Source organism: Phoenix dactylifera, chromosome 16 (genome assembly GCF_009389715.1).
Source record: "Phoenix dactylifera cultivar Barhee BC4 chromosome 16, palm_55x_up_171113_PBpolish2nd_filt_p, whole genome shotgun sequence".
Lineage (NCBI taxonomy): Eukaryota > Viridiplantae > Streptophyta > Magnoliopsida > Arecales > Arecaceae > Phoenix > Phoenix dactylifera.
In genome coordinates, this window is record NC_052407.1 from 4,745,531 (window position 1) to 4,817,619 (window position 72,089).

General features: G+C 37.9%; 3 protein-coding genes across 4 annotated transcripts; 1 reads left to right on the top strand and 2 right to left on the bottom strand.

The window, feature by feature from the left end:
* Positions 1 to 11,956: 11,956 nt before the first annotated feature.
* On the top strand, positions 11,957 to 39,683 carry LOC103713662 (lysosomal Pro-X carboxypeptidase-like). 2 transcript variants are annotated; one of them, XM_039114312.1, is made up of 11 exons: positions 11,957 to 12,444; positions 12,603 to 12,789; positions 12,888 to 13,021; positions 13,121 to 13,233; positions 13,378 to 13,501; positions 23,840 to 23,989; positions 24,082 to 24,237; positions 28,728 to 28,807; positions 28,907 to 28,956; positions 29,036 to 29,204; positions 39,552 to 39,683. In XM_039114312.1, exons 1-10 carry the CDS (start codon positions 12,055 to 12,057, stop codon positions 29,173 to 29,175), a joined length of 1,524 nt encoding a protein of 507 aa, XP_038970240.1. In that variant the 5' UTR covers positions 11,957 to 12,054; the 3' UTR covers positions 29,176 to 29,204; positions 39,552 to 39,683. The 2 variants fall into 2 exon arrangements, with proteins under 2 accessions (XP_038970240.1, XP_008798888.2); XM_008800666.4 differs by lacking the exon at positions 39,552 to 39,683 and having other exon boundaries at positions 29,036 to 29,367.
* A 6,325-nt stretch (positions 39,684 to 46,008) lies between these two features.
* LOC103713663 (pathogenesis-related protein PR-1 type-like) lies at positions 46,009 to 47,107 on the bottom strand. The gene has a single exon (XM_008800668.4). It carries the CDS (start codon positions 46,795 to 46,797, stop codon positions 46,297 to 46,299), a length of 501 nt encoding a protein of 166 aa, XP_008798890.2. The 5' UTR covers positions 46,798 to 47,107; the 3' UTR covers positions 46,009 to 46,296.
* Positions 47,108 to 55,750: 8,643 nt separating this feature from the next.
* LOC103713664 (pathogenesis-related protein PRMS-like) lies at positions 55,751 to 56,191 on the bottom strand. The gene has a single exon (XM_008800670.4). It carries the CDS (start codon positions 56,189 to 56,191, stop codon positions 55,751 to 55,753), a length of 441 nt encoding a protein of 146 aa, XP_008798892.2.
* Positions 56,192 to 72,089: the final 15,898 nt, after the last annotated feature.

Here is a 72,089-nt window from a genome sequence, read left to right on the forward strand (position 1 = left end):
GGGCCTATCAATTTAAAACCTTTGTCCCGATTGAAACCCCTCCAAGTTATTTAACCTTTTTTCATTCTTTATACCTTGCCGATATAATCTTGCACTTCACCTCTTGTTATCCATCACTTAATTATTATTATTTTTAACTTATCCATTTATGCCGTTTCTTTGATGCTTTATTTATCTGAATACCTTTGTCATCTTATTGTTGGTCCTTGAAATAATTAAGTGTCTACATAATTTTGATTTTTAAACCTTACCATGAATATTAGGAATTACGTGTGTTTGGTTTTAGAGTCGAAAAACAACTAGTACTGTGAACAAAATGAGAAAATACTCTTCCTTCTACTTTTTGGCACATCTTTACTGATTTACTCAATGTCAAAGATGCAAAGCCAATGGCGACGTCAAATAGAGAGACCAAGCAACCGAAGTTCCTTCATGCTTGTCTCCATGTCTACTATTTTATTTCAGTACTTTCTAATCAATATCCAATCTGCTCTCCTTTTAAAGTTTTAAAGAATGACGAGAAAATGTCAATTCCTACCACTGAGTACAAATCTTCCCTCGGGTAGGTAACATTCACGTCAACTTTTCCAACTTCTCTCCTCCCCCAAACATCTAGATGCGAATAGGGTTCACATTCCATTCCTACTCCACGTGCGATCCGCATCACTTCCCATTCACCAAATCCTCCATATCTTTTGATGGGTCCATTTGTCTGCCTCATGTTCCCTTTTGCTTAACACCACCCAAGTTAGAAGTCTAAAACCATGCATGATCCATAACTTCTTATCCTAAGAAACTAGATGCTCTCCATAGGTTGGCAAAGTGGGTCTAGTATATTAATCATGGATTTAGAAGAATAAGTATGGGAATAGGTTTTCTTTATTCTATCTTAGCCGCCATTCGATGGTGCGCCTATGCCATTGAGAGGATCATCCATACCATCCATCCAAGCAGCCCGTCAGATCGGTTTGGCGACTTAGGTGCAGAACAACTTTATTAGAGTGGGGCGGTTATGCGATTAAATGCCGACCTTCACTACTATTGAAATATTCTCCTTGGCCACCATGATCTAGCACATTTAACCTACAATTCAAAAGCAACCACGGATTCATAATAATGATTCCAAGAAGGAATAATTGTTGATTACTTCTTCATACATTTGTAGCCGACAATATGGCTGCGTGATGACGATCAGACAAGAATTAGAAATGATCGAGGATCGCATCTTTCTTCGCATTCTTGCTTTACGTGATGTCATGGATTTGAATCAATTATCTGAGGAAACCACCAACCAAAGGATGGTGGGTGGGTGTGGCCCTATCAGTGGAGCTGGAAAGGCAAAAGAGGGAGGTGGACGTGAGGTGGCTTAGCAGGAGGATCCAAAACCTTGTAAAGCAACAACAGTTCCATGAGCTGGAAGTCTCCAAAACTTTTCCCACTTTTTTCCAGGTTAAGGAACCTTCTCTTTTCCTTTCCAATAGCCCTCACCATGTGGGATCGAAATTGATGTGACGTGGTGCAACTTATAGAGTAAGGTAATCTTGTATTAACCACACTCTAAAGTATTACAGGAACAGGTATATATAGACCCGATCAGGTACAGGAGGTTGTTATAACAATACAACCGTGATAACAAGAATAACCAAGTTGTTAGAACAGACTGAGGGAAGAACTCAAGACAGGCCATTGGATGAAGAGATAAGCAACGCCGATCTTGGATCTTAAATCCTGAAATCGTCTCTGAGCAAGAGCCTTTGTAAGAAGATCAGCTAGTTGATGCTGTGTAGAAATATGGGAAACTGTCAACAGTCCTCGGGAGACATAATCACAAACGAAGTGCAAATCAATGGCTATATGCTTCATTCTGGAGTGCAGAATCGGATGAAGACTTAGATGAGTTGCACCAATGTTATCACAGAAGAGATCTGGCGGCTTAGAAAGTCTGACACCAAGCTCCCAAAGCAAGGATACTAACCAAGCAAGCTCAGAGGTAGCCGAAGCTTGAACACGATACTCTGCTTCTGTGGAAGATCTGGCAACTGCCCTCTGTTTACGGATACTCCATGAGACTGGCGAGAGACCAAGGAAAATAACATAGGCCGAAGTGGAGGTCCGGTCATCAACATTGCCTGCCCAATCTGCATCAGAGTAACCTTGAAGATGAATGAACGAGGAGGTGGAAGATCGTAAAAATATTCCATAGAATATAGTTTGTTTAAGGTAACGAAGCAAGCGCTTTAATGCAATCCAATGAGTTTCAGTGGGACGATGCATAAACTGAGCCAGTTTAGTCACTGAAAAACTAATGTCAGGACGGGTGAGAGCAAGATATTGAAGAGTGCCAACAACACTCCTGTAAGCAGTACTGTCCGTTGAAGGAGAACCACATCAAGCTGCAGCGAAGGCTTTGTTGCCAAGGGAGTGTGTACTGACTTTGAACCGTCCATGTGAGCACGCTCAAGAAGATCCCGAATATATTTATGCTAGGTGAGAAACAACCCCTGTGGTGTAGGAATAACCTCAACACTAAGGAAGAAATGTAAGGGACCAAGATCTTTCAGGGAAAACTGCTTGCCAAGATGATCAATCACCTGAGAGACAAACACCGGCTGATTCCCTGTAAGAATGAGATCATCTACATAGACCAAAAAATAACAGAGTACACCAGCATTGTTGTAGATGAAAAGTGAGGAATCAGACTCGGAATTGAGAAAACCCAAACCCAAGATAAAACGTTTTTAATTCCTGATACCAAGCACGCGGTGCCTGCTTCAAACCATAAATGGACTTCTTTAGACGGCAGACATGATGAGGAAACTGCTGATCAACAAACCCAGCAGGCTGAGCCATGTACACTTCATCTACCAGAGTGCCATGCAAGAAGGCGTTGTTAACATCAAGTTGCCGTAGGGACCAACCAAGTTGAACAGCCAAGGAAAGAACAGTCCGAACAGTCACTGGTTTGATAACTAGACTGAAGGTCTCATAGTCAAGACCAGAGCGTTGAAGAAAGCCTTTGGCAACGAGGCGTGCTTTGAATTTCTCAACAGTACCATTAGGCAACCTCTTGATCTGAAACACCCACCGAGATCCCAGCAGGTTCTGCAAGGGAGAAGAGGGTACTAGCTCCCAAGTACCATGACGAAGAAGAGCATTGAACTCAAGAGACATGGCCTCCCTCCATTTCGGATCTTTCAAGGCTTGAGAAACACACGTAGGTTCCATGATGAAAGGAATAGGATGTTTAGTGACAGAGAAAACCTTCTTTGGTTTGAAAATATTATTCATAGATCTAGTGACAATAGTACGCCGAGGAGGCGAGGAATGCTGAGGTGCAGAAGAGGAATCAGGACAAGGAACAAATGGTTGAGAAGGGCTGGAGATTGAAGGCACACAGGATGTAGAAACAGAGTCGGAAGAAGACTATCTAACTGGAGGAACATCTGGGATAGACCCATCCGAAATAGCTTGCGAAGATGAGAAGGAAACAGAACCCGAGCCACTAGAAGAAAAATTTAAAGGAACAGCTGCAAACGGCATAGACTCTTCGGCAAAGACAACATGCCGAGATAGATAGAGTCTTTTGTGAGTAAAATCCCAGCATTTATAAGCACTTTGATTAGTGGAATAACCAAGAAGAATACACGGACAAGATTTGGGCTGTAATTTGTGAGAGTTATATGGCTTGAGCCATGGAAAACACAGACAGCCAAAAGTTTTGAGATAAAGATAGTTAGGAGGACGACCAAACAAGACATGAAAGGGGCTCTTGAACTGTAAAAGAGAAGTAGGCATACGATTGATAAGAAAAACAGCTGTTTGAAAAGCATATGACCAAAATTGGAGTGGCAAGGATGCTTGATGAAGAAGAGTCAACCCAGTTTCAACAATATTTCGATGCCTACGTTCAGTGGTACCATTTTGTTGTAGTGTATGAGGAGCAGTAGTAAACCAACCAATGCCATGAGAAGCAAGGTAAGATTTGAGTTTGACAAACTCTCCTCCATTGTCAGTATATAGATTTTTTATCGGAAGATCAAATTGTTTTTCTAAGAGAAGTCTAAGCTGAATGAAAAGCTTTTCAACTTCGGATTTGTGAATCATAGGAAAAAGCCAGGAATACTTGGTATAATGATCAATGAAGACAACATAATATCTATAGCCATCTATTGACGGTTGAGAAGATGGACGCCAAACATCAGAGTAAAGAAATTCAAGAGGCTTTGAACTGACAAGTGAAGAAGAATAAAAAGGAAGCTGGTGAACTTTATTACAGTGACATGAACTACAAACATCGAAGGATGTAGAAGTATTCAAAACAGGAAGTGAATGTTGACGAATAATCTTGGAGACAATCTGGGAGCTTGGATGACCAAGACGCCGGTGCCAGCCATTCAAAGAGGTTTTCTCACCAACGCAAGCTAGTACACGAGATGGAGAAGATTAAGATAGAGACTTCAGTGGATAGACACCATTCTCACAGACACCCTGAAGCAGAGGAGCGCCCGTTCTCATGTCCTTTATCAGATAATGCCAAGGAAAAAATTCAAGAGACACATGATTAGTTTTAGTAAACTCATGAACTGAAATGAGGTTTTTCTTAATATCAGGAACACATAAGGTGTTATGAAGATTGAAGATGTGAGAGGAAGAAGGAAGAACCACAGAACCTATGTGAGTAATTGACAAACCTGATCCATCACCAATTACTACCTCATCTGTACCATCATACTCTAAATGAATGGTAAGATTAGCAAGATCAAAGGTGACATTGTGAGAAGCCGCTGAGTCCACAAGCCATTTCTTCGAACCATGAGCAACAGCAGAAGTAGCAGTGCAATTGATATTTGCATCTCCTCCTTTAGCTTTTATCATTTGACGACATGTGCGAGCTGAATGACCAATCTTATCACACCATTGACAAATGACAGGAGGTCTGTTCTTTGAGAAGAAGGATCTTTGATTTGCTGCAGAGTTTCGATTTGGCTGGCGAGTGAATGATTTGATTTCCTATCAGTAGCATTTGCAGTAACAAGCAGAGTGTTAACAGTGCTGTCAAGACGACGCACATAAGCTTCATGGGATATCAAAAGATCATGAAGCTCTTTAAAGGAGAATGGCTTCTCCCTGGCATGGATCGGTGCCACAATATCACGAAATTCAGAGCCTAAGCCATTGAGAATATAAAGTGTTAAATCATCAGAAGACAATGGAGTATCAATGGCAGCAAGTTCATCAGCAAACCCTTTAATGGTTTGTAGGAATTCAGTCACAAAAGAGGATCCTCGTTGAGCCAATGAAAGAGACTCTTTAAGTTGCATCACACGGGATCGTGGCTTGCTTGCATATAGGCGAGTAAGAGTCATCCATACCTCATGAGATGTTTCACACGTTGCAACCAGTGGAATTACTGTCTCAGAGATAGAGAAAAATATTGCATGAAGAATGAGCTTATCTTATCGGAGCCAATGTGAATAGTTGGCTGCAGTAGTATCTCCTTGAGAGACAGAAGCTGTAGATGGACGCTTGATAGTTCCATCAATGTAGCCCATTAGATCATAGCCAATGAGCAGTGAAACAAATTGAGCACGCCAAGATGAGAAGTTCAATGGCGTGAGTTTAAGTGGGAGCTGGAAGGATGCATTCACAGCTACCAAAGCCATGGTGGTATTGGCAGAGATGGGTGTGTGCACAACTGGAATGGTAGATGAGCTTGAATCTGCCATGAGTGGAAATAGAGTAATCCTCTATCGTTCGTGGGATCTGATACCATAGAGAGTAAGGTAATCTTGTATTAACCACACTCTAAAGTATTACAGGAACATGTATATATAGACCCGATCAGGTACAGGAGGTTGTTATAACAATACAACCGTGATAACAAGAATAACCAAGTTGTTAGAACAGACTGAGGGAAGAACTCAAGACAGGCCATCGGATGAAGAGATATCCGTTATACAACTTGCCCATGGCCATGGGCAAGCAGGTCAGATACTACGTATGTTTCGAAGTACTTGCTTGCCACAGCATTGCATATGGGCCAAAATTAGCTCCTAACTCGAGGCGAGGAACGAAGACGCGCATGCAACGAGAGAGAATCCTCCAATGATAAGAAACTAAACTATTGGAGCCACTAGATGACAATTTTCCAATTAATCAACATTACCATGCATGATTGATCATCTACTTATATACATGGACTCACGGTATAGCCCCTAGTTCAACACAGTCAGCTGTCAACGTGGCAGTGCACAAGCTCGACACGTGTGACATAAAAAATAATATCTACTCTCTCTCTCTCTCTCTCTCTCTCTCTCTCTCTATATATATATATATATATATATATATATATATATATATAATCTGTTAATGAAAGACATTAGCTTCATGATTAAGAGAATGCTAAGTTTTAAATGATTAAACCAGTTATCAAAATGGATGATACATAAGCTAATGCTTATCTGCATAGTTGATTCCAACGACTAATATAATCTTTGACCAGATGATTCCCAATCATGACCTAAGAATGTTGGTTATTCTTTATTTTGGATGTGACAGCAAGCTAATCATGACATAATATGGGAATAGAGGACTGAGTATCGAACCATGAAAACAATGGTCATACATAGTGGTCCATTGTTCCTGTGTAACATCGATCGATTCATTGAAGCTTGTGCTAGGATAACATCAGTGGAAGCTTTTGTTAGAAGCAAAGGGTACATATGACTTCATGGATGATGATAGCCTCAACTGAAGGATTAAATGGTCGTAGAAAGATCATTACTGATTAACTAGAACTTGTAGGAAGGGTTTGACGGTGGTTACAAATGATTAAATCTATTCATCCCTGGTTATCTATTCAGCATCCAGGTTCAGTCCTAGAATTTTCTATGAATGAATCAAAATCACCTCTCATCCTTTCAATGGAAGGATGTTGCAACCGTTGAATGTATGACCCAGTTTGCAAAACGTTAGGTTTCTAGATCGCCTTTTATGATTATGGGAGTGGGAAACAAGTTTAACTTATGTTAGAAAACTAAAGGCCTCGTATTGCTTAAATTGTAAGTCATAATATAATATATAGTGTTGAATTAATATCGATCATATCTCGTACTGCTTGTTCAAATAAACTAGTAGCTGAAATGTATACCTTGTGGTAGTAGGTCTCATGCCGAAATATTTTTTGTTCCCACTTGCTAAAATTTAGATCTTTCACTCAATCAATTTAGACTAGGTTTGTAGGGACGTGTGACCATAATTCTAATCAAGGAAGCCCTATCCAAACATCTGGGTCGGCTATCCGATTCTTATCAATATGTAGCATCTCACAACATAACATTATCAAAAAACAAGGGTGCGTGTCAGCCTCCATGCATGCTACAAACTTGTCAAGTTAGAATAAACAAGGTGGGGGACATTCTTGTCTAAGAAATTTCATGTTCTGAGTATGGAAGGCCATGACTCGTAGCAAGTGTAAGAATTGTTACAACCTCTCTCTCTACCTACCATGGTCCAAGTTGTATATCCTCTCAAGCCTAGAAAAATACAATTTTTCAAACTATTTTCACGCTAAGAAAAGTCCCATTGACTGAGGTTTTAGCCCATAATTATGGATGATCCGCCAAGGATTTGATTGACCTGGCTCTCAGTAGACAGGAAAAGGACTTCCTGGTGATCTTTCTTTGCATTTTTTTCGTCAAAAACAATGACCATTAGCAGCTGATGTAGTTATGTATTCTAGATCAAATTTGTTGAAACAATGCTGGTCTTAATAAAACAAATGTTAACTTTTCTTTTTTGATTTTTCTTTCAAGGGAAGTAAGAAAACTTTGATGTCATTTTTTTTTTGGTAGGAAAAAGAAGGGTTGAAGTATCTAATCTTTGGTTAGATAATCAAATTTTTGGTGTTTAGAACAAGGTACTTGCGAGGTGGCTTCCTCTCTCTCCTGCGAGTGATGACAACTACAAGCCAGGGGTCCACATCCCAAGGTTTGACTTTTCTTTCTAGTCATTGTTTAAGCGCGGCCACGTCTCAGATACTGAGCACCGTCGTTTGGAGCCCGACTTTGGCCCAGGTCACATGGATCTTGGTAATTGGACTTTAAAACTTTGGAGAAGGAAGGCCCATTTATTATTATTATTTTGCTGGGATGGACGATTCACATAATTACAGTATGAATACAACCAAATTAAAAAGCAACATATCTTGAAAATGCCTCAGAGTAAACATCAAGTCGGTCCAAAGCACAACACCCAAATGAGCTATAAAGGAGGCCACCCAATCTATAACCCCGTTCACCTCCCGGTAGATGCATCTCGCAACAAAGAGATGCCTCCTCTCATTAGGCTCCAAATGTCTGGTAGCAGGGTATGTTCCCACCCTCCATTTATTCCCTTCTTATTCAAGAAATCGGTGGAACATCAATAAAATGCATTAGATGTAGAGGTATTTAAAACCCACACGATCATTTATTGGAATCTCAAAGCACCAGATTAATGGGGTAGAGATTCGAGCGGCCATCTCGAAGCACTGTGGTCGGTTGGTAATAGAAGTAGAGAGGATGAGAGGAAGTTTGGGCCAGGGGGGTGTCGGTTGACCCGAGGGAGAAAAGGTGAGGGGATCGCTTCTTGGGGACTAATGGAGGCTTCGTAAATGTTTCTTACGATTGCGTCGAGATTCCCACATTGTGTGTATGAAGGGCTCTCTATACTAAGCATCTAGGAGAGCCATATTTAATGGTTAAGAAGCAAATTTATAGATCACACGTATAATTTTTCTTTTACGGTGGGCTGAGGATGGAGCTGGGTTGGGTGAGCCTGAGTTCGGTTAATCAAACGAGATCAATTTGTATGTATAATTAATGATTGAGTAAAAGTTTCTTCTTTTTTTTGTTGGATTAAATGTTAAATTTGTCGGGATGTTATTTGGATGCATTTAGGGCATTCTATTATGGATGAGGATTTTGTATAAAAAGTCCACCGAATTATTAATTTTTTTAAGATAATAGGATAACTTTTGTCCAGGAGAGTGATGCTCAAATGGTTGAGTCGGGGGTAGGCCGTAGTATTCTAAACAAACATATATTAAATAGTAAAAATATATATCAGGCATTCAGTAAATTTGTATCAGATATTTAATAAATAAGCTTAAATATATATGATCTTGCAAGAAAAAATTTAATCTTATCTTTTTTTTTGCAAATTCAATATTTTTGTTGGACTTTTTGTAAATAATTCACCGACTTACTAAATAGGACTATAGAAATAGATGAAGAAGAAGAATACATATTTTATGTGAAATAGAAATATATAGTTATTTATTTATCGGGGTGCGCTGAGTTTAAGCTTAATTCCTTGGTCCAATCTAAATTGGCAAGGTATGGAATTTTTAGCTCAAGCTCAATACAAGGGGACTGGGTTGGCTGGGCTTATAGTCCATGAAACTGCAATCCATCCCAATCCAAATAAGGGGACTGGGTTGGCTGGGCTTATAGTCCAACATGTATTGTACACCTAATTAGACTCTCATGATATATATTGAAATTGGATTCTCAATAAACCTAAAATCTTTTCCCAAGTACAATATAATATTGATAATTTTTCAATTATGGACCACGCTAATTGAGCTCGACCAGAAATAATTTTGGGCTTTATTATTTCAATTAAAGACTACCCGGGGGTCTTAGTGTTTAAGTGCAAAAAAGGGTTTCAAGTTTTATCAGCAAATCGAGAAGCTCAGCGCAGCTAAATATTTGTCTTATATTTATCTTCCTGGCATCAGCTTAGAAGAGGAGTTAGGGGAATGCTATATTGGGAGATGAGGAGGAAAGCAAATCCTTTACAACATCTCAACCAGAAAAACTAGACAAATAAATAGTGAATAATGAATAATAAACAATAAATAATAAATAATCCTTTAGATCCTGAGCTTTAAGAACCCTAGTCTTAGGAAATTACAGCCATTATTATTGCTATATATCCACGTTATAGGAATTCATATGACTTTAGTTGTACATGATTCCTAATTTTAGCCTTGCTTCTTTTTAGGTCCTCCTGTTCCAAAAAAAAAAAAGAGGAATCACCGGGGATTATCATAATTGGAGCTCCGAAACATCTATCTTATCTCTCTCCCCAGAGATTATTCATTGATAAAAGACAAGAGGAGGGATGGTGTTCTGCATCTCACCTTTTATCCCCTTCATTGGAACCAAGCCACCATGGCCTATATTTTTTTTTTTTAAGTACAACGGCGACTTATACACAACAGATGTAGGTGCAGCCCGTAAGATCAAAAAGGATAGACACCATGGCCATTGCTGGAGCTTCTCCTAACATCTTTCTCTCTCTCGCTCTGCATGCATGCGTGCGTGCGTGCGTGCGGGCGTGTGTGTTATTTTTTTCAGAAAACATCTGTTTGGCTTTGATAGAATGGTTATATATGGAGAATAAACTAATGAAGCTTTAAGGCCTCCATGGAGACTGACGATAGTCATGTTAAGATTAGCATTTCAAATGTAAACTTAAGCCTGAAGAAGGAATAAAACAAAAACGTGCTCAATACTAGTGAAAAGTACCTCACCTGCTTATCGATGTTCATTCAGAAATACTTAATAATATGCAACTATTCTACCAACTTTTTATGATCCAAACAAACTTTAACTCAGTACTTGACTCACCTATCCTCTAGTTCATGTCTCATCTTCTAGCAGAAGTCAAAATCGTCACACAAATCAAGCCATATCTAATATTACGCAAAATTCAGTGGTCCTCTGTCAATTGACATTTTACTAATCCATAAATTTTACAGGATATCATTCTTTAATGAACATTTGGGCCCAATCATGATGCATTCTACACGAAGGAGAACTTTGATTTCTAAATTTGGAATCTGTTATTAAACTTGAAAATTTGGATGGGCGAAATGCTGCAGTTTCCATGGAATAGTCTTCAAGTATTCAAATCCTCTTTGGAAAAAGGTAATGAAGAAAAAAAAGAGTGGAAGCCTGCATCACAAAAATGCTCAAAAGGTACAACAGAGAGAATAGATATTGCCATATACTTTCTGGTGATGCAGAAATTTTATGGATGGCTTTGCAAAAACGCAAGGTCACCAGCACAATTTAATTCACTTTGTTCTCTATAGAATTGTGTCTTTTCACTAGTTTTGTTTACATTTACATGTGTTCTTGTAAATTCTGGGAGGACATAATGTTTTTGATTGGTAATTTACACAATTTATGCAGCTAAAACCTTTGTCTTGGAGTTGAGCAATGTATTTTGAGATATCTTCAGAAAATAACCACACAGAGAAAAATTTCTCTGCGTAGCTTTTGGACAATGCTGAAGATGTTGATGGTCAAATTGCAGATTTCAGAGGTGAATGCTTATAAAATAAGGATGAACAGAATAGGTATATAAAATATTTGAAAAAACTTGCATCTAAGTAAAAAAAAAAAAAAAAAAAACAAAGAGGATACTCAAGGTATTTGGAATTAGCTTTGAGAGGAAGATCCATAAGCAAATTCGAGTTTAGTGCAGGCCACTTTTTGACATTTGCAATGAACCCGAAATCCCGGTTCCGCATGAACCAACCACTCACGACATTCTCAAGGCTCTGTTAGCCCAAAAGGAAAGCGTCGAACCGCGCCATCAATAAGTCAGCTCCTTCTAGAAGTGCGAGAGGGTTTGTTTTCTATATCTATTGTGAAATGTACAGTGCAGCGGACTGGATTATTTTGTTTGTGGCACAATATTTTGAACCAATTTTTTAAATATTGTTCCGACCGTGCTGGATATTTTGTTTGATATATTCATTTGAGGCATATGTATATTTTATCAAAAAAAATCAAATATGCTGACTTAATCCAGAAAAATAAATATCCTACTCTCATGACCAGATTTTGGGTTAAAACTCCAACCTTGAGTACTTGGAAATTCTGAGTTAGTAAGTTCAACCTAAACCCAACCCGAGCTAAAAATGATGGGGTGATGGCATCCGGAATCACCCCCAAAAGAACTGATCTCCGTTAGAGAGAAAGAGCGATCGAGGCCGAGATGAGACCGCCCACCGTCTCCATCGCTCTCCTCCTCCTAATTCCCCTTCTCTCAATTCTCCCCGTATCGGTGCCGGTTTCGGCGGCGAGGAGGAGCCCCCGGTTCTTGGGGGACTTTGCCTTCTCGCTCCCCGATCCCTCCCGGCACCGGAAGGCGGCGTACCAGTACGAGACGCGCTACTTCCGGCAGCGGCTGGACCATTTCAGCTTCGCGGAGCTGCCGTCCTTCCAGCAGCGCTACCTGGTTGGCCCCTCCGACCACTGGGCCCGCCCCGCCGGTCCCATCTTCTTCTACTGCGGCAACGAGGGCGACATCGAGTGGTTCGCCTCCAACACCGGCTTCGTCTGGGAGATCGCCCCTCTCTTCTCCGCCCTCGTCGTCTTCGCCGAAGTATATATATATATACATATATATTATAACATCTAACTTCTCATCTTTCACAGGAATCATTTTCCAAAAATGTCCGCTTTATTTCTAAAATTGAAATGATATGGAGGGTTATCTGCAAGCCGCCTCATCTTGTTAATGTGATTTGCTGCTGTTGGCAGCATCGTTACTATGGAGAGTCCATGCCGTATGGCAGCAGAGACAGAGCATACGAAAATGCGGAGTCCTTGTCATACCTCACCACCGAGCAAGCTCTTGCCGACTTCGCGGTGCTGCTCACCGACCTGAAGCGGAACTTGTCGGCGGAGGACAGTCCTGTCGTGCTATTCGGCGGATCGTATGGTGGAAGTAAGGCCATTCTGCCATACTGATGATTATATTTTATCTCTTTTGATACGTTGAAAGATTTTTTTTTTTGCTGCTCTTTTAAACAACTGATGGAGCAGTGCTGGCTGCTTGGATGAGGCTGAAGTACCCGCACATTGCCATTGGCGCACTTGCTTCCTCGGCACCGATTCTTCAATTCGAAGATATCGTCCCGCCGGAGACGTTCTACGACATGGTTTCCAGTGATTTTAGAGTCAGTGCACTTGTTACCTTTCTATGTGGGTATATGCATATATAGTTCGATGTAATCGATGAACTTGGTTTTATGATCTCAGTATGTCACTGGTTTCAGCGTGAAAGTTTGAGCTGCTTTAAAGCCATCAAGGAGTCTTGGGATGCATTGGAAGATCAAGGGCAGGGGCACGATAATCTAGTTAATCTGAGTAGGAAATTCCGCTTGTGCCGGTGAGACGAGTCCTCTCTTGCCAATATGTACATCATAGGCAGGAGAAATTTGTTATGCTAGTGTCATCTTATGGTTTCCATTTCTTTATTTTAGCGTATATCCTTGTTTTTTATGTGATACAAGTGTGGACTGATGAGTGGCAGGGAGCTGAATAATACAGCAGAACTTTCGAACTGGTTAAGCTCAGCCTACAGCTATCTGGCCATGGTGGACTATCCATATCCGTCTGATTTTCTGATGCCTTTGCCTGCAAACCCTATAAAAGAGGTCCGTTGGTACTTCATGATCTGTTATATTTCTTATTGTGAGGATAGCATTTTGTTTTATAATGTGACATTCAGTTTTGCTGAAATAAAGGGGTGTGTTGGGAACAGAGGAAAAGAAAAAGAAAAAGAAAAAAAGAGAGAAAAAACCATTTCAATTCCTAGCATTATGTGCGCTGGCTGCCACTTGATTGGTACTATTTATAACTAAACAGGAGTTGGTATCTACCAAAATAGTAGGATTCCATTGGTTTAGCAGTGCACTATCCTTTTAGATATAAAAGGCCTAGATTATTGTTATGATGTTGCATTAACGTGCTAAATTTTCCATCCAGTTAGTAGTTATGTTCAATAGTTATAGGCATCTGTCCAAATACTCTATGCTTTACTTCCATCTTTCTGTTTGTCATTTATGAAGCCAAGATATGGTGCTCTGAGAAATGCTATTGTTTTTGCACCTGAACTTCTTAGACTGATCTAGGACAACCATAAAGGCTGAAGGTCTTTGATGGTAATGAGCTTTAGTGGAATATTGAATGTTATGTCTTGTTTAAAAAACTAACATACAGTTTTTTCCAATGTTTTAGGAAATAAATGGATAATAAGAGGTATTATATATTTGCTTTGTTCAAAAACATCGCATCAATATCTTGGCCAAGTATTTACTGGTTTTGTATAAGTCTAATGACCAAATCACATCACATCTATTGGCTAGTGGAGTTAAATGAATTGACATAACTTTTTCTTCTTTTTTGTGAGAAACAATACTGAAGAGAATGAAAACTTTAACTTCTAATAAACTAGGCTTGCTATATGCAGGTTTTTAAAGAACAACTTTTATATGATCTGAGCTATTGAGTTAAATAATTTAAATCATAACCCGCTAACTTATTTATGGCTGAACTTGTAAGAACAAGACATTCGAGTTGAAGTAGATCATCTTTATGAGTTTAAGACCAAACATAAATGTGTTTTTTTGAGTTAATCTGAAATTATTAGTATGTAATGGAAAAGCAAACCGACAAACTTGATTAACAACCATTGAAATTTAGGTTCTTGTTAAGTCCTAAATTTTATACTATTAATAACAGACTTGCAAACCTTGCTTAAAACTATCCTATGCATGACTTAGCTACCGATAAATACTGACTTCTTATACAAGTCAGTTATTTAGAGAGAACCCAGTATAAGCTCTTTCAGATCGAGACTTAATATTCATACACTTAACTTTGAATGCACTTTGGATTGAGTCACCTGTCCTTTTTATTGAGCTTTTGAACTGTAACCTAAATACCTTTTCATGTTTCTTTTGCCCTGATAATGCAGTCATCCCGGATGTTTTTTTTGTTGGATTCGTTGTATTGTCATCATTGCTCTTTAATTGGGGTTTATTAATAATTTCATTGTTATCTTTAAAATTTCCAAGACAACATGAATTGAATTTTATTTTATTTTTTCTCTTTCACCGATTTATTATTATATAAAACCAAAAATCCTTAATCGAGGCATTTATAATTAAGGTTGCTATCAGATCCCAATCGATAATTGTGACCACATATTTAACTAAAGAATATTGAAATCCAACTAAAACTTCCTCCAAAAATTTTGATAAACCTTAGCTATAAAATATTACCAAAATCTCCTGATAAAAGGAATAGTTATATATCAAGAACTCTATTTAAGTTCCATACCCTATTAAGAGTCAAAGTTAATGCTCTTAATATTTGATGCACTTTGAACTGAATCAGGTTGCTGAGCATCTGTCATAGAACTGGGCATCTACATTGTGAGCTGCATTTTCTTTTTCCGGTACTTTTGTCATGAGATGTGCCTTGTTGGATTTTCGTGGTTATATTTTTCATCGTTCTTCTCTCTAACTTTGGCTTCAACTTGTTACATTTCTGAGGAAAGTTAAAAATTGAGTAAACAGTTGTTTGGCATTTTCTCTGAACAAAATATCAATGGTGCTAAACAGAAATTAATGATACATGAAAAATGTTATCTGTTCTTTGATGCATTATTTGGCAGTAATGTATTCAAGATTCCTGCTTGATACAGGGCTATAAATGAACTACCTTTCCCTAACAAAAAAAGAAGAAGATATTGTTGTTCTCCCCCAAGGGCAGGGCCAGATAATGATGAATGCCCGCTTATGACATAGTGCAGAAAAATCTGCATAATGTACTTTTAGAGGATGTTGATGGATCCAAGGAGTTTCATTTGGAGTAGGAGTTCATCTGGTTTCAGTACCTTGAAGGCTTGTAAGTAAATCCTCTTCACCCATTAGCTTTAGAGGTACTTTGAGGAGACCGATAACTAATGAAATGAGTTCATTGTAGATGCCAGGAGAAGTTGGCATTCTCTTGGAGAATTTGGGGCAATTTTTGCATGCTAACATGATACTTAAATATTTCTCATGTTTTGAGAATTTACTTTTCTACAGTGGGGGACATGTTGCAATTTTCTTGAATTCTCTTAAGGAATCCTACAACATGAAAAGTGGAAGAACATGTAAAACTTTTGACCCTTACTAATGAGTTCATAATTATTATTTTACTTGGAGCATAGGATTTTCTTCTCGAAAAATGGATAACTTTTCTATGTGAAGAAATCACTTGTTGGATCATTGAAGCATTTGCTCCTTGGATGTAGGGGTGCAATTGAGCTGGGCTTGGTTGAGCTTGGTTTTGATCAAGTTTGGTTTAAAATTAATTTTGAGCTTGAATTCCAAGATCAAGCATGATTTGTCCATTATTTCTATCTCAATTCGAGCTTAATTTAGAATCAAGCTAAGCGGGAGCCTACTTAATCAGCTTGATAATCCAAATCAAACTGAAATCAACTCGAGATTAAATCAAGCTTGGTTCAAGATTAAATGAAACCATGATTCTTGTTTTCAAGTTTTGGTCAAAGTTTGTAGGAGGTCTAAGTTAACATTTTATCGATCCATATAATAAAAAAAACACCAATTAGACTTTAATCAATGATTTATTATATATGAAATATGTAATATATATAATTTAGATATATTTGACCCTTATCCAATGGAGCTTGATTGAGCTAGGTTTATGACGCAGACGGGGATGAGATGGTTGCTAAAATTTGGAGATGATGGCGGCTGATTTTCTCTCTCTTTTTTTTCAATGGCGGCTAGGGTATGCTAGGGTTTTCCTTGCAGATGGTGGAAGAAGATGATGGGATGAAGGCTAATTGGGGTTCACTTGGGTTCAATTGGGTGTAGATTGACTCAACTGTATGCAAAAATTGTTGATGGATTGTGGACGCAATAGGAAGTGGGCTTGGACTCGTTGTAGGATTGGGTTAGGCTGTGAAGGACTTATGGTTGGCTAGGGATTAGAAGTCCTGATAAAATTGGGACTCTAGGGTTGGCATAAGAAAGCAATATGGTGTGAGAGAAAATACTAAGATGGTATGAGAAAAAGGAGTTCTTCTCTTACTAGGACTCTTAATTAAGGTAACGTGAGATTGAAAGTTGGCAGGATAAGAAAAGGATAACTAAAGAGGATGGGTGGAAGAGTTTCACCTCCACTCAAACTCTTCAAAGGTTGGCGTGAAGAAGGAGGAGTTTCAACTTCACCAACTTCTTCCAAAGCTTGGCGTCTCACCAAGAAAAGAGGATGGAGCGTCGCACTCCAAGAAAAAAGAGAATCACCCGCAATTTTTTCTTCTAAACTCAAATCAATCTATCTCTAAATTTTATTCTTCAACCTTCTCTTTATATAGAGTAAGAGGTTACAAAAATAAGGACTCTTAAAACTAGAATTTTAGGACTCCAACTAAACATGGACTCTTTTAAATCAAATCAATCATTTAAAGAAATCAACTGACGAAATCAATTAAACCAACTAAGACTTCCAGATAACTAGGACTCTTTAAAGACATATGGACTAAGAGTCCAAATCAGCCAAGACTCTTCAAACAGCACGTGGAATCATCACACAAGACTCCAAATAATTTGGGACTCCTTAGCTTGCGCACGCCCATGAAAGGAAGCTTCATGCAGCCTTGCACACGCCCCATAAAGGAATTCACGCACGCCTTAGATCCCTTCCTAAATTCAGACTTTGTTGGAACAAGTCAACAACCAAACCACTAAGCAAAACAATTGAGGACTCTTTCTAACTTTAGACTGAAAATTCTGAACTCAATGTAACATTAGACACGACAAATGTTGGACCCAAACTCCTAAACTTAAAACTCCTAATCAATTAGGACTCTCTAATGCCATTAGGACTCAATTAAATTAGGCGTTGGAACACTAGAACCCAATGTAATTAGGTGCAGAAAATCTTGGACCCAATGTGTTTTGGTGCTGGAACTCTTGGACCCAATGTATTTTGGAGCACACCCAAAGGACTCAAATCTACGCACGCCCAAGAAAATTTGGGCTCGATGCTCCTGCATCAATTCTCCCATACTGAGAAGAATTCGGCTCCGATGAGTTGCGTGTCTGGTACAGTTCATACAAATCAGGCGGTCGGGGAGGACCCACAAGCTGTCAGTACTTGGCTTTAGGGTCAATGTTGGGTACTAATGGCTTCATAGTATGCTCCTCATAATGGCCTCCATGTGCTTGCAAATCTTCAATATTGACAATTGGGCTCATCTGCTGATGTAGCTCTGCATGCTCCTTCGGATTTAATCTATATACTGGCAAATTTGGTAGTGTAGAGCCAGGATTAAGATCTCACATACTGGATATTCTGCATCGGAGGTAACTCTCTGGGCAGCTCCTCAGGTGCTACATCTGAAAAATCACTTAGAATAGACAGGAATTCTAGTGGTGTGCTATTGGTAGGCCATGTTGTCTCCTTCATCACCAACGCATAAACGACCTCTTTGTCACTTTGAATCACTTCAGCAAGCCACATGGGCTGTTGCCTTGGCGCCCTTGGAGAGCTCCAAGTAACGTGCATTTGATCTGTCAGTAGGGTGGAACTAGGCTGATGCGTGGCGCACTTGATAAATCCCAAGTGGCTGATTGCTGGTCGCTTGAAGAGTCCTCGTTGGACTGAAACTCTGCTGATGCGTGGGCACTTTGGAGACTCCCATGTGGCGCCCCTCTTGGTTGCTGCATGGGAGAGTCTAAGTTGGAGTGGAACTTGGCGAGGTCGGGGGTGGGCACGTGTGGCTAGACTGCTTGTCACGGGATGTGGGTCACGGTTGGTTGGGATGTGTGACTCGGATGGACCGGGACGCGTGTCCCGTGCGCGCTGATCCACTGCGCACGCTGACGTGGCTGCATGCGCTCGGCTGGTGCTTGCGAGGTTGATGCGTACGGACTAATGCGAGTTGCACGCAAGGCTGGTGCGTGGTGAAGTCTGGTCCGTGTTCGAGGTTGGCGCGCGGGCATGGCGTGCTGCGATGAAGGTTGGGTAGACTAGATCCCGGGATGAGATCTATTGCATGTTGAATGTCACGCATCGGTAGAAGTTCCTCGGGTAGATCTTCAAGTGTTACATTAGAATAATCCTCCAAAATAGGTTTGAAATCAGATAGGATCACCACTGAAATTTTAGAACCAACCTCGCCTTGCTTGCAACCTGAAAGGAGTCTGCGAACAACACAATCGGGTAGATCGGATCCTTCGAGCTCTACCGCGGAGGCTTTTTTCTTGTTGCCTTTCTTCGCTTCTACGATCTTAGCAGATTTAGGATGAACTTCAGATGCCTCCGCAATCTCGTCTTCTTCGCAAGCCAACGTAAATTGCTAGTCTTTTGTGGGGCAAACAACAACAAGGTGTCCCATGCCGCTACACTTGGAGCACACAGCTTGGCCTCCTCTTTGCGGCATAGGACCCTTTTCCTTTTCGCTGGCCCTCGCTGCTCCTCGCTCCAGATATGTACTCGTATTTGCAGAAATTTCAGATCTCATGTAAGGAAGATTACCTCGAGAAAAAGGAACGCCTTGTTGCAGTGTTTTGGAAGTCCTCGCCCAACTTGAGGGCGACGCTGAAGTTGGGTCTCCACTACGTCCATCTTTTGTGCCATAACAGCAAGTTTATTTACGATTTTGGCCAACATCTTCTTTTCTTGTCGATCATCGTAAGGACGGCTACTTCTCGTACTCATGATGGTAGAGTACCCAAGTTGACATTAATCGGCATTGTAGGGATGACTGTTTCTCGTACTCATAAGGGTAGAGTATCCAAGTTTATGATCGACGTTGTAGGGACGACCGTTTCTCATACTCATGGTGATAGAGTATCCAAGTTGATGTCGATGGCATTGTAGGGATGGCCGCTTCTCGTACTCATGGTGATCAAGGAACTTCGCTCTAATACAAATTGACGTTGTCGGGGATGGGATGGTTGTTGAAATTTGGGGATGATGGCGGTTGATTTTCTTTCTTTTTTTTTAAAATGACGGTTAGGGTATGCTAGGATTTTTCTTGCGGATGGTGGAAGAAGATGATGGGATGGAGGCTAATTGGGGTTCACTTGGGTTCAACCGGGTTGTGGATTGACTCAATTGTGTGCAGAAATTGCTGATAGATTGTAGGCACAATAGTAAGTGGGCTTGGACTCGTTGTAGGATTGGGTTAGGACGTGAAGGACTTATAGTTGGCTAGGGATTAGGAGTTCTAATTTCATTAGGACTCTAGGGCTGGCATGAGAAAGCAATATGGCGTGAGAGAAAATACTAAGATGGCGTGAGAAAAGGGAGGAGTCCTTCTCTTACTAGAACTCTTAATTAAGGTAACGTGAGAATGAAAGATTGGCGTGATAAGAAAAGAATAACTAAAGAGGATGGGTGGATGAGTCTCATTTCCGCTCAAACTCTTCAAGAGTTGGCATGAAGAAGGAGGAGTCTCACCTTCACCAACTTCACCAAGAAAAGAGGATGGAGCGTCGCACTCCAAGGAAAAAGAGAATCACTCTCAATTTTTTTTTCTAAACTTAAATCAATCTATCTCTGAATTGTATTTTTCAACCTTTTCTTTATATAGACTAAGAGGTTGGAAAAATTAGGACTCTTACAACCAGAATTTTAGGACTCCAACTAAACATTGACTCTATTAAATCAAATCAATTATTTGACGAAATCAAGAGATGAAATCAACTAAACCAATTAAGACTTCCAAATAACTAGGACTCTTTAAAGACACATGGACTAAGAATCCAAATTAGCTAGGACTCTTCCCAAACGACACATGGAATCATCACAAAAAACTCCAAATAATTTGGAACTCCTTAGCTTGCGCACGCCCCATGAAAGGAAGCTTCACGCAACCTTGCACACGCCTTATAAAGGAATTCACGCATGCCTTAGATCCCTTCCTAAATTTTGACTTTGTTGGAACAAGTCAACAACCAAACCACTAAGCAAAACAATCAAGGATTCTTTCTAACTTTAGACTGAAAACTCTGAACTCAATGTAACATTGGATACGACCAATGTTGGACCCAAACTCCTAAACTCAAGACTCCTAATCAATTAGGGCTCTTCAATGCCACTAGGACTCAATTGAATCAGGCGTTGGAACACTAGAACCCAATGTAACTAGGTGCTGAAAATCTTGGACCCCATGTGTTCTAGTGCTGGAACTTTTGGACCCAATATGTTTTGGAGCACACCCAAGGGAGGACTCAATCCACGCACGCCCAAGATGATTTGGGCTCAGTGCTCTTGCAGTAGTTTATTTTTTGGATTGGCTTGAAATTAATTTCGAGCCTGTTTTGCTGGTTCAAGCTTGGTTTATTTAGCTTCAAACTGGCTTGATTGAACTTTTCTTGAGCCTGAGCCAAGCTTGAGCTGCTCAATCATACACCCTTCTTTGCTTCTCGAGAAGGAATTGCTGGGAGGAGGAATATGTTTATAAAGTAAACATTCTGCTAAAGAGGGTTTTAGGGGGAGTAAATTGCATCTAGGATATCTTCTGTTCTGATTTCTCTTACCTGTATCAGAAATTGATAGTGCTTTATAAGTGTTCAATAGACTGCCCTCTAAAGCTTCTATAGGAAATGTGTGAGAGCCCTAGAAAAAAAATGTGTCTTTTCTCATTAATTTCAAATTAAGAACTTTTTGGAAAGGCTGTCTTATTATAGGCAAACAGGTGCAACCCCCTTGCATTAAGGTGCCAAAATTGACTGGTGCAACCTTCTAGATGTAGTAAATAGGCTGTCTTATTATGGTTTCTGTTGGATACCATTTTTCAATCACCTTTATATATTGTAGATGTGATTGGCTGAAAGTACATCCATTGGATTAAAGGTCAATTTGCTCCAAGAATCTTACTTGAAGACTTGTAACATGATAGTGTCTTATCATATATACAACCAAATCTCATTTGACATATTAAAAAAAATGACTTTGTTTGCGATATCATGCTTTTATCATACTTTATGTCTGACCGTAAGCCACCTCTTGTACAACTGATCTGTTGAGGATGAGAAACTGAAGAGCCATTTCTGATTTGTTGAATGTTTTTTTTTACATTATCACTTGGACTTTCATGCTTCCATGAATTTGCATGCTTCTGTGAATTTGCACACACCAGAGTTGTGTGGGAGCCTGATGGTATGTGGTCCTCATTGATGAGGGCCAAGTATGGCGGTCTAGTGTCGGGGGCGCGTACTGGGCGTCGCCGTTCACCGATGTGGAGGGAGATTTGTGCTAGAGCTGGGTTGGTGATTCCTGCTATTAGATGGGCTATTGGTGATGGTCGGTCCATTGATGTGTTGGAGGATCGCTGGGTGACGGAGCAGTCGATGAGTAGACTTCCGGTTACAGTGGATACATCGAGGTTAGTCGGTCTCAGGGTCAGTGACTTGATGGAGCCTGGGGGGGATCGATGGAGGGTGGAACTGATTAGGGAGGCATTTGGGGAGCAGCTGGCGGAGATGATCTTGGCCCTACCTGTTGTTGCCCGGGAGGGGGCGGATAGATTAGTCTGGAGGCCGACAGGGCGAACGCAGGTGTGAGCCAGGGACATTTACATGTTGTTGAGCCGGGAGCCAGCACGGCAGATAGAGGAAGATTGGATTTGGAAGATGCGGATTCACCCGCGTGTGGCGCTCTTCATCTGAAAGGTGGCGTGGGGTTGCCTACCGACTAGGAGCTTGCTAGCACGGCGAGGGGTGAGGATCACTCAGTGTTATGAGGAGTGTACGGAGACCGAGGAGACGATTGATCATGTTCTTCTGCAGTGTCCCAGAGCTATGGGTATTTGGAGTCGATCGCCCACATTGTTGCTCCTTTCAGTCGAGTCGATACAGGATTTGATTCACTGGTTGAGAGTGTCCATGCGGCGGCCTAGCACTATTGAGGCCGGAATTCAGTGGGCATATTTGGCTCATTCTATTTGGCTGGACAGGAATGCGGGTATTTTTGAGGGTAGGCGGTTACCCCAGCGGGTGGTGGTGGACAGAGCCATGCATCTTGCCAGAGAGGTTTCTACTACTACCATTAGGTTCTCTTCTGAGATGGCCAGGGACACCTGGGGTACTCTTTCTGCTATCACAGCGCCCAGGTTTGCCCTAGTTACTTGGGTACCTCCACCCCTTGATCATCTCAAAGTGAATTTCGATGGTAGTATGTCGGCGGATGGGGTGTCAGGAGGAGTTGACTTTGTTATCAGAGACCATCTTGGTAGTTTGTTAGCAGCCGGTGGTCGCCGGGCGCTGGGACTTACTGCGGTCGGTGCGGAGCTGCGAGCAGCCTGGGAGGGGATATCCTATGCGAGGCGGGTACTCCGGGCTGAGCACATATGCCTCGAGGGAGACTCCTCTGTGGTGATAGAGTGGATACGGGGAGTGGACAGATATGGGGATGGTCATCCTCTCATCCGTGAGATTCGAAGATTGGCTCAGGAGCCGAGCGTTTTCCAGGTTTCACATGTTTTTCGGGAGGCAAACAGGGCAGCAGACTGGGTTGCCTCTTTTGCTGCCCGGCATTCCGGGGAGGTCATTTGGTCATCTGTAGGAGATATTCCTCCCACCTTGTACTCTTTTTACTTTATTTTGATATGGCTGGATGTACTCAATTTAGAGCTATATGAATTGCCGTTTTTACCTAAAAAAAAAAAAAAACTCAACAGTCGTGGGCTATGGTGGTGCTCATTTACCGAATTTTTAGCTCTTTTTATTTGTTTCTGAGCATGGGATTATATCATTACTGAATGTGCATTACACTTGTTATATTCTCCATTTTTCCAAGAACTTTGAGGCTATTTGACTGCTTATAGAAGACAGTTATCTCCTGATGATATGGTCAGAAATTAGCTGTTTGACTTTCTACGGCTTTGATGAATGTTACCATCTGAATTATTTGGATCGTCGAGTCATACTCATCTCCTGTTCATTTTCATCATAATTTTCTAGGTATGCAGAAAAATTGACAGTTATCCTGATGGGACTGATCTTCTGGATCGTATTTTTGCTGGAGTAAGCATCTATTACAATTACACCGGAACTGTCGATTGCTTTGATTTAGAGGATGATCCTCATGGCATGAGTGGCTGGGGTTGGCAGGTTTATAAGCAATTTCTATAATTTTTATATTAGTGTCCTGGTATGAAAACATATCCTTATATCTACTATGATGTTTTTTTCTTATTATGCAGGCCTGCACTGAGATGGTTATGCCAATGTCTAGCAGCCAAGAGAATAGCATGTTTCCTACATACAATTTTAGTTATGCTGCTTATCAAGATGAGTGTGTTCATAACTATGGTGTCAGGCCAAGACCTCGATGGGTTACCACTGAGTTTGGTGGCCATGTAAGTGATGATGTATAATTTGTTCTTAAAATCCTTACTGCTTAATGTAGTCAAGCATGTTTCACTTCCTTTTCTTAATTTAATTAGTTTCATTCATGGGAGTTTGTTTACTTTTAATCTGGATTCAAAAAAAATACTGAGATCTCCTTTCATGGAGTAGCATGAGTCGCCAGAAATTCAGAGGCTTGATCATACCGATAATTGTTTTACAATGCCATCTAGAACATAAGGAGTGCTCCTTGAATATGCTTGAAGTGTTTTCCCCCTCCTTTGAGGGTTGAATTATATTAATAATCCATGCTTTTTTCTTTGTTTTTTTTGTACACCATCTTGCATGACTTGGTAGCTGTAAGAAAGTGAACATTGAAGACAAAAAGATGCATTGAGAGTCTTGATGAACCATTTGGTTAAAGATATTCATATCAAACAAAGACAGAAATATCATTATGAGAAGTTGTGGATACAGAGTGCTATTGCATCTATAGACTATATGGAGAAAGCATGGTTATCTATTTTTTTTCTAAACCAATTAGAATCTATGTTGTGAAACTGTAGAAAACTAGTGGAGTACATTTAAATTTTTTACTGTATTTTTAAGGAAGCAACCAAATGTATTAGACATTCTGGTGAGCCAATTTTATAGCTTTTTTGAGTAAATGTATCAATGGGGAGCAATTCTGAATGTTGTTTATAGATAACAGTATCACTCTGAGTTGAAAACAGGGTTACATGTCAGATTGGAATTTTGCTGAAAAAGTTCAGAGGATAAGGGGTCAAAGGGTCAGTAGAGTTAACCATTGTCCATGGAATGCATGTCCCCCGTCTAGTGCCTCCTATCAGAAATTTTGTCTAGGAGTCACAGTAGTATGCTTAAATATTGGATATATGAGAGTATCTAAATAAATATAGAAATGGGGTACTAATTGAAGTGTGAGAATTGTATCGATGGAGCAAAAGATGGTGGGGAACTGGCTAAGATGGTATGGTCATGTGTAATGAAGAAATCAGGACCCAACAGGAAAAGTTTCTCAACTTTATGTTGGAAGTGGAAGAAAGAAATATGAAGGCCTAAACAATCTGAATACAATTATAAAAATGGATTAAAAAAAAAACTGATGCTAACAATAGGTGTACATATGGGTGTCACGTACCTAAATAAAAGTGGCAATACAGCAGAAAACCAAAATCTATATTTCCAGGTTATGGTTGAAGCTTAAACCTTGACCCAATTCTCCTAAGAGATTGTGTTTTCATGTGATGAAATGGGACCCGACTGTAATAAACATAGCTTGACAAGATTTGAGCCATACTGGATAAAAAGACAGGTTGGAATTGGGTGTAACCTGAGACCAGAAACTAATGCTTGTCTGGACTTTTTCATTACCTGTCCAGATATGATTCAACCTTTGTGCAGTCTTAGTTGTTAGCGGATATATCACTGGTTGCGGAGAGATTAGTTAGCTTTAATGAATTGGCTGCAGTTTTTCTGGTCAAAGTCAATTTGTTACGGGTCATGTTTGAATTTGTCATGCATGCGATATTTTAGAGATATTTGATGGACCATACGGGATTAAAACATCAAAGTTATGTACAATAGTAAGTCTACTATTAATAAGTTTTTCATGATCTTTTCCTTTATGTCTGTTCATCTATTAGTTATGATGTACAATAAATTATTACGCTTTACAAGGCAGGAAAGATAACCCATTGAAGCTAGATTATTGTAGTGTTGCATGACAAGCTGCCTTTTTCTTAGGATGATTGCTCTCTGTATATGTGGTTTGCTGTACGGGTAAGGGAAACCTGCATTTATACCCTGTAACCAAATATAGTAATATTGTACTCCTATCTGCTCAATGTTGGTCATGTATCATCGAGGATTCTGATAGTAAGATAGTAAGAGCTTTTACTGTCTGATGTCTCGATCAGCAAAATGTTAGTCAAGTTATTGGGTTTTTTTATAGGATCCTCTGAACATACCAAATGTTGACCTGGTCAACTAAGTTTAAAACCTTCATTCAGTTCGTTGGAGGCAACGAGTACCAGCTTAGTGGTTAATTTCCGGAATTAAAATTTTCAGGGTTTCTCAGTGGTACAGAAATTTGCTCATAGTCCTGTGCCCTGGTTTGGTTCTTGAATACAAGACCTGGAATTTTACCGTAGACAAGGTTGCCTGATGATAGATGTTGTTTGTGTCTTGATAATCATCATTCAATACAAGGTAGATAAGCATAATAGATTCAGTTGAAATGGTGAAGGCTTGAGATGATCATAATCCACACCATGGGGGCACTAGAAGAATATTTGTATCTTATGCTAGGCAGGACTCTTCTCGATTTCCTTGCTCCTGCCGGCCTATTGATTTTCCCATGGCCAATTGTGCATTTCAAACGACATTTTTTCAGTTTTTGCAGATAGGAAGAGGCATCATTACTCCAAACCAGCTTATATGAAGAACCTATACTTGATGTGCCTGTCATATATAGGCCCTAAATTGAGGTGGATTGCAATTCAATGCTTGACCTATTACCTACGACAATTAAGAGGACCTACTCCTGTGTTGAGCCTGAAATTGTCAGTACAATATTGGCTTAAAATAGAAGCTTAGCAATGCGTAGAGGCCATATTTGTTTAATTATGTCAAGAGGAGCCATTGCCATCTGCCTGAATGAAAGTCATTTTCCAAAGGGACCACAAAAATAGTTTCTTTTCATGTTCTTTTTGAATAAAAGCTGGATGAGCTGTAACCCATTCTTCTCTCTCCCTCTCTCTCACACACACACACAAAACAAAAAAAAAAGAAGGGAGTCTTGGAGTATACTGCACAGCAATTTTGTTCCTGTGCTTTATCTGGTTGTCGTGATTCTTGGACCATTTATTAGAATCTTTTTTTTTTTTTTTGACTTCAGTCAGATTATTGTACATTTGATATGTCATGATAATTGTGGCAAATAGTAATGTTGCTGACAAAGTATCAATCTTGCTTTAGGTTGATTTCTTAATACTTTCATGTACTGGTATGTGTAAAGTCAAGATTATGGTATGCTAGAAGGCCAGGGTTGCATTGTATTGGATAAACCTTAGGGTGGTGTTTCATAGGAGCATTAAGCTTAAGAACAGGGTCTTATGCCAGCTAAACATTATTTACAAAATGGTCATAGACTTGGAATAGGCTATGCTCGATCATAGCATCCTATGCTCATATTTTGGGAATAGGCTATTCCTATTTACCTTGGAATAGTCTTATGCCCACACTTAGGCCTGTTTTAGATTGTGCCCTTTAACTTTATATCTTCAATTGTATTATATAAATAATATAATATAATATTTTGATATCATAATTATATTATAATTTATTATATAATATTACTAATGGATTAGAAATATCTTAATATATTATAAGTATCTAATAATAAAAAAATAATTTTTATAATATCTATACTTATAATTTGTCTTATACATACAAATATTAATATAATATGAAATGTTTCTTGTTGTAATGTGATAATAAAATATTATAACGTAATAAAATTATTAGAATAATATCGATAAGAATATCATATCAAATATAATATCTATACAGTATAATATCACTACACAAATATAAATATTATGTTATCATATTATCTTTATATAATATTTATAATATAGTATAATATAAGAATTTATAATATCATATCAAAACATTATTATTTATTATATTTAAATATTAGTTTTATAATATTGTATTGTAATATTATATTTATATTATTATTATAATGTTACAATGTACAATATATAAGGATATTACCTCATATTAATACTATATTTAAAATATTAACGTTATGATATAAAACATACTATATCAGGCTAAGAATGGTTTTGCCATTTAAGAAAATAAATGGGCGGTTTATTCTGATTTTTCACCTTATTCCAGGAAACCAAGTAAGCAGTATTTTAAGCTATCCATTTGGATCAGGATTCTGGCAACTAAACAGGATTTGGCAGAAACACCTGGCATAGCTTTCCTTGTTCCCATATTTCTTAAGCTCCCACCAAACAGCACCTAGATGCGTAGCATGCTTTCTGAAATGAACCAATTCTACAGTAATTGCTCTATAGATTATTTGGTACCTTAAATTGTTTTTCAGACGGTAATGTTTTCTTCGTAAATTACAGTAAACAATGTACCCAGCATAGTCTCCGTTTTATGTAGGAATGCCGTTTTCCTACGAGAAACATTTGTCTAGAGTTCTGTTTCCTGTATTAGTTCAGTAGTCTTTGGTAATGATACTGCTGGGCTGATCCATGGGATTGCAGGAGGAAACAACTTTGGTGATAGTGCGACAACCCTCACCTCGTTCTAGGTTAATTATCGTTTTGTCAAAGACAACAAAGAATCCGTGCTCCTATTTGTGTTTTGTTGTGTTATATATATAGTATATCGACAATAAATTTTAACTAACTCGCTTTATGACGTTGAAATATCATGATCGTATTTGTTTTTAAAGGATATCAAGACAGCCTTGAAGGAGTTTGGCAGTAACATTATTTTCTCAAATGGACTCTTGGATCCTTGGAGTGGTGGGAGGTAATGTACTACATCATTTACACTTCTTTGGAAGCTAATTTAGTTGCTCATTTTTTTTGTCTTAAACGAGTTCAATGGTATCTTTGTTACATGTTACAGTGTGCTGCAGAACATATCTGAGAGTATAATTGCACTTGTTACTGAACTAGGTACTGCATTCAAATTTTGCTGCTGTTTAGTTCTCTAGGCAGAATCGTGTTGTAATATAGACTTAATTCTGTTCCTCAGGAGCACATCACATAGATTTGCGTCCTTCAACAAATGAGGATCCTGATTGGTTAATAGAACAGAGGAAATCAGAAATCAGTCTTATAAGAGGTTGGATATATGATTATTACCAGGAGAAGGTGGCCTCTTTCAGCATGTAGTTCCGGTGGTTTGTGTCACCACCATGGAGGTAGTAGTTTGATTTCAACAATAACCGCTTTTCTCAAACTTTGAAGAAACAGGATGCTAATATTATAAATACAGTCTGCATGAGTACTTTTTGATGTTTGTGCAATTTGTCTTTCTGTCAGAAATCTTAATTTTTTATTATTTTCTTATAACTTGACTGATAATATAACTACCATGCTATGCTGACTGATGTTATGCCAAATTAAATGGTAAAATGATCATCATGTAGCATTGGTTGACGGAAGAAACAAAAAAAATTAAAGCCATCTTGGAGCAACAGTTTCAAAATAGGACCTGGATTTGCTTTATATTTACAGGGGTCGTTAGTGTAGATATGAGCATGTACAAACCTGTATACTCTTGTAAGCATGTCCTTACATATATGCCCACTGTCATGGTTGTCTAACAGTGTAAAATTCTTGCACAATTACGAGACATAATTCTATCTATATGAGTTGCACTTGTGGATTGTCTATATCAATTACACAAAATGCCTATATTCCAAAATGAAGCATTCTGAAGCCAAGTCTAAATCTTCTCAAATTAACTCTTCCATGCATATCTGCATGACCATTTTGGATCCATCATTCATGTGGGCATTGATGCGGGCATTGGAACGATCATTCATGTGGGCATTGATGCGAGTACAGAATTTCAAGTGACTTAGGTAGAGAATGAACCATTAATCAAGTTACAATAGAATCATCATCTGTATGTAGGCACGAGCCTTTAATATGGCACATTACTAATAAGCAATGAAGTATGTACAAGCTAAAGTTCTTTAAGCACAATTACAGCAGCAAGATTACATTGTTCACTTTAATGTGTCTTCGTGATTTTTAATGTTCTTCGTATTCATGCTCTCTAGTATAGCTACTAGAAATGAGGCTCCGTTGGGGGAAGCTATTGGCAGCAGAGCTTTGTAAGTAGAGCTTTTGAAAGTAGAGTTTTCTGAAGTAGTGCTTTTATAAAAAGCTGTTTACTGTTTGGTAACTATATTTCTAAAGTGTTGTGTCACTTTAACATATGTTTGGTAAACAAACTAAGAAAGTACTTTTGGTATGACAAAATGATCATAAAGAACATTGCATAGTATTATACGATATAGAATAACAAAATATAATATATATTAATACATAAATATATGATATAGTATAATATTACTGTAATGTAATATAATATTATTATAATATAGTAATATAATATTGTATACTATAGCATAATAATTTAATATAATATTAAATTATTTAATATAACATATTAATGTATTATGATATAATGTAATATAATATTACATTTATAGTATAATGCAATAATAAAGATATAAAATATTATAATTATTAGCGAAAAGTAATTTCCTATAATATAACAAATTTTCTAGCTAGGTGATAAAATTGGTTAAACAATTATTGGAGGGACATTTTGGATAATTGTTATATTTTATTATGGATATTTTGGTCAAAAAAATAGTTTTTTGACTGGGCCTAAAAGCGTTTTCCGAAAAGCTCCAAAATGGAGTTTCTCCGAAAAAGTTATTTTTAGCTTTCTAAAAAAGCTAAAACAGTTTCTCAAAATTTTTATCAAATATTCTTATTTTATCTAAAAGTACGTTTGGAGGGCTAGAAAGTGCTTTTTGGCTCTCCAAAAGCTCTTCCAAATGGAGCCTGAGAGAGCTAAGTTAAACTTTACATGTAATGGTGTCATTCTATTGTAATCAAGAATGAGCCAAGGGTCTTCTAAGATTTTTGTAAGATCAAAGATCAGAGTGCATTTAAACTTTGCCTCTTTTTTTCAAATTATAATATTAAACTACTTTGTGAACTTGGTTCATGTTGTTAATGCTGGAATTGCCACTGGTTAACCAAAACTGGGTACCATTTGAAAGCTTTTCCTCCTTTTTATATTCAAGAAATTAATGCTTGAACTCTGTGCATCTCAATCTTCTTCTTTTTAACTTTTTAAGTAACTAGAATGGTGTTCATGTTGTTAATGTTGGAATTGCCAAAGCTGGCTAACCAAAACTGAGTACCATTTGAAAACTTATCTTCCTTTTTACATTCAAGTAATTAATGCTTGCACTTTGTGCATCTTCATCTTCTTCTTTTTTTACTTTTTAAGTAACTAGAAGGGTGCACATGCCATGGACATGGAGATTGTATTTAACCATCCTTATATTATTGGATTAGAAATTAAATTATAATTTGAAAATATTAATTTTTTGATTTATTGATAAAATGCTTTGCCAAATTTGATTTGCATTCAACATTATCCAACGATAGGCTTCTTATGCTAACATGCAATCATCTAGGAGTATTGGTTCCTTTTATTTTGAAAAGGAGAGTGTTATAGGTAAACTTTTGAGCCATTAAATATCCTTTTCTTTTTTGAAGAGAAAGAGTTATTATGTATTTATATACCTTGCATCCACTAAAAAAATTCCAATAAAAAAAGCTTAGTACACCTCAGTATTGTGATATATGGAAACAGGCCTACTAGAAAGGTAGCCATCAACCTTGTAACTTACCATTACTTTGGGCTTGTTTGGTTCGTAGGAAAGGAAGGGGAAAAAGTGTGGTCAATGAGAAAGTAATGAAATGCCTCTTGTTTGGTTGGAGTTTTCAAAGGAGGAAAATAAAAAAGTTATGGAAAAGTAAAATATAGATTTGGCATCTTCATGGCACTTTAATTGGCATTACACATGGTAAGAAACTAACATGTTGGATTCTATGTTATTGACCAAGGAGAGAGGAAAAAAGAAAAAACAATCTTCTTTTCTTCCCCATCGCTTCTTTCAATCCTTCAATTCTTTCAGCGATAGCACTTTCCTTACATTCTCACTATCCAATCAATATATGGATTCAAAGAAATCGAACAAACCTTCCTACTAGTTGCTTTTAGGAGTACTATAGATTAATATATGAATTTTGTGCGCTAGCAACTTGGTTAGGCTATGGTCCTGGCAAAAATTTCCAAGTTTCCCGGCGTTTGCCGAGGATCAATTTGGAAGTTTAACAAATTTATTCCCCTGACGAATGATCTTCTATCCCTGTAATTGCCAAAATGCTACATACATCAAAAAATGAAGAATTATGTTATCTCCTAAAATGTTGTACTTTAACTAGGCAATTCTAGTAAATAATTTGCTAGGTAATTTTATATAAAATGCAAGAGTTAAGGAATTAAAATGATTTCTTTTTTCTTAGAAAAAGGAACTATTCTTTTTTTTCCCAATCGAAAGTTTAATTTTTATCCATCTCGTGCCCTTTGCATGTCTTTATGACGTTTTAACTTTTTACAGACCTGTCTCAAAAAACTAAGAGTAGATGGCACCGATTGCCATCGTTGGCACTTTGTTTCTCACGCCTATAGATGCCTTGTTGCCGAGGGAAGTTGAAAAGTCCGAAGCAATAATTAAGTCATCCTGTTTTGGTCTTGACAGCCATGGTCCAAGCATTAATTTTTTTTTTCTAGACCCAATACTTGCAACGAATACTTCTAAGAATAGGTAACGCCGGGTCCAAGTCAAGCCAGGCTATTTCAAATTAGATTGCATAAGTGGTTGGAAATAAATCAGTGTGCGGCCCCTTCGGTCGTTAGCAGTTTAAATGCAATATTATGTGGACGAAGACAAGTTTTCCAATTCTGCATTCAAAGCTCCTCTAAACATTTGTACGTACAATAGCCAAAATTAATTGCAGCTTTTGACTATGACCGCTATAGCAAGGCTACGTGATGTTACAACAGTAACAGGTACTCGATCATCTCTTTGTTAATCTAAAATTAAATTCAGTGAACAGAGAAATCGCAGAACAATATTGTAATTTCTGTGTTACCACCTATTATGTCTCATTGATATAGCTAATGATGAAATAAATTTGGGCCGTTGCCATTCGATAGGTATCATGAGTCAACATAATCAAACAGTTCTCTCATGGACTTGGTCATATATTTTAGAATCTTGGGAATTAGAGGTCCGCAGGTGCAGGTTATATAGAAAGTTCTTGCAGAATACTGGAACATCTAGCGGGCATAAAGGGCAGCCAAGATGCTTTGGTTGCCGGGTTTTAAAGCTGATAGCCATCGTCGCCGACGAAGCTTAAGGGAGAAAGATGTGCTACGAGGTTAAGTGCGGCACGTGTGGGAAGAGCACGTGGGGAGGGTGCGGCCGGCACGTTGCATCGGTCTACCGGCGGATAGGAGAGGGGCAGCACTGCCTCTGCCGTGATTGGCCCGGCGTCTCATCGACGGCGACCGCCGCCGGGCCGGCCGCCAATACCCAGTCTGGCTGTGTCATCCTCTAATTTAGGAGACTATTAGATCTACTGCTCATTATAGTTCATGGGGAAGCCTTCAGGTCCATGAATTGCTGGGTTCTTGATGGACGGCGTAGTTATATATCTCGAATTTTGATTAAGTTGTTATTATATATCGGACAGGTCGTTGCTTGTTTGAAGAAGTCGCAGCTTATTGTATGTTGATGATATCTATGAATTTTGATTAAGTTTCTCTCTGTCTTGTATTTCTCGTGAGCTCTCTTAGTCTTCTTTCTTTTTGTTATCTTGTATTGTTGGAGGTTAAAATTGATGGTCTCAATTTAGAGAGACACAGAGATATATCAATAGATTGATGTTTGGGCAATCCTTGGGACAATTTTTTTTGGTTTAAACTAATTAGGAAGAGGACAAATTTGATTGCCCTGACACATGGAACATAGTAATGACCACAATCTCTTCCCTGCTATAAACCTTTCCCCCACCCTTCTCTTACCTCCGACGAACTTCTCCTTCATCATCCTTGTTCAATCCTCTGCCACCATCTCTCCCCGACCCGAAACATCTATTGCAAAGTCAGCTTTGGCTTAGGATCGAACAAAATCGAGAGCGAGAGAGAGAGAGACAATGAACCATACGCTGGGGAGAGTTTGTGAAGGATCTAAAGAATTTGCTAGAGTTCTTTATATATAATAAATTTTTTATTTTTAGTTACCATTCCATGGATGATGAGTAATCCAGATTTTTCTCAGAGACAATCCTTTCCGATTGGTAGAAAGTACATGAAGATTTTCGAATGGTGAAAAAAAGTTGAAAGAAACTCAAAACAGAGAGCAAAGATATTTGAGCAAGAAGCTCTTTTTCTTCTTTACACCATTGATGTATTCGATCTGTATTTATATACATAGCTTTAACTAAAAGAACTAACTGTTAACTGAATAACAGAAGGGATAACTACTTTAACCAATTCTGGGATAAGCTAACTAACCAAGCTCACTAAAGTAACCAAGCTAAATGAACCAATTATGAGATTAAACGTAACATCTGAATATCTGAACGTCAATACTCCCCCTCAAGATGGAGTGTGCAAATTGTGAACACCCTTCTTGCGAAGCAAAGTATGGAATCTAGCAACTCCAAGACTCTTAGTTAGCAAGTCAGCAAGCTGCATAGTGCCCGAAACATGCAAAGTCCGAATCATTCCTAACTGAAGCTTGTCTTGTACAATGTGGCAGTCTATTTTAATATGCTTGGTCCTTTCTTGAAACACCAGAGTAGCAGCAATGTGTAGTGCTGCCTTATTATCACAAAATAACAAAGCTATTATTGTGTGTGAAACATTGAGATTATTAAGGAGGCTTATCAACCAAATGAGTTCACAGCAGGTGGATGCTATGGACCGATATTCTGCTTCTGTTGAGGACCTTGATACAGTGTGTTACTTCTTTGATTTTCATGATATAAGTGAATTCCCAAGAAATATACAAAAACCTGGAATGGAGTGTCGAGTATCAGAACATACTCTCCAGTCCGCATCACAAAATGCTTTCAAATACAGCTCAGAATTAGAAGGAAAAAACAACCCCATCCCAGTGTAGACTTTAGATATCTTAAGACATGATAAGCAGCATCAAGATGAGGTTATTTTGGAGAGTCTAAGAACTAACTTAAAACTTGTACACAGCATGTCATATCAGGTCTTGTTATAGTGAGATAAAGCAATCTTCCTACAAGCCTTCTGTAGATCGTAGGATCGACAATGGGATCCCCTTCGTACCTGCTGAGTTTCAAATTTTATGCCATGGGACATTTTGCAGGTCTTGCACCAAAATACCCAGCATCATCTAATACTTCTAGAGCATATTTCCATTGAGGAATAGAAGTTCTTTTTGAGCTTCTAGCTATTTCAAGACCAAGGAAGTATTTTAGAACCCCTAAATCCTTAAGTTTAAGTAATGATTATGTCATCAACATAAACCAATATAGCCGTATATGAACAATCATTTTTTCTTGTGACTAGAGAGTAGTCAGCCTTGGATTGAGTGAAAACATGAGAAATAATGAAAAAGGACAACTTTTCAAACCACTGTCTTGAAGTCTGCTTCAATCCATATATGGATTTATTTAAATGGCAGACCAGCCTCTTCCCTTTCTCCCCCTGCAGCTCATAACATCAAGTCACCATGCAAAAATGCATTATTAACATCAAGTTGATATAAGAACCAGTTGTTAATGGCTGCAACTGCCAAAAGAGTTTTGATTGTTACCAACTTGGCAACCGGGCAGCTTGTTGTGTATATCCCTTAGCAACAAGTCTTACTTTCTTTCTCTCTTCAGTTCCATCTAACTTGAATTTTTGTTTGTAAACCCACTTGCAATCCAATGCTTGTTTTCCTTCAGGCAATGTAGTGACAGTCCAAGTATTATTATCAATAAGGGCCTTACGTTCAGCATCTATGGCAGCACACCATTCAGGTGATTTAGATGCTTCAGCATAGGTCTTTGGATCAGTAGTAGATGAGATGGATAATGCAAAGGTACGGTGAGAAGGATAAGGCTTTTCATAGCTTAGAAAAGTTGAAATATCATGGGGCTTGCCTTGCTCTGCACAGAATTTTGATTGTTAAATGACTGATTGAGAGTGTGAAACATTTGAAGCTAGGTTGCAATGATACTCTTGGAGATAAGTAGGAGGATGTCTGATTCTAGAAGATCTTCTGAGTGGCTAGGTGAGAGTGGAGGGATTTGTTGGAATAATTTCAGGAGGAGGTGCTGAATGTGTAGTGCAATGTGATGTATCAGCAGAATTAATAGGTGCAGCAGTAGGACTAAGTGTATCAAAGGAATTATGTGTAGGAATGGGTGTTTCAACACTGAAATTTCTTAAATTGGGAGCATTGGAAGTAGTTTGAGAGGAAAAAAAATCATTTGAAGCAGTGGAAGATGGAAGGAAGAGAGTATCATGATACTAAAATGCAGAAGAGTTAGTATCATGATACGAGGCTGAATGAGTGGTTGAAGCATGTTGAAAGCGAAAATTGGACTCATAGAAAATAACATCTCTTGAAATGAAAATGGTTTTAGACTGAATGTCATACAGCTTGTAGGCTTTCATGCCATGAGGACATCCAAGAAAGATGCATTGCCTAGCTCTTGCATCAAATTTTGACCTATGTCCTTTTAGAGTAGAGGCATAGCATAAGCAACTAAAGACTCTTAAGTGAGAATAAGATGGTTTTGAAGAGAATAGAACTTCATAAGGGGATTTATTAGAGAGTTTGGGAGTGGGTATCCTATTAATAAGGTACACATCAATGAAACCTTCCTTGTTTTTAACACTCAAAGCCATGTCATTGATCGGCTTCAGGTAGAATAATTCTCTTCATTCAAGATTAATGAGATAAGTGGCAAATCTGTGTTATCACCATGGTGCAAGAAATAGGGACTCGTTGGATCCTCAATCACATTCTGAACTGGTGAGGAGATGGAATCAGCAGTGGCATTAGCAGAGGACACCATGGTGGGAAGCGCTCAAAGTTCTAATACCATGAAGATTTTCGAATGGTGAAAGAAATTTGAAAGAAACTCAGAACAGAGAGCAAAGATATTTGAGCAAGAAGCTCTTTTTTCTTCTTGACACCATTGATGTATTCGGTTAAATTTAACTGAAAGAACTAACTGTTAACTGAATAACAGAAGGGATAACTACTTTAGCCAATTCTGGGCTAAGCTAACTAAACTAACCAAGCTAAATGAACCTACTATGAGATTAAATGTAACATTTGAATATCTGATCGTCAACAGAACATGAATAGATGGCAATACTGTAATTTGGACGAACTTTGATAATTTTTTTTTAATAAGATGGATGAATCATATATTTTTGGTAAGAATGCATTCAACAAAATCAGAAAATAAGGTATCACGAAGCATGCTTAGGATTAGGGGTGCAAATGGATCGGATTGACCCATGACTCGAATCGAGTTGACCCAATTAAATCCGATCCGACCTATTTTAAAGGATTTGTGAGGTGGGGTTGGGTGCTAAAATTAGACCCATTCTATTTTTGGGGCTGGATTTGGATTTTCTGAATTCTGGCCTAATTAAATCTGACCCGATTTATTTAAAAGTTAAGTAATTTTGGATTTCCAACCTTACAACCCACCCCACCTCGTTCTCAGTTGGGCCCATGGGCAGCAGAGGTGCAAGCCAAGTCTTAAAGCCCGGCCCAGTCTGTGACTCACTGACGGTTAACTTAACAGTTTTACTCTTAACTTAAGGCCTGGCCCAGCCTGTGACTCACCGACTTAATGAGTCCTTGGTCTCCACTCAACAATTGACCATTTCGATTTTCCACGGCTTCGAGCCTTCGCCCTTCGTCTGATCGTCTCTTCCCCTCTTCCATCCGGCCATCCCGAGTCCCGACCCACATTTCTGGCAGCTCTCTATCTTTGTTTGGATGCTCACAGTATCCCATAATTTTTTTTTTTTATAAGAAAGTACGTTTGATTTGTTCTTCAGTGCTGTTCCTTTGAACAAAAAGTATTTTTAACACTTTTATAATTTTATTATGCTTTTAGATTAGTTTCTGCTTTGCTGAAGGAATGATACTTAAAGCGTTTTTCTGTGGTAACATGGGAATTGATACAATCTTGTATTTCTGCTAAAGCTTTTGATGGTTTTGAGTCTGTTATTTCGTGTTTCAACTCTTCTCTTCTTTCTGTCTTTACCGATCATAGTTCTCTCTTTTCTTTTTTTTTCTTGGGGCATGGTGCTGAAACAATTTGTCATTTCTTCAGTGCTTTGATGTTGTTCCTTTTTGTGTTTTTTCTGTTTGTCTGTGATGATCTGAGTCTGGTTTGAACTCTATCCATCTTTTGTTCTCATGGTCCAATCTCCATAGTAGGGGTTTATAATTTATGGATTTTGTGATTTTTCTTTTATTTTATTTATGAAATCCACGGTTCAATCATCTTATTGTCTGCTTTGTTTTCAGTGATATTTCGGTGTTATGTTAGCTATGGAATGTTCCGTTATAATTTTTGGCTTGAGTTTCATGGTTTGCTCATGCCTTCTCTGCCCCATTAGTTTCCTTCTCTTAGCTTGGAGTTCATGCATCGATGGCAAAATTTTCACATTAACGATACAATCATAAACATACTGGCTTTTAGTAAATTTAAAAGGAATTCTGACCATCATCGTATATGTAATATATAACAGGGCACAGGTGGTAGGTTGGCCACCAATCCGTAGTTATCAGAAGAACACGATGGCTACTAACCCATCGAAGAACAAAGAAGATGTTGAAGGGAAAAAAGGATTTGGGTGTTTGCATGTCAAGGTTAGCATGGATGGAGCCCTCTACCTCTGGAAAGTTGATATGAAAATGTGAGGACCCGTGCGGCGTGTATTTAGTCTCACATCGGTTATTTGCTCGGTAGATCTTGGGTACTTATATAGCATCAAGGAATCCAAATAATACCTTCCGACTAGCTATTTTGGGTGAGATCCTGGGTGTTACAAATGACATCAGAGCGGACCCGGCCCATAATCTATATAAACTAGGGGACACTGCAGCACAGATCCATTGGGACTTACCACGGGCCGATCGTGGTGTTTGTGATTAGATTTGAATGGATTTGAACTCTTAGCCTGATAAGGACGTCAGAGCTTAAACGGAAGGAGTATATGAGGACCCATGCGGGCGTGTATTTAGTCTCACATCGGTTATTTGCTAGGTAGATCTTGGGTACTTATACAGGATCAAGAAATCCAAATAATACCTTCCGACTAGCCATTTTGGGTGAGGCTCTGGATTATTATTGAAAACCTACAACAACTATAAGGAGCTGTCATCATCACTTGGAAAAATGTTCAGCTGCCTTTATTGATAACCTCTGAACTTTTCGCATTTTCATTTGGATTTTTTTTTCTTTTTTTCATCTTTGAGACCTGGATGAATTTGACCTGAATGCTATGCCTTCATTTTCTTCATCGAATTATATCTATGATTTTGATTTATGCTCCATGCTTGACAAATTTCTTCAGAAATGTAATCTGTTTTTTCCTCTTACAGCAAGCTATACTGGGCTGAATGATAGACGCATGGTGGATGCAAAAAATGTTGCAAACAGATTTATTGCACTGGATGCGTTTTTTATTACTTTAATATGCCTCGAAGAAACTTATAGATAACCTTTGACAATGCTGTAGCTTCAGTATTATATTTGTCCTTTATTTTGAAAATTTTGCTGGTTTTCTCTGAAGTAGTGGAATTGCACTGCTTTCTGTAGTCTTATTAGGATAGTCTAACTTACGGACTTACCTTTCTCCCAGAAAGTATCTACATGAGTTTAGAAACGCATATTCTTCTTTCCACAAGTTTTGAATACCGCAAAAGCAATATTTAGGTAGAGTCCACCTATTCTCTTATTTCAGAAACAGAGAGAAAAATTATTCTTCAAATCAGACAAACTCTGAAACTTTTTATGTTCTCATATTATTAAAAATATCTGAAAATATTTTTTTTTAAAATTATATGAGGACCAAACGACCCAGATCCGAACTGGACCCGAATTTTTTTTGGGTTAGGACTGGTTTATATATGGATCTGACCCGATCCGAATGATCCGTTGGGTCAAAAATTGTAGCTGTGGACACGAACTGACCCGACCTAATTTTCTATTGGGTAGAGTTTGGGTCCAAAATTGATGAATATCTAGCAACTTGGGCCCCTCTTTTATAGATGGGTATTCCTTGTCCCACTGGGCCTGGACTTTCCAAAGTGCTAAAGCAAGTAGAAAGCTACCTATTGGGTTTTCTTATTTTGATTAGCCTAGAAATATGAGTCCAACTAAAACTAGTTCTTACTGTGCCATGCGCCAAATTATGATTGGTAGGCCTTGATTTTGGCCACATAATTTTTTTTCTTGTTTTGTTTGTTGTGAAAAAATTACTTGATGGTAAGGATAGAGTAACAGAAATACCGAGAGTTCAAACAAGAGATTAGCAAACATAACGCTCGGCAGTCGGATGGCAACAAATGATCTAGATATGGTAAAGCTCATGTAGAGAAGGATTGCCGCTAGAACATTGGTACGTGCTTTAGTTGTGGTCAGAAGAGCCACAAAATAACTAAATGTCCACAAAGGAAAGAGAATCAACTTGCCCAAACAACTGAACAAAATAAGGATAGAAGTCAGAAGCTCTGGACCCAAGGAAGGGTTTATGCTCTCACATAGCAAGATGCACAAGCTTCTGATGTGTTAGTGATAGGTATTAATCTAGTTTCAGTATTTATTTTTATTTATTATTTAATTCAAATATTAGTCAAACCTACTGCTTTTGTTAGATAAAGCCGAGAGTCTTCCTCCTTCCTGATCGCGATGAAGATCGAAAGTTCATCGTGATCTAGAGTCTGGCCAGATAAGGCCGAGATCAACTATTTAAGGAACCCTTCCTTCTCCATCGAGTTCATCCGAGTTTGAGCCACTAATTCTAAGCTCCTCCAATCTTCTCCCTTGATTCGCCGCTGGAAGGAGCCACTTGACCACCTCATCGAACTAAGGCTCTGAGAAGAATTTTCAGAATTAACTTGACCTATTAGTTTGATTGCATTTGTAAGGTAACTAATATAACCCTTTTTATAGATTTATCTGTAAATTATAAATATTTTATGGCTCGAATTATTTCTGATTTATGAATTTGATGCATGATGATTTATTATTATATATACGTTTTTCTTTAATATTGTATGATTCTTGGCCAATTGCACATTTCGAACAACATTTTTTCATTTTTGCAAATAGGAAGAGGCATCATCACTCCAAACCAGCTTATATGAAGAACCAATACTTGATGTGCCTGTCATATGTAGGCCCTAAATTGAGGTGGATTGCAATTCAATGCTTGACCTATTACCTACAACAATTAAGAGGACCTACTCCAGTGTTGAGCCTGAAATTGTCAGTACAATATTGGCTTAAATAGAAGCTTAGCAACACGTAGAGGCCATATTTGTTTAGTTACGTCAAGAGGCGCCATTGCCATCTGCCCGAATGAAAGTCATTTTCCAAAGGGACCACAAAATAGCTTATTTTCATGTTCTTTTTAAATTCTCTCTCTCTCTCTCTCTCTCTCTCTCTCTCTCTCTCTCTCTCACACACACACACACACACACACACACACACATAAAACCAAAAAAAAAACAAGAAGGGAGTCTTGGAGTATACTGCACAGTAATTTTGTTCTTGTGCTTTTTTGTTCTTGTGCTTTATTTCGATACCCTGTCAATGGAGGTTGTATATTGACATTCGATACCCTACCAGTGGGGATTGTACGTTGCTACTTTAATACCCTACTAATGGGGGTTATACGTTGGCACGTTGATACCCTGCCAGTGGTGGTTATACGTTGGTATTTCAATACCTTACCATTAGGAGTTATGCGGTGGTACTTTGATGTGATCATAGTTTTGGGCCTTCGATTTGATTTTAATGATTTGAAAGAAATTGATTTATGAATGACATTTAAATTTTGAGAAAAATTAAAAATTTGGTATGTGTAATATTTGATAATGTTGCATATCTAGATTTGGCTTTAAATTGATGAAATTCATATGCTTATTATCTATAATTTATTTAAGTTATTGTCTGATTTATTTTGCTAAAGCATTTATTACTTACTAGGCTGTATAGCTCATCATACAATTTCTTACTAGTTTTTATAGATCTGAAGAATTAGCTTGACTTGAAGATTTATCATGGGAGAGTGAATAGTGACAAAATTTTGACATCTTTATTTATAGTAGATTTTATTTTAGAGTTGATGTAAGATTTTGAAATATGATTGATTTTGTAAAACTTTTAATTTTGTCATTTAAATAGAATTTGAATATTATTATTTAAATTATTTTTGTTGCTTGATTATGATATCATGATGAGATGCTTTATATGCTCGTGGAGAGAGTTCCTTATGAGTGTGTAGCGGATGCCGCGACCCCCAGCTTGCGATCTCGGGTCAGAGGCATGACACTATCAAAATACATGATTTTCAGTTCTTTGTAATTTTAGGTATATAAATTATGATTAATAGTGCGGATATTTAGTTCGAATGCCTCATTGTTGATTTTAGACTTAAGTAGGTCTACCATCTTTGATTGAAGAATCCTTTTCTATTTCTCAATATACATAAATACATACATAGATATACATATATGTACATGGGCATACTTACATATATACGCATGTACATGCATACATACATATGATGTACCTACATACATACATACATATATATATACACACACACACACATTTGTACAGACAAACATATAAAGAGAGAGAGATCTACAACGATTCACTCAGGTTTAGATTTAATGATGGAAGTTTCATATCGATGATGTGAGCAATTGAATATAATCTACTTCTTATACACTGTTTACATACCAAAAATATGTAATTTATAGATTCTGAGCCTATGTATCAAGCAGTCGAAAATAATATATATTGTTACATATTGTAAACTGTTAAATTTTTTGACCACTTGATGCATAGACTAGAAGTCTCCAACTCATATGATTTTTGGTATATAATTAGTTTAGGCATAGTGGATTACATCTAACAACATTGTCATCAATATGGGATCCCTACTATCTGATTTAGATCTAACCAGATTTAAATGAAGATATGCTCTACTCATAGACATTTACGTTTCTAATAATAAATAATCGTCTTAGCTATCTTATATTTTTTTGCATCATGTAAGATGGTGCATGATGAGATCTAGTTTCTGAAATTGTTTGGACAATAACATGTCGGTACTTTATGCATACTTACTAATTTTATTTATATTTCTTCTAATAATTCTATTGCTGACTCAATGTTTTAAAAAAGAAAACTGCTCTTGTTGCCTATGTATATTTTGCATTGTAGGACCATGGAGGATAAGATCAACCAATGAGTTAGTATTGAATATAAACAAGTCAGAACTTCCCATTTGGTTATTAAGTTTTGCTTGCATATTTTAAACAATTGAATTGGTAGCATCATCAATTTAAAAGGCAATTGTTTGTTTTGGCAGCCCACGTTTTTCAACATGTAGCGTTATGGAGGTAAAAATAAGTATTGAAAACGGCAAGTTGGTGCTTTCTACTAACTTAAGAGATCTTTCTTGATATATATATTTTTAGACATTATCTAAATTCTCATTATGCATACTATATTTTTGAATTATTATCTTTGAAGTGCATTGATCTCTAGACGGCCTAGGCCATCGAAGACTTGTCCACCCAATTTACTAACTATAGTATTTTAGAAGTTTAATATCATTTAGGTTCATGAAGAGGAGGATTGTGAAGCATTTTCAAATTAGTTCTAAGAAGATATAAGAGATATAATATTAGGAAAGATCATGCGATATTACATCTGAAATAATAGCTGGAAGCGGTTTAGTTTCACTACCATATGGAAATGTAATCTCTAGTTCTCTTCTAGAGAATTAGAGATTAAATTGAGACTTGTGATTAAGATTGTGATTTCCACACATTGAGTTCTCATAATGGTGCTCCTTCGGAATTTCGAAATGTGACAGTGGAAAAAAAAGGGGGGGGGGGGGGGGGGGGGGGGGGGGGGGGGGGGGGGGGGGGGGGGACGAAAAATGAAGCCACAGCGAGAACTTTCTACGGCATAGCTGTCCTACATGAACTTACAATAGGATTTGTGCAATCCGAGACACACATGGAACTGTTGATAGCTTGTCTGAAGTGGTGACGCTACAAAAGTAAAAATTATGAGAAAATATCTGGGGGATGCTCTCGGTAATAATTCACCCAATGATACACTATTCAAGTCTGATCGGACATTATGGGTGACAACCCAGGACCTTTTCCAAAAAAGCTCGTTGGAATGTGTTAATTTCATTCATTGGCATTACACAAGTACCTAAGATCTCATATGAGTACCATGCGGGCGTATGGTTAGCCCATATTGGCTATACATTATCTAGTTCTTGGATACTTATATAGAGCCAAAAAACTTGAATACTACCTTCCAACTAGCTTTTTTGGTTAAAATTCGGAGTTGTTACAAATAATATTAGAGCAAGTCCGACCCATGTGTCAGATAGACTAGGAGATACTATAGCACGAGTCTATTTGGGTTGACCATGAGTTGGTTGCAGTGTTTGGCATTAGATCTATGGTAATTGTGCTTAAATTTGAATGCTTGTAAACCGTTAACATGGTAAGGATGTTAGGATTTAAATAGAGGAGTGTATATGGATCCGTATGATCATATGTTTAGTCCACATCAGCTATGCACTGGATACATCTTGATAATGTATATAGGGTTAAGAAATCAGAATAACATGCCTTCTAGTTAGCATTTTATATATGTAGATTATATGTCCCAACATTTTGGTACTATTTAATGAAATATATAAGTATTTTTAGTGACACCAAAATCCTTAGCTGATAACACATACAAATCACTATAGGAAAAGCACAAATTTTCGACACCCAACTGCCGATGCTAGGGAGAAATATCAGCAATTTGGCTGGCGCGCCAAAATTTACCGACGCTTCTAAATAGCCTCGGAAGATACCGACACTTTCTCTAAAACATCGGCGGAAGCCCGACTTAGACGATGCTAAAAAGCGTCGTCGGAAACTAAAGACAATAAAGTCGGAAGATACCGACGCTTTCTCTAAAGCGTCAGCGGGAGCCTAACTTAGACGACGCTTAAAAGCGTCGGCCTATCTTCGGTTTCCGCCGACACTTAGCATCGCCGGGCTCCAAAATAAGCTGTCGCTTATAAGCATTGGTAAAGCTTTAGTTTTTACCGATGCTTTTTTAAAGCGTCGGCGAAAAAAGTTTCCATTCCCAGCTACCCGACGATTTTGCAATGCTTTTGAAAGCGTCGACACCAAAATTACCGACGCTTATAAACATCGGTACATGCTCTAAAAAGCCTCCAAAACGACTTTTTTTTGTAGTGAATAATAAATCACAGAAAAGTTACAGAGCCACTTACGTGGAGTTTTGGGTGTCTGACATCATGCATTTTTTTAAAAATAAAAATTATGTATTCTCCGGCTGCAACAGGATAAGTTATTTTATTTTTTAATTTTTTATAGTTGTTTAAGATATAAAACAAGTCTGAAACTTTTCGGATGAATCGGGATCTGTATGTTAAGCCCGGCAAGTTGATTAGGGGATGACCAGTGGATGATTATGGTGGGAACATGGAGTGGGTCGCTTTGCAAGTTGGGAGGCACGCCTACCGCCCCAATGGGTCAAGGTACTTCGGGGCAACAAATCTTTTGAAGTTTTTTTTTTAATATTTTTTAAATTAAAAAGAAAAATTTATGAAGCGTAAGGGCTGGCTCGAAATCCGAAGCTCAAATAAGCAGTGGTGTCAGGCTTGAAAATTAGGCCGAAGGCTTAGACCAAAACACACCAAGCTCGAGCCTGATTATATCAAGTTATAACGTAGGCTGAGCCCTGCCTAAAACCGATCTGGCACGGTCGCGAACAGATCTAACTGAGAGCAAAGCTAGGACATGAAAACCTTGTTACAAATTCAGAATTATTTCCAACTTTCCACACTGGAATAAACACAAGGGAGCTGAAAAGAAAGGTCACCACAAACTGGTACTGAGTACATACTGCGACATGAAATACAAACACAGTGCATCTCCCTCTGCAATAATTTTTATTCTTCCACTTCGTTATTCCTGCAGCAACTTCAGGTCACCTTCACAGCAGGCCTTATTCTATAGAATCATATACTACTACTGGTGGCACTCTGAAGAGAGCCCTCTTTCAGTACGGACGCTTCCTTTCGACGTTGCCAGGTGGGGAATAGTTGCAAGTGATGAAGGTGCCGCTGCTGTCGCACTGTATCCGGGCGCACCCGATGCCAGTGGAGTCTCTCCACACCACCTGAGTGTAGTGCCCGCACGATTGGCCTGGCGGTGCTGAGCACGAGTTGCTATCGTAGTCATAGTACTGTTTCTCTCCCACCCACAGGTCCACGGCATTCTTGGCCGTGAAGTCCGGCCCACCCCCGATGAAGAGGTTCTCCCCGTAGCCGTAGGAGATGGAATCCGAGTGAATTAGCTGACAGTCACCCTTCCGTTGGTTGGCATAGTCCTCGGCGTAGGACGCCACTGTGGTGTTCCATGACACCGGGCCAACGCCAACAGCCTCCCGGGCGGCGTTGTGGGCATTTACAAAGTCGTCGGGGGAGTTTTGGGCAAGGGTGGCGTGTGCCATTACTAGAACCGTGGCGCAGAAGAAAGAGATTAGGCTTGATGATCCCATGGCTTTCACCTCGCAGTCTTGGGCTCTAAAATCTTTCGTAATGCTTTGCTTCGTATGTGGGAGATCGGGGTATTTATAGTTGAGGGATGCTTAGAAGTCCGCGCTTGCTTAGAATAAGCAGCAGCCACTAGAAGTGTATTTATAAAAGGAGAAAGGATTTGTCTATGAACAACTGGAGAGCCTTGCGTACTGGGATATATGTCTATAGGTTGGTGGATATAAGGGAACTAATAATCCGGACCTGGTGAAAGCGCAGCCAGCAACCATATATGCACGGGAAAATATCGAGGATCCGTGCCTGGATAGGCGGCCACCCCTATGATCTACGTGCCTTTAAAAAGTGGTGCATCGGTTGAAGAGGCGTGGAAGAAAGTAGTAAGAAAGGATGCATGAGAGAGGCTTTGGGTCCTGGGATCTCCAGCTTTTAAAAGAAATATCTGTTTTATATTGTAATGAAAATAAAACTATATGTCATAAAAACTGAGGTTCAATTTCCTTTTTTTTTCAATCATCGTTAAAGAGCTAGGATTGAAACCAGATGGGTTACAGATCGAATACTAATGATCCATATCTATATTTATTTTCTTTGACGAATACAAATATAGATTATGGATACAGATAATATTTAAATGCAAAAATATATATTTATATTTATTTTAAATGGATATGGATACAAATCATATACTGAAAATATCTAATTAAATTTTATGATCATAGAATCCAAGATATTAATTAATAAATGAATGGTAAATCAAATTAATAGTATATCAATATGGTCATATTTTTTTTAGAAGTTCAAGAGTGTTATATAAAATTAAATAAGATTATAAATAAAACAGGATACTTGGATACAGATCCGTAGTTGTCTGTTATATCTATATCCCTTTTTTTCACAGATATGGATATCAATATAGATACATATATTATCTGGATGCTCGAATTTTTATTCATATCTAGATAGACTTGGACACGAAAATAATTTATATCTAATCCACTTTCACTTCTATTGAAAACATACTTATTTATTTTATTTAGGTCAACTTTGCTGGATTAGGTTGGAAAAGTGGAGTTAGTTGGCCTCACCAAATATTTCAACTAGATTAGGTGAGCCGGGGGTGGCTAGATTAATTGACCTTCAGGTCAAGGCACTAAACAAATATCGAAATATTAAATAATAGCTTACAAAAAAGCATGTGGACACAATGTGCCATTACGTAGAACTAAAATTTAGAACGATAATTAGAGCTTCAAGCCACCATCATCACACTACGATTTTAGCCCAAGATATTGTGAAAACTACTGGTAACATTATGTAATGAACATGACAACTACTGGTAACATTATATAATGAACATGACAACTGTATTTCAAACTGCCCATGCTTGTAAAATTTAATCCTCTGTATTAATTATTACATTCACAATTATGTCTTTATATATTTGTACAAGAAGTATAAAACATTATAAAAATATTATATATCGGTATATATAGAAATAAAGTCATTTATATAGCACTACCTTCTGTTCTTGCTCACTATTTACAACTATAGATAATAAAGAACTACAATAATGACTATTATTTTTGTTTGGCTATGATATTTAGTTTGTACCCGCTGGAATATTTAGGTTTTCGATATTTGCCCATTCAGAAGGAGCATGGCTGAAAATTAACCTTTTCCAATATGTAAAAAATATGTGGAATAGTAATTCTTATTTCATTGGGCTCGCATTTCTTATTTCTAGCTAGATATTTAGGTTTCTAGCTGCTGCGGAGCTGTCGTGGGGCTGTCGCGGATCCCACCCTTGTTACTCCAAGAAAAGCAGAGCAGAAGATTGCAATCGTGATCCTCTATTTTGCTTCTTTTATTTGAATTGAACTGAGGTCAATTGGCTCTGCCTGCCGACTTAGAAAAATTTCGTCATCGAAATTTGAAGAATCCAGATCTTCCAAATTTAGAGATACTCAACCCATTGAGTAACATAAATCTAAGATCTCATTCTCCTCGATCAAAATTGGTGTGATAGGTAACTTCGGATCAATATCAAAAATTTTATATAAATTAGCAGGATTAGCACTAGTTAAGTGATTAACTAAAATCTAAGATTGAAATCATTTTCTTTATGCAAGTTCGCTCCAGATTGGATTGGGATCATTTCACAATAAGATGAATAAAATTAATTGTATTTGATATAGAACTTGAGATGAAATAGATTTCATATATTTGTTATGGTAGAGTGCTGATCCCATAAAAAATAATGGCCAACCTTAGAGTCAAACCATTATGTGGCTAGGAATGTGATTCCCAAAATGAACATATAATGATTTGCATTAGACAATAATAGTCTATCTCAAAAATGATTGGCATCAAATCATAAGAGCAAGTCCGAGAAGGCAAAGTATTGATACTGTGATTCGATATGTATCAAGGTTTTAAATTTAGCTTAAATTTATAAATCATAAAGAGAGAATAATTAACACATGACTTATTTGGATACTTAAAAATTTAGATCATATTTAATCAATGATCAACTCACCCTAGTCATTCAAATTTTTTTTAGCATACCAATAATAGAAGAATCTATCAGAGAGATAATATAGTCATATCATGATTAACCTAAGAATCAACAATATTCACCTTCTCTTATTAACAAAAATATTCTTAATACTTGTTCTTTTCTATCAACCACATGTACAGGTTGCTCATCATATGTCAAGTCTTCTCTGAGCTACAAAGGAGTCATTTCTACCATATGGCCTACATCTGTAACATACATAACATGAAAATATGGAATACATTATGAATCCAAATCGTGCAGATGAAAGTGCCAATCTATATGCAGCAGCTCCAACTCTTTTCAGAATCACAAAGGGTCTCACATAACGTGGACTGAGTTTTTCATGAATTTCAAATTGTATTACCCCTTTAGTAGGAGACACTTTTAAAAATACATGATCTCCCATCTGAATTCCAATTCTTGCCTTCTATTATCTGCATAATTTTTTTGTTTACTCTAAGCTATCTGGACGAGTTCTTTGATTAGCTGGATTTTCTCTCCTATTTGTTGAATAATCTCGGGACCCATAAGTTTTTTTTTCGCCTATATCATTCCAACATATAGGAGATCTGCACTTTCTTCCATAAAAAGCCTCATAAGGGGCCATTTGAATACTTTCTAGCAGCTATTGTTATATGCAAACTCAACCAAAGAAAAGTGGTAGTCCCAAGATCTCTCATATCAGTCGCACAAGCTCTCAGCATATTCTCCAAAATTTGAATTGTTCTTTTTGACTAGCCATCTGTTTAAGAGTGAAAAGTTGTACTGAAATTGAGTGGTCCCCAAAGCTTTATGCAGACTATCTCAAAAATGAGATACAAACCATGAGTGCCTATTAGAAACAATGGATACAGGTACCCCATGCAACCTCATTATCTACTCAATATAGAGTTCTGCAAACTTTTCAAATATCATTCTTGCTTTAAACTCTTCTGACTCTACAATCACCTATATAGCATCATGACCCTTAGGAGTACGAGGCAACTCAGAGATGATATCTATTGTAATATGTTTTCACTTTCATTCAAGAATCAGAAGAGGATGCAACAATCCAGCCGGTCTTTGATGTTCTACCTTAATCTGATGACAAGTCAGACATCATGACACAAACTGTGCAATTTCTCTCTTTATATTATTCCACCAAAATATATTCTTCAAATTCTTATGCATCTTAGTACTCCTAGGATGCACTATATATTCGGTGCTATGAACATCTTTCATAATTTCTATTTATAACTTAGAATCATTTAGAATTCAAATTCTGTTCCTAAATCTCAATGATCCATCCTCATGCACTCTAAACTCTGTCTGAGAACCTGCTTCAACATCATTTCTAATTTTTTGCAACTGGGGGGTCATCTATTAAGGTAGGTTGGACACACAAGTTAGCCAAATGTATATCAAGATCATGCCAACATACTTAAATTTTTGTTGTCCCCAGATCTTCCAAAATGCTCCTCTGAGAGGTGAGTAAAACAACAACATTATCCATAAATTTTTCACTCAGTGCATCAACCACGACATTAGCTTTTTTTGGATGGTAATGTATAGATAAATCATAATCTTTAAGCAACTCCAACCATCTTTTCTGTCTTATATTGAGTTCGTTCTAAGTAAAAAGATATTTTAAACTTTTGTGATCAATGTACACCTTACAACATTCACCATATAAGTAATGTCTCCAAACAGGGTGAACTAGGCCCAAAATGGGTATGGTCTGAAATGGACGAACACGACCCAAAATTGGATGAACTAGGCCCAACACAACCCAAAATGAATGCACTAGGCCCACATTGGATGAACAAGGGCCAATCATGTTCCAAAATGGTGTTCTTCATCCCTTTGAACAGGGAGAAGAGAAGGAAGAGAGGGAGGAGAAGTTGGACCTGGGTGGCCGGAGAACGTTGTCCGGTCGACAGCCAGCCGACAGTAGTGGCGGCCAGTGGCAGCTGCAATGGCTGGTGAGAAGGAGGAAATTCGAGATTGTTCTTAGTTTGGCCCAAAACAGGGAAAAAGAAAAACTTCTCCATTAGCTTCAACTAGAGGAACAGGGCAAGAGGCTTATCGGTGCATCGATGGAGAAAAAGGGCCTTGGCCACAGCTGCTCAATTGGTGGTGACTGGTGGAGGTGGCGCTCGAAACAGAAAGAATCAAATGGAGCAGAGCAATAAGAGAGGACTTAGAAAGGTGCTCGGCTGGGGTGGCATGTTGGCCACAGGAGAAGGAGAAGAAAAAGGGAGGAGAGGAAGGAAAGGGAGGAGAGAGCTCGGCAATAGGTCAATGGCAGAGGGATGACGGATTTTTATTGAGCTTCCTAAGAAAATCATGGGCCATTCACCGCCGCGATTCTCACGGCGGTTAGACGTGATCGGCGGCCGTGGGGCTACTGCGGAGCTGTCGTAGGGTTGCCGCGGATCCCTCCCCCATTATCCCTAGGAAGGCAGAGTAGAGGATCACGATCGCAATCCTCTGGTCTATTTCTTCTATGCAAATTGGATTGAAGTCAGTTTGCCCTGCCGACTTTAGTCCAATATGGCCCATTTTGTGCTTGGTCTCACAATGTGGCCAGCTCTGAAGACCACAGTCATATACTTTTTTGATAGCACAAAACCATATGCTTTGGTTATGCTAGGTCTTTCAGGATTAAAGTGTAACAATGCTTTATTCTTTTTTTCCCCTTTAATAATCACATCCTCTTGGTTAAATGCATGAAGCATAAGTTCTCTTGGACATATTATATATAAGTGCAAATGATTAGTTATATTGGTCATGTTTGGTCTCAAGTATCTTTAATATCCAAATATGTATTTGAATAATTTATTCAAAAAAATTAATTTGATTCCTTCCTCCTGATTATTTCTTATTGATTTTAATCTCACTAAAGGCTACTCAACATAGCCCCATCACGTTAATGTTACGCTCTCTAGGCTTTTAAATGTGTGAGCCTCTGAACTTTTCCCATTCCTCCAAAAATCTCCTAACCTAAGCCATCAGCACTAATGCTACCCCTGGCTCTTCCACCCTCAGTGGCAGAGGAGCCCCCCCACCCTCCTTCCACTTTTTACTAATTCAAAAAATCTTACTTGATATATTATCTCTTTCTTGTTGCAATTATAATTATTATTTTAACAAAGATTTTATGTATTAAACTATCCAGATTTGCGCTAGATATGTACTATATATTGTACCAGAGAGGTTTAATACATTACCCTTTCTCGTGCATGTAACGCCAATCTTTCTCAAAATTTAAGTTTATATTCATGAGTTCAATCTTGCAAAACATCTCGACCAACCCATCATCCATAGACTATGACCGCATCACCCTTGTGGCAGAGCCGTTTTCATGCTACAATGTCCTTCTTTCTATGCCGTTTTATGGCGAAAATCCTCCAGGACATCTCAAGTACCAACATTTAACCTCCGTTTGCGGGTCCTCAGCACAGTCAGTTGGCGAGTCCTAAACAATTTCGTATGAAAGCTTTTTTTCACAAAAACATATTTTATATGCTAAATCAAATGATACATAAACCATAAGATATCGGAATCATTCAATAAATGATAAGCATAATTCATAACAAAAATATTACTTCGATTATGATTCATATAATATTCAGAATAAGACATTATTTAGTAATAAAAACACTAATCCATCAAATTCACAAATCACATATATTATGACTAAATATCTATTATATATTATATAATTTACTGAAAAATTTAGAAATTGATGCATTACTTATACCTTGCAAGACGATCAGTAACTAAACTGACTATGAGAAATGAGAATCGTCTTCAACACATAATATTCAAAATTACATCTCCATTAGAATTCAATCATGATAAATCTTTAACTTAAAGTCCTAAATGCCAACATCCTAATGCAGGGTTGAGCCCAACAACTAGAAACTGGTTTGATCAGAGGGCCACATCCTAGAGCTTGAGTCGAATCATGGAACACAACCTAGGGTTCACAAAATTAAGGTAGAGGATCTTTACGGAACTTGTGGAACTACTTGAGGAAGAAAACGAGGTCTTGGATAGGGCTTTTGTAGCTTCCTCAAAATAGTGAAGAGAAGGACTTCTTGTTGAAGCATAGAGGTGGTTGGAGGGTTGCAGTCCACTGCTTTAATGGCAGCAACGAGTAGTGGAAGAGGACGGTGATTGGTCAATGAAAGATCTGAAAAATCAAGAAAATAGAGTGTCCGATTTTAAAAAGTGCTTAGATTTATACAAGCTCTAGCCCGCTCGGCGATGGCTAGGGATCCAGCATCGGCTGCAGGGCACCGAGAAGAGGTGGCCAGAATGGAAAGGAATAGCACCATTCGACCAAATAGTGGAGTGGAGAAGATTGAACAATGGAACAAAGAATGGTTTTCTTTTTCGGCAGAAATTAGGCGAGTGGTGCACTATAAAGATAGAAGGGAAGAAAGGGAGTTGGGAAGAAAAGAAAGGTGAGCTCCATTGCCTAATCTTCGGTAATGAACAGCCATGGTGACGACGAGCACCATTCAAGTTTTGACTATATTTTTTAGTCCTACTTTCACATCAAAATGTAATAACATGTAACTTTAATTAGTTTGTTTCCTTACTTAGCATTCAAATCCCTCACGCTTTTTTGCCAATATTAATAAGTTTATTCTAAATCATATAGGTAGTGGGAGTAGATGATGATATCTATGTTGCATAATACAATTATTGTGGTATGGAGCTCAACTAATTTTTTTGTGTACTTTTACATTACTAATTTTAATTGTTATTACCTTTGATTTATTTATTTAGAAAAAGCATCTATCTAGATAGTCTATTGATTGCAGCTCAGGCAGGTTTTGCGGTTGATATGATGCTTAATACTTTATTTTTATGGGGCAGTAGTGACGAGAATTTAATTTTCCAAAGTGGCTGTATCTACATATCATGTTAACAACTATTTATAGTGACATCTTTTAAAGTTCCATTATTTATATTGCGTAATGTATTTGTTCTAGATATTCTTATATTTTTTTACTAGTTTCAACCTACACTCAAGGAAAAAAAGAACAACAGAGGTCATCAGGTCTGATCCGACCAGGAGGGCCTCCAATGTCTATGTTAGATAGAACTTTGATCAACAAGAGGAAAGAGGAAAGGCCATGATATAGAATAATATGTGATGAATATCTAGCAACCTGGGCCCCTATTTTATAGATGGGTATTCCTTGGCTTGGACTTTTCAAAGTTCTAAAGCAAGTAGAAAGCTACTTGTTGGGTTTTCTTATTTTGATTATCCAACTAAAACTTGTTCTTACCATGCCTTATGCCAAATTATGATTGGTAGGCCTTGATTTTGGCCACATCATTTTTTTTTCTTGTTTCGTTTGTTGTGAAAAAATTACTCGATGCCAAAAAAATAAAAAGCTTAACACCTCTTATTTGATATTTTAAATATTTTTTAATAGAAAAAGGCAAAAAATCCAAAATGCAAAGGTCTCTTTCTAATAATCATGATGAAGAAAGTACCAATTCAAACAAAACGGATTCAAAATTATGTTACTATATCAATAGAAATTATAAATCCTTCTATTTGCATCTATTAAGCAAGTAATATTTTTGAGTGAGGTCCTAAGTTACTATAAAAATATTAGAGCGGATTCGGATGGTTCATGTGGATTAGGGAACAAAGTAGTATGAGCTCCAATTGTATTGACCACTTGTTGATTGTGGGGTTTATAATTAGATTTTTGCTTCTTGTAATTAGATTTGAAGAGTTTGGGACTCTTAGATTGAGGATGCTAGATCAAATCTTACAAAGTAGTGTTGTAGAAAAATTATTTTGAATATTAATAAATTGCTTGTATCATTAAAAATGGGCGCGCAAATATCTATTGAAACTTCTTTATAACGCAATGCATAAATTTCTGGATTATTCTTGTGCAAACTATGAAATTAAAAATTTAACATGCAATGTGTCTTCTCTATTTATAACATCATTGACTCATATATTGTTATTTTTATTGTATATACATGCATATGTAATTAGTGTAGTAAACTAATTAGATAGCCATGCATTCTTAAGAAAATCCGCATGGCACATAATTTCGTTTAAGAGCACAAATCGACACAATGCCACATAGTTCTATTTAGCAGCACAAACAGACACAATACCACATAATTTTATTAAGAGCACAAATTGACACAAGCCGAGGTGTCCGCCACAAAGGAGAACACACAAAGCATTACAACAATAAATACGGTAAGCGACGACAACGAAGCATTATCCCATCAAGATGGGATCAACTACATGGCACAACAACCAAACACCACGCCACGGTGGCTTATTCCAATAGCTAACACCAGGAACAGCGGCTAATCAAGAGGGATTTTCAGACGCGTGCATCGCCTCATATGGACGAGTTCCTTCTTCAGTGCTTGGAGGCTGGAGGGTCATAGTAGCAGACGATGAAGTAGTACTCACCATTGTGATCATGGCAAGGGTGATGTGCGCATCCGAGCCACTTGGTGTGAGGCCACACCACCTGCTTGTAGTCATCACTGCAATCCCCATGTTTGCACTTCGTCCATTCTTTCACTGCGTCATACGCGGTGGCATGGCGGTCCTTGTACACGTTCACGCCATAGTGGCTGTTGTAGGATCCGCGGCCGCAGTTGCCGGCGCTCTGCTCGGCGTAGTGTGCCAGTTCTTTGTTCCAATACAGCGGATCCACCTTGGCATCCTTTCGGGCCATGTTATGGGGATTGAGGTAATCGCTGGGGGAGTCATCGGCAAGCGATGGATTGGGAATGGCGAGGCAGATGACGCTTGTTATTGCTAGAACTAGGGCGAGATTTTTTGGGAACTCCATGAGCTTGTTCTTCTCTTTGTTGTCGAGAAAGGAAGAACGTGTTCATGTGATACCTGAGAAGCCCGGGAGTCGGGTTATTTATAGCAAGTTGTGTGCGAGGTTAATCATGTTGTTCAGCGCCGCTCCGTAAAATTTTAGAGAAGAGTCGTGTAAACTCTTCGTGCTTCTCTCTACCAAACTCGAAACCTAGATATTCTCCGGCCGCAGCAAAGATAAGTTTGTTTAAAGCATAAAAAAGTGGACCAAGCAAACTGATGTCACGAACTTTTGTTTTTTTTTTTTTTTGATGGGGGGATAAATTTATTACTTAGAACGGGCATATATACACATGTGAGAATCAAAAAAGAAAAAAAAAATAAATTGAACTTTCGAAGATATTATTGTGAGCACTCTGGAAATGTTCTCTATTTCATTGGTTGACGAGTTCACGTTTTATCTATGAAATTCTACAACTGTTGGTTAGTCAAACAAGCAATAAGCGCAAGAGTTGGCTTGAGAGGATTAGATACGGTTAAATTATAATATATATATATATATATATATATATATATATATATATATATATATATATATATATACACTTAAGATATGGTTGAACGATGGCTCTCGCACCATAGTTTCTTGGATAAGAAGGTACACAAGTACGTCTACTGAATGTTTCTTCTTCCTTTTTTTTTTTTTTTTTTTTTTTTTTTTTTTTTTTTTTTTTTTTTTTTTTTTTTTTTGCTAAACAAGAGGGAAGGGGAGAGGAAGGGACAAGCCCACCCCCGCGTAGCAGCCCCCACTGGGCCCCCCACCCCGCCAGGAGAATGTTCGATACGGGCAAACCGGGTCGTGTGTTGGGTACGCCGACCTATTTTACTTATACCCTCCCCACCCGTGAGACGGCTCGGTTACCCGACTCGATCCTCCGTGTGAGTACGTCACACCTGGCACCACCCACGCTACCAGCCGACCAGTAGCACTTCCAGACCCCGTGTCCAGGCGTGGAGCATTCGGTCCCCAAATTTAATCGACGCCCGCGCGTTTCGAACCTGGAACCACTTGGTTGGAAGCAAACGTCCCGTTCCAACTAGGCTACCACCTTGGTGGCAATGTTTCTTCCTTTGCTGCCGCCCCGAGGGATAAGCAAGTACACAAGTACATCCACTGACTATTTCTTTCTTTGCGCCCGACTAATTAGTTTTAAAGAAGAAATCTTGTTGCCGATTTGAAACGTCTACTTTTTTTATCTAACCATTGGGTGGGTGCTTTGGGGAAGTCTGGCTTGCCGCAGTAACTGCAGGACTTAGTTTTTCCTGACTTTATGGTCAGATATATTTATTTGGGGCTGTGTAAAACATCTAGCTTGCCGGACAAACAATTATGTTTAAATAGGATGGATATAAAATTAAAGTAACCTATATTTACTGGTTTGATGCATCATTTGAATTGCTTCTAATGATTCCTATACAATGGATGTCAAACCAAATCAAACTACATCTATTTATACCAAGATGTCATTAGAGTGCGGCAGCATGCGGCAAATTGGATATATCCGTGCCAATTCACTAGTTGGGCTTTCTTCTCCTTTTTCAACTTTCATTTTTATTTTTTTCATGTGTTGCTGCTTAGAAACATTAACATTGCTTTCATAATAGGTAAAAAGGATCGCTTCTGTGCTTATTCCATTATTTTTCTTTAGCAAACGGTGGCAAGTGAACAAATGAAATGGATAAGAAAATATTACACTAAACACTATCGAAAGAATGCCATATTCAAACTGCAGAGCAAGAGAGGTGGACAGGGTTGGTAAAGGGCATAAAAGAGCTTAAAGAAGTTGATGTCACTAGACCCCTATATCTATCAAAGTAAATGATCATTGTATACGTATCCTTCTTGATTGCGTTAGAATAAGACAGACATGAGACATAGCGAGGTGACCTATAGCATTGGCCTTCTCAATATGAGAAAGAAGATCAAAACAAAAGCAACCAATGACATGAAATGGAGTAAAAGCATTTTTACAATAAAAATATGCTTGTGATGATGCAGATGGATGGAGTGGTGGTTGGACGACCTTTTCTAAGTCTCTGTCAACCTTCAGACTAAGTATTCATGACAAAAGACAAAAATACGGGTTGTTGAGCTTTGCTCACGAGCAGTATCTGGTATTTTCTATATTGGTGAAGCTTTCGGGGATGAAGTAGTCGTATCCTGTTTTTTGTTTTGCGTGGCAACCAGTTGGTTATACCAAGTCTAAACCATATCAATGATATGATGAAGCAAGGTGAAAGAAACTTCTCTATGAAAATGCTATTAATGAAGATGCAACCTTACAACGCTGATAAAGTTTTTGATAGTTATATCAAATGACTTGGGACCAAAGCTTATCTTCTTTAGACTTTGTTGTTTCCCACCAACCCTTTCTACCAAAAACAAAAGGACATATCATCAATTAAAGTTTGTGTGAGAGCTGGTCCAACTGGACCAACTCCATTTCAGCCAAGTTGGCAAATGACTTGTCGTTTGCACTAAAAAAAGTGGCAAATAGTTCGTTAGACTTTGCCAAGAGAAAATTCAGTAGATGGTTTGCCAACTTCATTTAGAGAGAATTCAAGTATTCCATGTATGTTATATGAACTAATTTATTATATAATTTTAGATTTACATGTGAATAATAGTCTAAGTATTCAAAATTTAAGTTATAAAATTTATTTATGTATATAGTTATGTTTAAATTAAATATTGTATATACATTGCATATAAATAAATTTTAAAAAATTGGATCAATCCTGAAATGATTTTGGCATAAATTAAACTTTTGTTGCATCAATAAATGTTTTGATTTAATCAGATGTGATGTTTTCTCTCTAGTCTGGCTATGATCATACGAGCTTAGGTTCTAGTTTTCTTTTGGATCTTCAGTAGGGTGATCACTAGCACATACTGATTGATTATATATCATAGTCATAAACTAGTTTTCTTGTGGGCCACGCCAATAGGGCAATCATTGGCACATGCTATTGCAAAGATATTTTTCATGTGATTTTAAGGCTAGTTTCTTTTTGGGCCTCTAATGGGGCAATTACTAGCACATACTGATTGATGTAGTCAGGAGTTAGTCAATTTTGAAGCTTTCTATGAGCTAATCGTGGCTATAGTCATAAAAGCTAGGAGAGAATAGTTTATCCGCTTTAATTTGAAAAATTATTTCTTCATTAAATTATTAAATATTTTGAAATTCATAAACATACTTTGTATCATACATTCATAATTGAGAATCTTATGTTATAAAAATTGATCTTTCATGCATAATATGCCTGATTTCGCTAGAAGCAAAGGTGACTTACTGAGCTTTAGCTCGCTTATCTCTTTTCTATATTTTGTAGATACTGAAGAGTAGATTGGACGAGAACTATGGTTTGAGTGAAAGGAAATTAAGGCCTAGTTGACTCCATAAGTATCTATCTTAAGTAAATGAATCCATAAAACAATTGTATGGTGTTTATATTTATATGTATGTATGTATGTATGTATGTATGTATGTATGTATGTATGTATTTATACATACATACATACATACATACATACATACATACATATATATATATATATATATGAAATGGCAGATCTTGCATGACCTCTGGGAATTTAAACCTAGGGATGTATAACTGTTTGTCACATGCATGACTCATGCCATTAGGTCGGGGTATGATAATTTGCCTTTGTTTCAACACTCGGCTGCGAAGAATTGAAAGACACTTGCCGAATTTTTTAAAATAGCAAAATTCTAAATGTTCCCACAATCTTCAAAATAAGGAAGCACAATCTTTTGTACAATACAAAAAATGAAAATTTAAGGCAAGTCAACTTCTTATTTGATTTGCATTCTTTTTGGTGAAAATTTGTATATGAAATTTCACAAATAAATTTTCTCAAAATATACTTTTCCTTTCGAGCCTCCTCGGACGTGTTAGATATTATTACTTGAAGATAAAATCTGCAGTAGATGAACTCTATTCATCAGTAGGAAGCTTAAATTGCTGCTTTGGAATGAGATCATTTTAATTATTTTTTTCCGAGAAGATATTGTTGATTATTGTTAAGATGAGGAACTAGGGTACTTTTATTTTAGGTTTTTCCCCCCTTAATGCCTTCTAGTTTTAGATTTATAAGTTCATGGTTCATGGATGGGACCTGTTAGGGAAAAAAATGGATCATCCGGAGCACATAATCAAAGCACCGAAATCCGGTGGCAAGCATGACGACTGCAAGCATGTTCTCAGTGCACCCGACCTCAGCGCGCCCGACCTCAGCGCCCACGACCTCATCATGAACGATCCCAGCAGTCACGACCTCGGCAGGCCTGACCTCAGAAGGCGTGACCTCGGCAAACCTGGTCTCAGTTGAGTTAAGCTCGATCGACCTCAAGGCCAAGACCCAGTCAAATGAAAAAACCGACCCCCACTTCACCGAAAATCACGTCCTCCATATTTGCGATCAAATCCCGCAATCTTCGTCTCAACGGCTACCAATGTTCAAATTTACACAATCTCAACCGGTCGCTAGCTAGTCCGAGATCTCGGACCGTTTACGGTAATTCATTGATTCGCACAATCACACCCTACAGTAGGTAATAGCTGCACCCCCTCCTATAATAAGGGGGAAAGCTCTAAGGAAGGGATCTCCTCTCCTCCGGTTCAAAAAAGATATCTCCATTCTTTCTCTCCATTAAAAAGCCCCTCTCTGACTTAAGTATCGGAGGGCCTTCGCAGAAACATCCGGCCAAAGACTTCTTTCAGGTCCACCGGAGACAGCCGTCTGCCACCGCACCGCAGTCGAAGCTCCTCCTCCTTGGTCCGCGGTCACCCCCGAGTCCAATTTCCAGCAACAGAACCTGCCAACTAAATAAAAAGTACAAACAAATATGCATGCCACTCTTTTTTAAGAATAATAAACAAGTCATGACGAATAGGAGCATCACATATTTGCCAAAATCAAATATTTCTGCACTAATACCAACTTCTAAAATCTAAAAACACTATGGATATATTACCCAGAGCAGTTCTCCGAGATATTGCCCTTGGGGTAATACTTGCAGGTAATAAAGATGGCACTGCTGTCGCACTCCACCCAGGCGCACCCCATGCTGGTGGAGCTGCGCCACACCACCTGCGTTTAGTGCCGCACATCTGGCCGGCCGTGCACGTGTTGCTCTCATAATTGGTAGTGTTAGAAATCTCCTTTTTTTTGGGTAGTTTATAATGTTGAAAGGGATTTTTGTCCGACATTGCTTGTGTAGAGTTTCTTTAGATAGCTTTATAAGTATTCATATCCTACACATGTTCAAGTAACGTTTTGATGGGAATTTATGAAGGAGAAAGTCAATATAATATTAATCAAAGATTGGTATGTGGCACGTGGCACGTGTAAAATTCAGATTGGCTATGAATTTATTTATTATTTATTTTTTATACTAATACAGTTTTTTTGTACAACATAAACCGCCAAAGACAGTTTTTATCAATTTTGTACAAAAATAACTGCATCAGCAGTTATGTTTTAAACAGACACTGTTCCAATAGTTGTGTTAGTTTAGGTTTTAGTTCAGGATTATAAATAGCCAATGTCCTTCAAAGATTTTAGAGAACTTCTTCTTTTAAACTTTTCATTCAATTGTTCTGAAAAATTCTAGTCTTGCTGGCTAGGATTCTATTTTGGTTTTGTTGTATTCTGGAGCGAATTTGCTGGATCACCAACATCAATATAGTGGAGGCAAAATTCGCTTAAGGACAGTGTTAATTCATGCTTCAAGATCGGTTTCAAACACTACAAAGGAGATTCTGCTTCAACAATCTTAAGCAAATTTCTTGTATTCTACAATGGAGTCCAAGGTGATTAATTCGGATGTTTACAAGGTGAAAAGATTTGATGAGATGAACTTTATCTGCTGGAAGGATAAGATGTTCTTTCTCCTCACTGAATTGGCTATAGTGTATGTTCTAAATCAATCATCGCTACCTGAAACACAATCTAATGATTCTGATGAAGTGAAGGCTGCCCGAAAAATACATGAAGATGATAAAGTCCGCTATCGAGGGTACATTCTGAACCATTTGTCAGACCGACTTTACGATCTATTTAGATCCATCCAATCTCCAAAGGAAATTTAGGCCGTCCTTGAGGACAAGTATACTTCAGAAAAATAAGGTACTGACAAATTTATTTTTTTGAAGTATTTTGAGTTTCAAATGACAGATGATAAATTTGTTATGAATCAAGTTGATGATCTACGAGTTTTGGTGTCCAAACTCAAGGATCTGAAAGTGGAAGTTTCTGAACCTCTTCAAATTGAGGTAATTATTGCAAAATTGCCTCAGACTTGGAATAATTATCGAAAGAAACTATTGCACACTTCAAAGGATTTTACTATTGACCAACTCGTTAAATACATTCGGATTGAAGAAGAAACAAGGATCTGTGAGAATAAGGGTGTTAGCGAGTTTGGAATTAAGGTGAATAATGTTGAGTCTGGCATCAAGAAAGTCCAAAAGAATTATGAAAATACGAGAAAATATTTAGAATCAAGTAAGCCTAATGCAAGTAAAAAACTAAGACATGCTTCTTTTATGGAAAGAAAGGGCACTTTAAGAGAGATTGCAGGTTTAGAAAGAGGTTGAAAACTGAGAATGATCGAAAGGGTAAACAAGCTAGCATGACTAAACTAGAAAATTCTGAAATTGTTGCTATGATTTCTAATATAAAAATTAGTATGATAACTGAGTTGAACATGGCAATAATGACGAAGTCTTCTGATTGGTGGTATGATTCTAGTGCAATGATTCATGTATGCAATGACAAGTCTAAGTTCAAAGATTATGAAGATTTGCCACAAGGAGAGAAGCTTCTGATAGGTAATCATGACACTACAAAGGTCGTTGGAAAAGAAACTATTGAACTACAACTTACTTTTGGAAAGAAATTGATTCTTACTAATGTTCATCATGTTCTGGACAATAGAAAGAATCTGGTTTCTGAAAGTTTTCTCTGCAAGAAGGGTCTCAAAGTTGTAATAGAGGCTGGAAAATTAATTATTTCTAAGAATGGTGTATTTATCAGATAAGGATACGCTTGTGATGGAATGTTCAAGCTTAGTATTAATAAAGTGAATATTTCTGCTTATATTGTTGATTCATCATTTTCTTTATGGCATTATCATTTAGCACATGTGAATTTTAGATCATTAAAGTTTATGTCCAATCATGGTTTAATTTCTTGTTCTGATCATAGTGATAAAAGGTGTGAAACTTGCATTCAAGCAAAGATGGCTAATAAACTTTTTCCTAAGAATGAAAGAACCACTAATATTCTTGAACTAATTCATTCTGATATTTGTGAATTGAATGGACTTATAACTAGAGGAGGGAATAGGTACTTTATCACATTCATAGATGATTATTCTAGGTATATTGTTGTATATTTAACGAAATCAAAAGATCAAGCATTCGACATGTTTAAGAGTTATAAGGCTATGGTGGAAAATCAACAAGAGAAGAAGATTAAAACTCTATGTAGTGATAGAGGTAGAGAATATTTTTCTAATAATTTTTTTAGTTTTTTTGAAGAACATGGTATAATTCATCAAACTAGTGCACCATACACCCCACAACAAAACGGATTGGCCGAAAGAAAATATTGAATGCTTGTAGAGATGGTAAATGCTATGCTCCTACATGCCAAGTTGCCAACTAACTTATGGGGAGAGGCTTTGTTAATGGCTTGTCATGTGCACAATCGCATTCCCTCAAGAAAAATGAAAGAGTCTCCGTATGAAAGATGGAGAGGAAGGAAGCCTAATTTAGGCTATTTGAGGGTATGGGGCTGCATAGCTTATTACAGAATTCCAAATTCAAAAAGAGCAAAGTTAGGTCCTAGAGCTCTCAAAAGTATCTTTGTGGGATATGCAGAAAACTCTAAGGCTTATAGGTCGGTAGATATTGACTCAAATGTAATTGTTGAGTCTAGAAATGTTGAATTTATTGAAACAAGTTTTCTTAACGAATTAAACGTCAATCGAACACCCATGGTTATATAGGGTAATAATGAACCTTTAGTACCACAAGATACAAGTTTAGATCCTAGTTCTTCGGTTAACAATAAAAGGAAAGCACTTGACCCTCCTAGTGAATCTAGGAGAAGTCAAAGAGCTAGGAAAAAGAAGAACTTAGGTGATGATTTTATATCTTCACAAGCTATAATGTTTTTAGTCAAAGGGAGTAGAGATGCCATGCTTGATAAAATACCAATAATCATGCATGTTGAGGAAGATCCTAAAATGTATAGAGAAGCTATGGCGTCTAGAGATTCTGCTTTCTGGAAAGAAGCAATCAATGATAAAATGGATTCTTTGTTATCCAACAATACATGAGTGTTGGTGGATTTACCTTCTGGTTCTAAACCTATTGGTTGTAAATGGGTCTTTAGATGGAAATACAATATCGATGGATCCTTGCAGATGTTTAAGGCAAGGTTAGTAGCCAAGGGCTTTAAGCAAAGGGAAGGTGCTGATTATTTCGACACATATTCTCCGGTGGCGAGAATAACTTCCATTAGAATGTTATTTGCTTTAGCATCAATTTATAATTTATATATCCATCAAATGGATGTTAAAACAACATTTTTAAATGGTGATTTAGATGAGGAGGTTTACATGGAGCAGCCTGAAGGTTGTGTTACCTAGAAATAAGAAGAAGGCTTGTAAATTGATTAAATCGTTGTATGGTTTGAAACAAGTACCAAAACAATGCCATGAGAAATTTGATTCAGTGATTTTGTCAAATGGTTTTAGTCACAATAGTGCGGATAAGTATGTTTATTCAAAGTTTACTAAAGAATATGGTGAGATTATATGCTTTATTTTGACTATATGTTAATCATTGGGATCAACATGAAAGGAGTAATTGAAACTAAGAAGTATTTAACTTCTTAATTCAAAATGAAGGAACTTGTAGAAGTTGATACTATCTTGGGAATCAAAGTTAAGAAAAATAGTGGGGGTTATGCTTTATGCCAATCTCATTATATTGAGAAGTTGCTAACTAAATTTAATCATTTAGGTATAAAAGAATTTAACACACCCCTAGATGTTTCAAACAAGTTGGTTGAGAATTCTGGTAGGTTTATTAGCCAAATTGATTATGCAAGTGTCATTGGCAGCTTAATGTATGCCTTGCATTGCACTAGGCCGGATATTGCTTTTGCGATTTGCAAACTCTCAAGGTTTACTCACAACTCTAGCACTAGACATTGGAAAGCTATAGGAAGAGTTCTTGGATATCTTAAGAGGACTAAATCCTATGAATTGTTCTATAATCAGTTTCCAAGAGTGTTAGAGGGTTATACTAATGCTAGTTGGATTACTAGCATTAGTGATAACAAATCTACGTCTGGTTGGATCTTTACTTTAGGTGGAGGAGCTGTCTCGTGGGCTTCAAAAAAGCAAACTTATATAACTCATTCCACAATAGAATATGAGTTTATAGCTTTAGCGGCAGCAGACAAAGAAGCGGAATGGCTAAGAAATTTGTTGTTAGATATAAATTTAAGTTGTGGCCACAACCGATGCCAGCGATTTCTTGGCATTATGATAGTGAAGCAACAATATCTAGAGCTTTTAGCAAGATTTATAACGGCAAGTCTAGACACATTAGTTTAAGACACGAGTACGTAAGACAACTTATATCTAAGGGGATCATAACAGTTGCCTATATAAAATTCAGTAATAATTTGGCTGACCCGTTAACCAAAGGACTCTCGAGAGATATGATTAGGAAAACTGCCATAGGTATGGGTCTAAAGTCATTTTAAACTTTTGTCACCAGTAATGAAAACCCAACCTTTCCTATTCTTTATTAATATTAAAGGTTTAAAGGATAATACCAAGTTTCTGATAAGTGACGGTTTCAAGTATTAGAGGCTAATACTTACTAAAGAAAGGTAGGTATAAATATTACTTTTAATGAAGTTTGTTTGTTCTATTTGAACATGGGAGCCATGTACTAAGGCTCAAAAGAACTTCACCTATATGAACATAGAAGTGGTGCCGCATCTAATAGAAAATTGGATATTAATGTTTTGTACATGTTCATGAATCCAGGATGTAGCACAAGGACATATATGGTGCTAAAACTTATGGTACACTTCGGAATGAAAAGGATAGAGTTTGTGTGTGTGGTACTTCCGGCTTTGATAATAAGGAATCATGGTTTCAACTTAAGTTACTGTTGATTTCGTTGAAGTTTTGAAGTGCTTGCACTAAGAGGAGGTTTAATTCAAAAGAAACTTTCTCAATGCATACACTCGAATAATTAGCATTACAAACTAAGTGGGAGATTGTTGGAAGTCTCCTTCCTTTGGGTAGTTTGTAATGTTGAAAGAGGTTTTTGTCCCACATTGCTTGTGTAGAGTTTTCTTACATAGTTTTATAAGCATTCATATCCAACACATGTTCAAGTAACATTTTGGTGGAAATTTGTGGAGGAAAAAGTCAATATAATATTAATCAAAGATTGGCACCTAGAACTTGGACACGTGGTATGTGCCACGTGTAAAATTCAGATTGGCTATAAATTTATTTATTTATTTATTTTTTACACTAATACAGTTTTTTTGTACAACATAAACTGCCAAAGGCAGTTTTTATCAGTTTTGTACAAAAATAATTGCTTGAGCAGTTATGTTTTAAACAGACACTGTTTCAATAATATGTTAGTTCAGGGTTTAGTTCAGGATTATATATAGCTAATGTCCTTCATAGATTTTAGAGAACTTCTTCTTCTAAACTTTTTATTCAGTTGTTCTGGGGAATCCTAGTTTTGCTGGCTAGGATTCTTTTTCGGATTTGTTGTATTCTGGAGCAAATTTGCTAGATTACCAATAGCAACATAGTGGGGGCAAAATTCGCTTAAGGACAGTGTTAATTTATGCTTCAAGACCGTTTCAAATACTAGAGATTCTGCTTCAACACGTAGTACCGCTCCTCTTTCACCCACTCTTTCACCGCATCTCTTACGGTGAAGTTGGCACCTCTCCCGTAAAAGATGTTCTTGTCGTAGGGCCCGTCGGAGTGGACGAGCTGGCAGTCGCGGATCCGCTAGTTGGCATAGTTTCGGGCATAGGCTGCAGCGGTGGCATTCCACATCACCAGGCACCCCACGCCGGCGGCTGCTTGGGCCGCATTGTAGGAACTTATGAAGTCTTGAGGGGAGTTTTGGGCAATGGTCAGGGCCATAGCGATGACAGCAGCTGAAGCCAAGACAAGGCTTGATGATCCTATAAATGGTTTTACTAATCTCTCTCCCCCCCTTCTGACTGTAATTCTCGATGGAAGAGATACTTTCGGGATGGGTATTTATAAGGGGAAATTAATTCCCCACCCTCCCAAAGACTCTGGTATAACAAAAAGTCCCAGTCCTAAAATCTTTGGTCCAATGGCTTCACCAAGTTTAATTTCTAATCCTTGAGAGCCTTTTATTTTAATAAAATGCCAAAAATGACCCCTCCCCTGCTGATTTCTCATTTCCACTGAAGAAGAAGAAGAAAAAGGGGGTCGTGGCCGCCGTCCATGGCCTGGCCCACTCCCGAACCCCCTCGCGCGGCCGCCACGACACCTCCCCACCGTGGGGGCGGGGGCATTCCCAGCGTCGACCATGGCCCGTCCCCCTTTCGCATCCGCCGCGGCCGGCGCCGGCCATGACCCAGCCCCCTCCTGTGTCCGCCCTGGCCCGGCCCCTTTCCCGTGTTGCCGGCCTTGCGGGAGGAGAAGACTTCTTTGCTGGCCAGCCACGGTTGTCGTAGGTGATGCTGGCCAGCCGCAGCTATTGTACGTGATGCTGGCCAGCCGTGGCCACCGCCAGCTGCGGCTCGGCCGCCTCCCGAGCCCCCTCCTGTGGCCCCCTCCCACAGCCGCCACAGCCCGGCCCCCTTTCAGCACTGCCGGCCTCGCGGAAGGAGAGGAAAGGAGATGAAAGAAGAAAGAGGAAGAAGGGAAGAAGAGGAAAAAAAAAAAAAGAAAAGAGAAAAAAGAAGAAAAGGAAAGAAAAGAAGAAGCAAAAAAAGAAACAATATATATATATATATAAATGAATGAATAAATAAATAAATAAATAAGACAATAAATAAATATATTTTAATAAAATAAAATAATAAATAAATGAAGAAGGGAGGCCGGGCTGTGGCCGCCGCAATTTTTTAATGAATATTTTGTTTATTTTCTAATGAATATTTTTTAAATTGCAGGTTTCTTGATTATGAGGTCAGCCACAAAGTTATTGCTATCATGCGCCAATTTTTCAATGGTCCTTGGTTGTCATGGAGGGAGGTTGCTGCACATGCTAAAGTTGAAATATAGAATAAGTTTGAGGTGATGTAATTAATTTATATTTCTTATCATTAACTTTTGTCCTTGTTACACATGCCAATTAGTAAGTCTGATTACTTGCGACCTATATATTGTTAGGAGATACACACAATTCTTCCAGGACAATTGCATCATGTGCATCAAGTTTGGAACAAACATTGTCAGGGACGGTAGACAACTTCATTAGGGATGGTTAGAAGCCAAAAGCTTGTAAAATCAAAAGGAGATTTAAATAGAGCCCGTGATAAACCCCCTAATTAGATCTCTAGAGAAAATTGGAATAAGCTAATTGACATTTGGATTTTCACAAAATGGAAGAAGAAATCAGAAGCCAACAAAAAAAATAGAAATACCATGAAGAATGGTAGCATCTCTAAACACTATGAAGGATCAATCGCATTTGTCAATCATGACGAATGACTGGTACATCTTTATTCAATTAGATTTCTATAATAATTTTCATATTATTGTTCAATCATCTCAAATCAGCCCATTATATGTTAATGAATTTTTCTTTTCTCTTTTGTAGAAAATAAAGTTCGATAGGGAGCCAACAATAGTTGAATCTTTTAATTGGACGTATAAGACAAAGCAAGGCATGGGAGGATATGTGGATAAGAGAAGTGAAGCTGTCATGGAAAGTATAATTTTTTTTATGATTCATAAATATTGTTGAGCTTGCTCATGTTTATCTCTTATTTGATCCACCATAATGTTTTTCTCTTCTTTCAAATCAACTGGCAGACAAAGTATTCAGCTGAATACTCCAAAAAATATGGTGATGCCTCCACCTCAGATGCTCCACCACGTGATTATGACTTGTGGTTTGAGGCAACTGGTATCCCAACTCATGGCCATGTCTATGGCTTTAGTCCCCTAGAGGATCTCACTGGAATTATTGGTCAATCATCATCCTCTTCCACCTCTACAAGTTAAGCTCCAGAGCTGTACACGCGTGAAGACCTTCTAGGTATTCTTGAGCACGAAAAAAAAAAGGCAAGAGGAGGTTCTTCAAAAGATGAGAGAAGAGATTGGCTTTGGACCAAGGCATGCAGATTAGGGGAGTAATGGTGATTTTGGTTCTGTTGATCGTGCTTCATTATGGTTGCTTTTGCCTTCGATGATAAGTCTTTGCATTCTTAGGAGGAATGAAATCTCTGTTGATCTCTATGACATACTTTTGGATTTTGATTTTGATGGATTTAGGACATGTTGATGCCTATTTTGAATGATATGTTAAATAACTTTGGCATAATGTTGAATGCCTTTGCTATTAATGATATTATTATTATTATTATTATTATTATTATTATTATTATTATTTTGTGATAAAGAAGCAATGGACTTTTGAATCTGAAATATTCTGGGTTCATTACCTTGTGAGAACCTTTTCCGTAAATCATTCCAGATTTCTCTAGTTGAATTGATGTATAAAACACTATCAGTTAGTTCCTTTGAAATCAAGTTGAGGATCTATGAAGTGACTATTTCATTGCATCGAATCCATATCGAGAGTAATGGATCAGATGGGTCTAGTTTGATAAGTGATCCATCAACAAATGCAATCTTATTCTTTTGCACTTAAAGCCATTTTCATTGATCTGCACCAACTTAGATAATTTTCTCTAGTAAGTGTTTGTGAAACTAAGATGGTACCTAGATTGTCTCCATGGTGCAAGAAGTACGGGCTTGATTGATCATCAAACGCGCTTGAAGGAGACGATGAATGAAAAGAGTCGGCTGCAGCATTAGCCATTGAAACTTGCTCTGATATATACTATATCAAAAGAGAACTCCTGAACGGGGAAGATAGGAGGAGGAAGGTGATATATCAAAAAGGAGAACTTCTGAACAGGAGACGGAAGATGATGAGAGGAAGAATACTACTTTTATTCCTTCAAAAGTCATACCTTATAGGCATTGGATCTCTATTTATAAACAGGACTTAGTTACTCTACATAGTTGATACAACTCCACCAACTGAATTCAGTTGTTAGTTAGCTTCTTCCTTACCCACATAAGCTCCAGTGCGGCTCCAGCTCCTTGTAGCAATCCACATCAGCATATATGGTGGCATATCAGTGGTATCATGAACAAAGCAATGAATAGAGCACTGAAAACAGTAAAAGTTCAGATGATATACATAAGCTGTTTTGATTCAATGTACACCTCATAACCATTGGATTTCAATAGAAAGACAAGGACAAACGGACAACTACAGTCTTTAGTCGTATTTTGTAAGCAGAGCATCTCATTTCATGAAAAAATCGGGATGCTTACGTCTCGTAGGATTTAAAAACTTGGTTTGAGGGAGCATAGCAATCTACTTTGGGTTACAACCATCACTTAAGACCAATACGTAAAAACCAGAAGAGAACTGGACGTCTACATTTGCCTCCATACGCGTAGCCCTTCATATAGCGTACTTTTCGCTTTTATCTCATGTGGATTTACAGCCCTGTTTCGTAGGATAAGGGAAAGCGGTTTTGCAAGCCACACAGTAGATCTTTATGTTTAAACCCTCAACAGAGCTCATTTAAGAATGTAGTTAGTATGCACACGTAAACTGTTTCAGCCTTTAGCATAGCTGAAACCACCATTAAGTTACTCTCATAATTTAAATCTATTTTATTTGATCTATGCAAAAGCCTCTCAATTTAGATTCAAATAGGTTTGTTAGTTAGTTTGTTTGTTTCGATTTTGTTAACTTAATGATTATATCATCCTATGCTTGCAAGAGTTTCTTGAGAATGTCTTGAATGGGGTTTTGACTTGTATTTGAGACTGCAAGCTAAGGTCAAACTTGTTATACGTTGTACCATTTCCATACGGGATTCCCAAGTCTCTTCTCTCGTGGACTCTATGCTCAAGGCTGATTCATGTAAATTTTGTGTTCTTTGTTTTCCACGTTTAATACAAGTTTGTTTTACTATATCCTCTTCACAAAGAACCCTACTTTCTGGTATATGCAACTATGAATTATTATCATTATTGGTGCATCTTATGACCCGTAAGACCAGATCATAGTACTGTATTGGGCCATCAAATGATCTGATGAGAGTACTGAGCCCTTTTCGCAAATCCAAACAAAAAAAATGATGCCACACACTGGTGTGAACGTGTCTAATATACAAGCAATGTAGCCGTTTACTGATGTATAAGCTTACACATGGCCCATTTTATCCATTTTTTATAGACTCCGTTACTTGTCTTACATATCCAATTGACCTGCAGATTAGTTAATTTAACCAGACTCAATTGTCTACAAGACTTTGTTCAAGTGACGCAAAACTGTGCATCATCTAAAGTTAGAGGAGCTCAAAGTGCCACATGCACAGCATGAGACTTGAATCTAGGTTAATTTCTTCCTTGAAAAGGTCACCAAACCGCTGAGTGAGCCTCTTGGTTATATATTTCTCTTAATCTGGTTTCTTATTTCAATATTTCAAATGACTGAAGTTCTTTTTTTTTTTTTTTGGTTTTTTCTTCCTCTCACAA

Bases quoted from the DNA above. Each gene is read 5' to 3' on its own strand.
- LOC103713662 (XM_039114312.1), top strand. From the start codon at position 12,055: ATGAGACCGCCCACCGTCTCCATCGCTCTCCTCCTCCTAATTCCCCTT. The intron at 23,990-24,081 runs GTTTATAAGCAA...CTTATTATGCAG, and splicing joins TGAGTGGCTGGGGTTGGCAG to GCCTGCACTGAGATGGTTAT. The intron at 28,808-28,906 runs GTAATGTACTAC...TACATGTTACAG, and splicing joins GATCCTTGGAGTGGTGGGAG to TGTGCTGCAGAACATATCTG.
- LOC103713663 (XM_008800668.4), bottom strand. From the start codon at position 46,797: ATGGGATCATCAAGCCTAATCTCTTTCTTCTGCGCCACGGTTCTAGTA.
- LOC103713664 (XM_008800670.4), bottom strand. From the start codon at position 56,191: ATGGAGTTCCCAAAAAATCTCGCCCTAGTTCTAGCAATAACAAGCGTC.